This window comes from Melanotaenia boesemani, chromosome 2, assembly GCF_017639745.1.
Source record: "Melanotaenia boesemani isolate fMelBoe1 chromosome 2, fMelBoe1.pri, whole genome shotgun sequence".
Classification (NCBI taxonomy): domain Eukaryota; kingdom Metazoa; phylum Chordata; class Actinopteri; order Atheriniformes; family Melanotaeniidae; genus Melanotaenia; species Melanotaenia boesemani.
Genome location: NC_055683.1, coordinates 37,793,371 through 37,850,245, shown reverse-complemented (window position 1 = coordinate 37,850,245; position 56,875 = coordinate 37,793,371). Strand labels below are relative to the sequence as shown.

General features: G+C 41.8%; 3 protein-coding genes and 1 long non-coding RNA gene across 7 annotated transcripts; all 4 read right to left on the bottom strand.

Moving 5' to 3' along the window:
- Nucleotides 1-293: 293 nt before the first annotated feature.
- Nucleotides 294-18,380, bottom strand: tlcd3ba (TLC domain containing 3Ba). The gene is made up of 6 exons (XM_041999699.1): nt 17,910-18,380; nt 17,632-17,715; nt 14,349-14,571; nt 12,670-12,765; nt 2,259-2,368; nt 294-857 (listed from the first exon to the last, which is right to left on the bottom strand). The coding sequence occupies exons 1-6, from the start codon at nt 18,026-18,028 to the stop codon at nt 665-667; spliced, it is 825 nt and encodes a 274-aa protein (XP_041855633.1). The 5' UTR covers nt 18,029-18,380; the 3' UTR covers nt 294-664.
- A 2,448-nt stretch (nt 18,381-20,828) lies between these two features.
- Nucleotides 20,829-38,926, bottom strand: nlk1 (nemo-like kinase, type 1). Its single transcript, XM_041999690.1, has 12 exons — nt 38,534-38,926; nt 37,264-37,694; nt 35,693-35,822; nt 35,558-35,613; nt 35,140-35,246; nt 32,063-32,148; nt 30,832-31,041; nt 30,649-30,750; nt 25,822-25,908; nt 25,537-25,735; nt 25,343-25,436; nt 20,829-24,172 (listed from the first exon to the last, which is right to left on the bottom strand). Exons 2-12 carry the CDS (start codon nt 37,569-37,571, stop codon nt 24,124-24,126), a joined length of 1,428 nt encoding a protein of 475 aa, XP_041855624.1. The 5' UTR covers nt 37,572-37,694; nt 38,534-38,926; the 3' UTR covers nt 20,829-24,123.
- A 980-nt stretch (nt 38,927-39,906) lies between these two features.
- Nucleotides 39,907-43,001, bottom strand: LOC121631956. The gene is made up of 2 exons (XR_006008838.1): nt 42,908-43,001; nt 39,907-40,561 (listed from the first exon to the last, which is right to left on the bottom strand). It is a non-coding gene; the product is annotated as an uncharacterized LOC121631956 (long non-coding RNA).
- A 10-nt stretch (nt 43,002-43,011) lies between these two features.
- LOC121631935 (myc-associated zinc finger protein) lies at nt 43,012-52,559 on the bottom strand. 4 transcript variants are annotated; one of them, XM_041973039.1, is made up of 7 exons: nt 51,429-52,559; nt 49,847-50,042; nt 45,995-46,383; nt 45,622-45,872; nt 45,462-45,525; nt 43,729-43,900; nt 43,012-43,342 (listed from the first exon to the last, which is right to left on the bottom strand). In XM_041973039.1, exons 1-7 carry the CDS (start codon nt 51,459-51,461, stop codon nt 43,017-43,019), a joined length of 1,431 nt encoding a protein of 476 aa, XP_041828973.1. In that variant the 5' UTR covers nt 51,462-52,559; the 3' UTR covers nt 43,012-43,016. The 4 variants fall into 4 exon arrangements, with proteins under 4 accessions (XP_041828973.1, XP_041828989.1, XP_041828963.1 ...); XM_041973055.1 differs by having other exon boundaries at nt 49,847-49,997; nt 51,429-52,558; XM_041973029.1 differs by having other exon boundaries at nt 45,995-46,386; nt 51,429-52,555.
- Between the last annotated feature and the right edge of the window lie 4,316 nt (nt 52,560-56,875).

Sequence of the window (56,875 nt, the reverse complement as noted above, 5' to 3'; positions counted from 1 at the left end):
GACCAGGTACACAGAAAGAGCTGGAAGCCAGATTTAAAATAATGTGTCAGGAAAAAACTAGCTAATTTAAAGTGTCACAGTGTTTAGATGTCTCTGTCCTCCTCCAGGGACCTGTCAATCACCTGACGTGGTACCTCAGGTGTCCAATCAGATTTCAGAATAGCAATGCCACCCTGTAACCCCCACCCCCCACCCCACCAGCTCCGCCCCATCTCTAATGGCAGTAAAACAAATAGACTTATGATAAAAAAAAAAGAATAAAAAGATCAGATTTCATTGGTTAGATTATTATTTTTAATTAAACTGATGATTTAAAAAGTCTGTTTAAAAATACTGCAGCTTGTTAAACAGCATGAAGCGGCAGGTCAGCAGGAGGCATGTTTACGTGTTCAGGGAGGTGACGAGAACTTTTAGATATCCAGAACGGGGCAGAACCCGGCCTACAGTCTGCTCTTACAGCTTCAGTCATGTAGCTGAACGGGATCTTCTCCTCGGACCTGGTTGAGCTCATTTTGAGCAGAAAGTCAAAGGAAGCCAGAACTTGAGAGTTTCTGGGTTGTGTTAACCTGCTGAATTTTGCAGCTTGTTCACACAGTTTCATGATGAGGCGAAACCTTCATCCTGGCCCCGCCTCTTCTCAGAGATGAATCCTCCTCTTCCTCCCTCAGTGTCTGTCTATCAGGTTATTATCTTTCAGAATCTCCGGTGGTGCGTTCGAGTGTCGTCTGGACTGCCGCAGAGCTCCTCTGCAGATCAGAGTGAACCAGTAAATCTGCAGGGGCCACAGCAGAGCAGCCCCCAGGTTGCACTGCCACGGGGCCACAAGGGGAACCATGTACAAGGGGATTGATGCGTACCTGCAACCACAGACACAGGGCGCTGTCTTCAGATCAACAGTTTTTAATAACCCTTAAAATTCTGTTTTTTTTTATATTTTTTGTCTTTTTTAATCTAAACCAGCCTGTAGAAGCTGAAGCTTTCAATTTCAGTCACCATGGAGATATGTTTTCAGGACAACCTCAGTTGTCAGACTATGAGGCTAAAATGATGTAAATGAATGTATAAATAGATATAGCAGCATAAAGGCCGACCAGAAGAAGAAAGCAGAATTTAGTACTAACAAAACTTTGTAGAAATAACACACAGATCAACAGTGACCAAGAATTTTCTCATCTGCACATCATTCTCTCAAGTCTTGGCTTTCAGGAGAACCATTTCCATATTTCCACTTTTTCCTCATTTCCAGTTATTCCTGCTACTATTTACCTGCTATCCTCACTAAACCAACTCCAGCTCAGCTGCTTTGTGGCGCCACCGTGCATCAGAAACGTCTTCTTGGCTTTATTCCAGCCATAGAGGAGCATTATTTTTCTTCTTTTCACACACACATAGAACTTTCTGCTCACTGGTTGATCTTTGGCTGCTCCTGATTGGACGTTACCGTCAATCTAAGCTCTCTGATTGGTGGAAAGTCTGACAGGAAGTGGCTTCATCATCATGTCCAGGTCTAAATAGAGGTCTCTTAGCAATATAGTAGTGACAGTCATCTTTTTATGATGAAATGTGATAAATAATGCTGTTATCATGGATCACTGTGGATTTACCAGACAGAGTTTGAATAAGCACGACATTTTCTGGTTAGACTATAAACCTGGATGGGATAGAAATGCCTGGAAAACTTCTGTAGATCACCTACACACTACTGTTCCTGAGAAACTGATGATGATAGAAGAGATAGACCTCGAGGATCTAGCAGCCTTTTAAGGGTTAAAAAAATCCAGCTCATTAGTCTGACTTCATGTCATCAGTGTTTGATCATTGAGAATTATTTACTTTTCGAGCCATAAAAACCAGAGATATCATATTTCAATCTGTCAGAAACAGGAAGTGGAGAAAGTAAAGGTCACATGATCGGGTTTTCAGACGATGAAGAGATGATTGATCTGCAGGAATTATAATCTGGGAGGAAATTAGAACATGAACGACTTGTTTGTCTGCCAGAGAGATCTGGCTTTTGATTGGCTGAACACGTTCATAAACATTCATAAACCTGTTTATTCAGACTGGAAATTTACAACTACAAACATGTTGCATCAGGTGATAACAGGGAAACATAAACATGGCTGACCTGGCTGTCTCCAGTTAATAATAAAAACATACTTCTGTTTTTAGATAAAAATCGTTAAACTGCTGCAAGTTAGATAACTAAACTCTGTAGGGTTGAGATGGAAATGAATGACAGACTGGGACCAGGTTACCTGCTGTAGGCGTAGTACAGGTAGGGGAAGAGCAGCACCCGGCAGCTGAAGAAGGTGATCATCATCATCACACCGTTGACTTTGTGCAGCAGAGTGTGTTGTTTGTTGTACTGAAGAGAAGACACAAACACCTTCATCTTTACCTGCCGAGTTTATACGAACAACTTAAAGCTGCATTTACCTGTCTGTTATTTAAAAAGAAAGAAAGAAAGAAAGAAAGAAAGAAAGAAAGAAAGAAAGAAAGAAAGAAAGAAAGAAAGAAAGAAAGAAAGAAAGAAAGAAAGAAAGAAAGAAAGAAAGACTCATATTTTATAATCAAATAATTTGTTCTTCTGTGACAAAATTTACAAAAAGTGATTAAAAATAAATTAAAAAAAAAAAAATATTTTCTTCTGTTTTTTAATTTATGAGACTATTTAAAACAATCTTTGGTTCTTCTGGAATAAATGTTTTTTATTTGTATTTTTTTACATGATAAAAAAAAACAGAATTATTTTATGTTTTTTTTCTGAATGAAGTAGATATTCTATGGTTTTATTAAAAATGAAAACAAATAAGAAAAATTATAATAAAGAATCTGAATTAGAAATTAAAATTAATTTAATGAAAAAATTTAATTAATTAAATTTCAATCATTGCAATGTAATGATAATGTAATATAATAATATAAATATAAATATAAATATAATATAAATATAAAACTATAATAGTTTTCAGAATTAATCAAATAATTTTGATCAGGTTTCATGATATAAATTTATAAACAAACAAAATATCTGTTTAATTTTTATGACTAAATGTAATAATTCTAAAATAAATGACTTTCTTCTTTTTCTGAATTAACTAGCTTATTTTACAAACCGGTTTTTCTGAATTCATTTAATGAATTTATGAACAGGGTAGAAAAAAAAATCTTTCATTTTCCCAAAATAATTTGATTGTTTTAAAATAAATTATTTTCTTTTTTGTTATTTTTTCTGTTTAATATTTTTATTCAAGAGTTGAAGGCATAAAAACAGAAACAGTATATGGCAAGAATTTACACATCCTTCGTCGAATTTTTTTTTAACACATCCATCCATACCCATAACTAGAACACAAAACAATGAAATAGAATAAAAATAAATAAATAAATAAATAAATAAAGTAAAAGGTAAACAACTTATAAGATCAAGCACTGAGCCATACGACACAGTCCCCAGCAAGGGGACTGAAATCTGTCCACAGAGACAAGGTCTTCTGCCAGAAAAAGTATCTCAATAGATCAGGTGTATAGGCAATAGGACAGTGCTAAATCAAAAGTCCTGGTGGTTTATCTTGAACACACACAAAGGGGAAAAAAAAAAAAAAAGGGGGGGGGGGGGGTGGGAGGAGGGTTAAGAAGGGGGGGGGGGGGGGGGGGGGGGTGCCGGCCAGTCTGGCTTCAGGTTGTTGCAAAGTCTAAGAAACCCTGCCATTTCTTATAAAACCGATTTGGTAAACCACATCTTGAGTATCTAATTTTCTCTATTTTCAGAAGAAACATAACTTCGTTGACCCAGTGGGTAGTAGATGGGGGTTGGGGTGACTTCCAATGCAGAAGTAAATGGCGTCTAGCTATTAAGGAGGTAAATGCAATGACTTCCAATTCTAACACTGAGCACTGTTTATAATTCACCGGGACTCCAAAGATTGCTACATGTGGGGAGACAGCAACAGATTTAGAGAGCACTTTTGACATTGTGTCAAAATAAACCCGCCAAAAATTCACTAGCGTAGGACAGGAGAAAAACATGTGTGTGAGATGACAGGGCGAGCCACCACATCGGACGCAGGCATCAACAGAGGCTGGGAAAATCCTTGCCAATTTAGCCTTGGAATAATGGCATCGAAAAAAAACCTTGAACTGAATAAGTGTCAAACGGGCACATATGGAAGTTTTGTGAATTGTGATAATAGCAATATTCTACCAATCATCCGTAAGCGACAGACCCAGCTCCCGCTCCCAGGTGTCTTTGATCCGTGTTGTATGATGAGCTTTAAAGGAGGAAATGGTGCTGTAAATTTTGGATGTAAGTGATCGTTGTCTGGGGTTTAATTTGAGAAAATCGTCTAGATTGGATTCATCGAGATTAGGAAATTTTGTAAACAAGGATTTAGCACAGTTTCTCACCTGAAAATATCTAAACAGATGAGAGGGGGGAATATCGTATTCCTTTGAGATGTCTGTGAAGGTACCAAAAATCCCATTCCTATAAAGATCTCTGAAACATTTAATTCCTTTATTATGCCACAAGGTGAAGGTCAAGTCAGAGAATGCTGGTAGAAACAAATGGTTTTTAAGTAACGGGGTGAGAGATGAGGCTGTTGTAGACTTAAAAAATTTTCTAAACTGAAACCATATTTTTAGAGTGGAGCTAACTACTGGGTAACTGGTGAAGTGAGAGGGGTTGGGCATAATAGGGCCAGTTAAAAGAGCTACAAGAGATGACCGGGGGCAGGATTGTGCCTCCAATTGGCACCAAGGAGTCCCAATAGAGTTGAACCAGAACAGGATTTTGGAGATATTAAGTGCCCAGTAATAGAACTGAAAGTTGGGTAAGCAAAGTCCTCCATCAAATTTACAACTTTCCAGTACCGTCCTACTAATCCTAGGTACTTTACCTTTCCATAAGAATTCTGATATCATTGAATTAATTGATTTGAAGAATGTTTGGGTCAAAAAACAGGCAGGCACTGAAACAAGAACAAAAACTTAGGAAGGATATTCATCTTAACAGCATTAATTCTTCCAATCAAGGATAAGGGGAGGGAACGCCATCTTAGAAAATCTGCCTTGACCTCCACTAGTAATGGAGAAAAATTTGCGGTGAGGAGAGAGTTCCAGGTCCTTGTTACATTAACCCCCAGATATCTAAACCCAGCAACACTTAATTTAAAGGGAACATCCGATTGCAGCAATTTTGTAGATAATGTATTAATAGGAAAGCATTCACTCTTAGCGATGTTGATCTTGTACCCAGAAAACAAACCAAACATTCGAAAGAATGAGAGAAGAGCTGGGAAGGCTTTAGTAGGATCTGACACATACAGTAATAAGTCATCGGCATATAAGGACAATTTATACTCCTTATGAAAACGTGTTATTCCATTGAATATGTTAGATGTTCTTAAATAAATAGATAAAGGCTCAATTGCAAGTGCAAATAAAAGCGGGGACAAGGGGCAGCCTTGACGACAACCTCTGTTCAAAAGGAAATAATCTGACTGCACCCCATTAATAATGATGCTGGCACACGGTGAAGTATAAAGCAGACGAATCCAAGATATGAACCCATTTCCAAGCCCAAACTTAGTGAGAACTGAAATCAAATAATCCCACTCCACCCTATCAAAAGCCTTCTCAGCGTCAGCTGAGATTACGACTTCTGGTACGAGAGTGTTCTCACAGGAGTAAATAATGTTGAAAAGAGTGCGAATGTTGGAAAAGAGCTGACGCCCCTTTATAAATCCGGTTTGTTCTTCTGAAATAATCAGGGGGAGAACCTTATCCAAACGGCGAGCTAGAGCTTTTGCAAGGATCTTGGTGTCCACGTTAATTAAAGAGAGTGGTCTATAAGAGGTGGTAAGTTCTGGATCCTTGTCCTTTTTCAACAGGAGGGAAATTGAAGCTTGCCTCAATGTACAGGGAAGAGAGCCATTAGTCAAAGATTCAGTATAAACAGAGTGCAACAATGGGATCAATTTACCGGAGAATGCTCTATAGAATTCCGTGCAAAACCCGTCCGGGCCAGGAGCTTTGTTGTTCTGCATGTCCTGCAGGGCCAGGATTAGTTCTTCTCTGGAAAGTGGCTGATCAAGCATATTCGAAGCATCCTGGCTAAGTGTTGGAAAGTCCAGGTTGTCCAGAAAGTTATTCATATCAGTGTTATCTGGTGGAGATTCGGACCTATATAATGTGGAGTAAAATTTTTTGAAGACCGAATTGATGGAAAGTGGATGATCCTGCAGCGTACCGGACTTATCTCTAATGAAGGAGATGAGACGTAAGGAAGCTTGGCGACGTAGTTGGTGAGCAAGTAGTCTCCCAGCCTTGTCACCGTGTTCATAGTATGTAGATCTAGAGTGCAGTAGGAGACGTTCAGCATCACCAGTTGTTATAAGATCAAACTCGGTCTGCAAGGCAACCCTGCGCTTTAAAGCAACAGAGGTAGGGGCAGCTGCAAGCTGCTGGTCTATCTCAGCCAAGTCAGAAGAGAGCTTTTGCATCTTGCCCAGCCGATCCTTTTTCAGGTAAGCTGAGTAGGAGATGATCTGACCTCGAAGAAAAGCTTTTAAGGATTCCCACAATAAAGAGTTTGAGATTGGGTCAGAGTCAGACTGATTAAGAGCAATGAAGTCGTCAATTGCCTTTGTGATAAAGTCATGAAAGTTAACGTCTGACAGCAATGATACATTAAACCTCCAAGGAGTGAGATAACGAGGATCAGAGGAGAGCAGAACATCTAAGGAGACAGGTGCATGGTCAGAGATAACAATCGGGTGGTATGAAGAAGATGTAACTTTAGAATTTAATTTAGAGTCAATAAAAAAATAATCAATTCGTGAAAAGGTTTGGTGAACTTTGGAGTAAAATGAGTATTGTCTATTGCCCGGATTAGAAAGTCTCCAGGGGTCTACGTAACTATTGCTAGACAGGAAGGTTGAAAGGGCTTTAGTGTTAGGGTTCTGTTATGGTTACTGGGTTTTTGTGTTTCTTGGTTTATTTAGTTCTGATTATAGTTTGGGTTTCTGGGTTTTTGTCATGTCCAGTTCTATTTTCCTTCATGTCCTCTGGTTTCTGTTCCTAGCTCGTTACCCCACCTGGTTTGATTTGTCATTCACGTCACCTGCTCCTTGTTACTCCCTCTGTCTTTAAATGCTGTTGGTTTTCAGTTATGGATTGTCAGATCCTTGTGTGTGTGGCTCATGCACCTGTACCGTGTGTTTCCTGCTTCTGAGTTTGAGTTTAATAAACTCATTTTCACCTGCACTGACCTGTCTCCTGCCTTGACTGCCTGCAAGTGGGTCCGCACCTCCGACAACACGCGCATAACAGAAGGATCTGACCAGACATGGACCCAGCAGGCGGTATGATTACACTCTTCGAGTATCTTAGCAGAGAGGCGGCTAAGTGCTCTCCGATCAGGGTGGACCCAGATCCTCCACTCCCCGAGCTCCCTCCCAACAGGTCCCGGAGGAGGAGACCGTCCAGGCGTAGGGAGCGGAGCCCTCCTGTGAGCATTTCCTCCAGTGATCTGGTGGGATGGCTCCGTGGGATGGATCCAGAGCCAGAGCCACTGGATTATTCTCAGCAGTCACGTTTCCTGGGAACCAGGTTGGCTTTTAGGTCACCTCCACCCACTTGGTCCAGATGGCATGCTCCAGTGGGGACTTGTTTGGCAGCCATTAATGGGGACCCATTTGACGCCCCTCATGCAGCCTTCGAGGGGGTCGATGGGAACTCACCTCTAAAACCACCAAAACCGAGGAGACGCTTGAGGAGGAGGTCGCAGGGTTTGGAGAAATCCTCCTGGTCTCCTGAGCCACCACCAGCTCCAACGTTCACGTCTCCAGTGTCTCCTCCAGCTCCAGTGCCTCAGCACCCCACGCCGGTTCCCAGGTCTACTCCAGTTCTTCAGCGTCCGACGCCAGCGCCGAGGTCCTGCCCAGCTCGTCGGCGTCCCACGCCAGCGCCCAGGTCCTGCCCGTCTCTTCTGGTTCCTGTCCCTGAGGGGGTCTCCAGTGGTGACGCTCCTCTTCTGGTCCCTGTCCCCGAGGGGGTCTCCAGTGGTGACGCCTCTCTTCTGATTCCTGTTCCTGAGGGGGTCAACGGTTGTGACGCCCCTCTTCTGGTCCCTGTCCCTGAGGGGGTCTCCCGTGGTGATGCCCCTCTTCTGGTCCCTGTCCCTGAGGGGGTCTCCAGTGGTGACGCCTCTCTTCTGGTCCCTGTCCCTGAGGGGGTCTCCAGTGGTGACGTCTCTCTTCTGGTTCCTGTTCCTGTTCCTGAGGAGGTCCCTGGTCAAGACTCTCCTCCTCCTCTTCTGGTCCCCGGCGCGGAGGAGATTGCCCCTTCTTCGCCGCCAGTGGTTGACGAATTGACTGTGCTGTGTTCTCTGGTTCCAGGGCTCGTCGCATTATGGTGCCTGCTGAACCCTCCAGAAAGTCCATTCCAGTCAGTGAGCCTCCCAGAGATCCAGCCTGCAGAGGTCCAACCTGCTCTGCCTGCAGAGAATCCGTCTTCTCCGCCGCCAGAGATCCAGCCTGCCCGTCCGCCGCCAGAGATCCAGCCTGCCCGTCCGCCGCCAGAGATCCAGCCTGCCCGTCCGCCGCCAGAGATCCAGCCTGCCCGTCCGCCGCCAGAGATCCAGCCTGCCCGTCCGCCGCCAGAGATCCAGCCTGCCCGTCCGCCGCCAGAGATCCAGCCTGCCCGTCCGCCGCCAGAGATCCAGCCTGCCCGTCCGCCGCCAGAGATCCAGCCTGCCCGTCCGCCGCCAGAGATCCAGCCTGTCCGTCCGCCGCCAGAGATCCAGCCTGCCCGTCCGCCTGAGAACCTACTGTCTGTGCGTCCTCCGGGTCGTTCTCCAGAGGTCCTGCCTCAGTCCATCCGGCCCCCCGGCCGGCCTCCTGAGCTGATCCTGCTGTCTGCTCATCCTCCGGGTCGTCCTCCAGAGGCCCGGCCCAGGTCTTCTCGACCTCCAGGTCGACCACCGGAGATTCTGCCCCAGTCTGTCCGGCCTCCGGGACGGCCTCCTGAACTGACCCTGTTGTCTGCCCGGCCTCCGGGTCGCCCTCCTGATCTGACCCTGTGGTCTGCCCGGCCTCTGGGTCGCCCCCCTGAACCCTGTCGTGGGGCCTGTTTTTGGTCTGGACCCTCCTCCGGGCCCCCTCCACCCGCCCAGGCTTGACCCGGTCCCTCCTCCAGGCCCCCCTCCGCCCGGCCGGCTTGGCCTCTTGTCAGTCCTTGTTGGGTCGTCTGGTATCCGCCCCTTGAGGGGGGGGTCCTGTTAGGGTTCTGTTATGGTTACTGGGTTTTTGTGTTTCTTGGTTTATTTAGTTCTGATTATAGTTTGGGTTTCTGGGTTTTTGTCATGTCCAGTTCTATTTTCCTTCATGTCCTCTGGTTTCTGTTCCTAGCTCGTTACCCCACCTGGTTTGATTTGTCATTCACGTCACCTGCTCCTTGTTACTCCCTCTGTCTTTAAATGCTGTTGGTTTTCAGTTATGGATTGTCAGATCCTTGTGTGTGTGTGGCTCATGCACCTGTACCGTGTGTTTCCTGCTTCTGAGTTTGAGTTTAATAAACTCATTTTCACCTGCACTGACCTGTCTCCTGCCTTGACTGCCTGCAAGTGGGTCCGCACCTCCGACAACACGCGCATAACATTTAGACATTGAGGACTGGGAGGAGGTGGGCTTGGATCGATCGAGTACCGGGTCTATGACACAATTCATGTCCCCACCTAAAATCAACACGTGATCATGCAGAGATGGAAGACTTTCGAACAGCTTGTTCATGAAGTGAGGGCTGTCATAATTGGGTGCATAAACATTAACCAACAATACAGGGACACGGCATAGAGAGCCTGAAACCATCAAAAATCGACCATCATTATCAGAGACAACGTTAGATTTTGTAAATTTAACTTTCTTACTGATCATGATAGCAACACCTCTGGATTTGGAGTTAAAACTTGAATGGAAGATATCAGAGACCCAGGGACACCTCAGTCTAACCTGGTCCTTAGTTCTCATATGGGTTTCCTGCAAGAAAACAATATCAGGCTTGAGACGTTTCAGATGAGAAAGGACCCTGGATCTCTTAACGGGACACCCCAAGCCCTTAATATTCCATGTTAAAAATCTCACAGATGAGCTATTAATACTGGCCATATACAGTCAGGTGTATAAGGATGTGAATTGATATAGCAACCAGTCGACCACTCGACCGGCACTCTTTTTTTATTTTTTAATAGATTTGTTAAATTCTTATCTTTTCCTAAATTAACAATGTAGCTTCGAGAAAAAAAAACATGCTTTCTATTTTTTTTTTTTTTTTTTTTTTTTTTTTAGAATGATTGAAACTTTTGTTTTCTGAATCAGCGATTTAATTTTATAAAAGAAGTTTGTTCTTTCTTAACGGATTGTGTTGAATCCCATTAAGGAGCTAAAGGAAAGAGAAATCCCCACAAAACGACTCTAATTGCAGTCGATGTACAAAATGTGGTTAGAAATGATTCACAGAAATATTTCCATGTGTCTCATATTAGTTTAAATCAGAGCTGCTGTCCCAGCACCACGCTGCCATCCAGTGGAAACATGTAGAAAATGGACTTTATTCTGTTTCTACTTTACAATTTACTCTATTTTTTATCTTTTATTTTTTCAGTAAAACTAATTTGTCAGCTTGTAGCTTTTTCATTGGCTTCAATATTTAATCAGTTTTTGACCAACATTTTCTGTAGATTTTAATATGAAATCAAAGATCTGATCAGATTTCTGGTCATCATCATCATCATCATCATCATCATCACTGCCTGGACCGACTCCAGCTACAGAGAATGCTGTGGTCAATCTGGACTGGATCTCAGGTCACATGACTTCACCTTACTCAGAGCCAGACCACATCCTGTTTTTTTTCTTTTTCTAACCTGAATTATTGAAAAAGTTCAAGAGTTTCTAGGGAGACGGACGAGCATCTAAAGGTTTCATCAGGATTTCTAGTGGACGCCAACATGAGCCGGAAGCTTGTTTCCATGGAGATGCTGCTCAGAAAGAGCCAAACACAGCCAGATCACGTTTACTTTCTTAACTTAGGTCCAGGTTTTTACAGACGTGTTGCTGCCTTCAGATTCACATTCAGGTCGTATTTCAGATTCTCAGTTTCAGAATCTCAGATGTCGTTTATCGTCTACTGGGAATAAAGTTTGTTGATGAGATTTAGAAATGATTTATTTCTGTTTATATTTAGAGGTTGTAGATATTGAAACATCTGTATAATCAGTATAGTGACATAAAATCCACACGATTCCATAAAACAACCACATGGATGATTGTAACTGGATGTAATGTGGTTGGTTTTCTGAAATACATTCAGTTTTTAGCTCAGTACAGAGCTGTTTATCTCAGGTGGGATTCCCTGGAACGTTCCACTAAATCTGAGAATTTTTAACCAAATGAAACTAAATCCAACCAGAGTTAAAATGGAAGAAGTTTTAGATTCTTTATCTTTTAGATCTCTGACAAAATGAGCAGGAATATCATGCAAATATTTACAGGTGGCTCAGGTATTTCAGGTTTTTCCCTTTAATTATCGAAGAAATAAAATTAAGGTGGGAACTCCATATTAAACCTGAACAGATTCACATTACTGAGAGTTTTAAGGTGGAAAAGTATCAGATTCGTTTTGTGTGTTTATTTAACCAAGTTCCTGGAAATCTCAGAAGAGAAACTGAATCACGTAAAGTTTTTAATTCAGGTTGAACCTAAATATGAGGACGGAGACAAACAGATTTAACCTGGATCCACACCAGAACCTGGTCTGGAGATTTCTGTTACTATTAATCACGTGATTGGGACGGTACAGGATAAAAAGTTTAAGGGAGCAGACATTGTAACCTAGTATAAAAAAGAACTACACTACCCAGAAGCCAACACTGCTTCCCAGCCAGAAATAAGAAAAGAAATGGAGTCAGCAAACATCCGCGGAGAGACCGAAATGGCAAACAATGATTTATAATGCAACGTTAGAAGTAATGACGTCTCCATTAGGTTAGTAGAACTGGTTAGATAAGGCGGACATATTAATAACTTTACGAGAGTCAAGTGCGACGGTTTTTAACACAATGTATGCCGCTTGTAAAACATGTTTAGTTAATGACATTTAGAAATGAGTGAAATACAACTTTATATGTTCTGTTTGGGTTTGTTTGACTTTGGTAGACATGCTGTGAACCATGTACTGTTTTATTGTTGTTCCCCCTTGTTTTTTTTTTTTGTTTTTCTTTGTTTGTTTGTTTGTTTGTTTGTTTTTTATAATTGTAATTTACCTCTAAAAAAAAAAGAAGCTAGAAACACTTAGCAGCTGGTCTAAAAAAGTAGGGTGAGAACATTAATATCAAATTCAATGTATTGCCTAAAGACTAACTAAATTTTTAAAAATGGGAGCGGGAGTCATTCTAAATGGGAGCGGGAGTAATTTTATCGGGATTGGGACGGGACAGGATTTTTTTTTTTGTGGGAGTGCGATGGGACAGGAGTAATAATGCAGTCCTGTGTCACCCTGTAATATAGACACACACGCACACACACATGCATGGACACACACAGATCACAATAACTGAGCAGTGTGTGTTTATCTGACAGCCAGTGAAGTAGTCACTGGGAAGATTACCTGGATCAGGACTTTCCCCAGACAGACGGACGGCGTGCTGAGCTCAGCCAGAAACAAGACACCCTGGAAGTAATCACCTTTACCCTGCCGCCACAGCTAACACACACACACACACACACACACACACGCAGGAAGTAGAAAAGACAAAATGTGAAGGTTTAACTTAAACTGTGAGGAACAAACGTTATGACAGATGGAGGTTTTTCTTCCTCCAGATGGAGGTTTACTGTGAATGACATCATGGATTAACAACCTCACCTCCTCTGCAGTGATTGGCTGGAAAGTGACCCTGATTTAAATAACTAATTTAACTGGGTTTGACTGTTGGACACCAAAACCAGAACCAGATCAAAAGTCTGAAACCAGTATAAACCTGTGTATAAACCTAAGTTAACCATGTTAACCATGTTTGGTTAAAACTAACCTTTTAACCAAATCCACACCTTGTCCAAATCCCAGCCTAAAACTGGTTTAACTTCAGCCTCAAACCAGTCCAAAAGCCAGGCAAGTTTATTTGAACATCACATTTCAAACATTAAAGCATTACAGAATATAATATGAAACAAAGTCATGTTAAAACACTGCAGAGATAATCATGAAATCATATGAAATAACTAAATTAAATTAAAGTTATTCTTGGATTTAGGATCTCGGCTTTATTTTCTTTGGACGAACCATAGATGGCTTCTGAGATTGTAAACGATCAACAGGGATTTAAAATCTTTTCTCTGACTGACTGAAAACAAGTATAAACTGGAAGCCAGTTCAGATCTCTCCTGATTAAAACTCCAGCAGCAGTATCTGGATGAGCTGCAGATGTTTAATGATGCTTTTGGGAAGTCCTGTTAAAAGGATGTCCAAAACACATCTAGATCCAATTAAAATCCCAGACCAAAAAGAGTCCAACTCCACTTCATCACTACGTCTACAACCAAGCCCAGAAAAAGTCCAGGCCCAGCCCAGTTTAAACCCAGGACCAAAGTCAGTCTAAACCCAAGATTAAAACCAGTCCAAACCCAGTATTAAAACCAGTCCAAACCCAGGATTAAAACCAGTCCAAAACCAAGATTAAAACCAGTCCAAACCCAGTATTAAAACCAGTCCAAACCCAGTATTAAAACCAGTCCAAACCCAGGATTACTGTAATCACTTAAAATAAATAAATAAATAAATAAAAACCAGACACAGAACCAGTCCAAGATTTAATATAGTCCAAACCCAAGATTAAAACCAGTCCAAACCCAGCATTAAAACAAGTCCAAAACCTAGTATTAAAACCAGTCCAAACCCAGGATTAAAACCAGTCCAAACCCAAGATTAAAACCAGTCCAAACCCAGCATTAAAACAAGTCCAAACCTATGATTAAACCCAGTCCAAGCCCAGGATTAAAACCAGTCCAAACCCAGGATTAAAACCAGTCCAAAACCAAAATTAAAACCAGTCCAAACCTATGATTAAACCCAGTCCAAGCCCAGGATTAAAACCAGTCCAAATCCAAGATTAAAACCAGTCCAAACCCAAGATTAAAACCAGTCCAAAACCAAAATTAAAACCAGTCCAAAAACAAAATTAAAACCAGTCCAAACCTATGATTAAACCCAGTCCAGTTCCTGATTTAATCCTGAGAGCAGACGTTTGTCCTGATGGTGGCTGCTGTACTCGTCGTTGCTATGGTTACCAGAGAAGCAGGGAAGCAGAAGGCCACCATGAAGACGTGATGCAGCACCATGAGGACCTCCCTGCGCAGGTAACCCAACACCGCCGCTCGCATGGAGCCACCATGCCCCTCCTCCTGGTGACCTTTGACCTGCATCTTATGCCAGTAGCACAGAAACATGGCGTAGATGTCGTAGGCGAAGTACGGCGTAGCGAACAGGATGTAGGCGTCGGTCAGCCAGTGTCTGAGGAGGAGACAGAGGATGGTGGAGGGACTGAAGGACGTTTAAAAATGATTTTCTTTAACTTTTTTTTACACTTTTGTTTTATAACAACAGAACATGTTATAAAACAAGTACAGTACAGAAATCACAGAGAGAACATAAAACGACAGATATTTCCGATACACAGACGGGATTATATCTGATAATCCCATTTTTCTCCCAATTAATCTCTTTTGTTCTTTAGAAGTCACAGTCTGAAATTCAATGTCTCCATGTGGTGAAATAAATTTATAGTACATATAAAAAGTTTCAGGGTCAAAGGTTCTGGCTGAAGTAGCATTCGGTAATCATGATACAGGCAGATTTGAAAAATCTAAAGCTATGTCCAAGATTTAAGAGATTACTCGTTTGACTTCTTTCCAAAAGGTCTTCAAATTTAGACGGGACCAAAAAAAATATGGAAATAACCTTTTTCTTGATTTCTCTTTCAGAGGAATAAAAAAAGAAATTGGATTTACCCTTTAAACCTGTTAATGCAGTATGTATCATGTCCGATAACGTTTCTGAGCCCTTTGCACCACATTAAACCATGTGGAACAAATATACTTGTCTTCTGCCCCCTGGTGGACATCTTTTGCACTACAATAATTTGACATCAGGGTAATAAACTGTAAATTAACAAAAATTAATTTTAATAATATGTTTAATACTTTGTCAAAAGGCCAAATGAAGACTTCAGATAAAAACAAAATAATAATTTTCTCCCCATGTTTTCTTGGGCCCGGATTTAAAGGGTTAAATTTATCTGGTAAAAATCTGCCATAACACAGAATTTGTCGTATACGGTGTGTTTTTTCAAAGTTGTAGCAAAACGTCTAAAATAACTAAATAAGCTTCTTTTCCCATCACTGTCTGATAGAATCTGTGGAATTCTTGTTCGTGGATGTAAAACTTTGGTAAAGTTTGCCAATGATACATCCATGAACATCTATATTAGGTCAGGAGTCTGGATTTCCAGCATAAAGAAGCTCCGGACATATAAATATCAGCGAAAATATTTGATACAAATAATCAAACTTCATTAAATTCCTGTTTTTTTTTCTTTTGTTTTGGTTTTCCTTTTTTTTTTTTTATCTAACAGAGATATGTGTTTCCTGGTTTAGTCTGGATTCATGGTCCTGTAATGCTGGAAGGAAGCATGGTTGGTACACAGGCCAGCCCAACACTCCTATGTTCATATGGAATTAACGTTTTATTTTTTACCACTTTTTCAAAGAAAGACTATCAACAAAGGTTTTGTTTGTTCAGACTGTAAAAGATACAAAACATAATATCCTGAATTTTATTGGTGGGGTTCCCCAGGGATCAGTTCTAGGCCCATCTCTGTCTATTTTACACATAATTAATTTATGTGACTTTAAAAAGAAAACAAAATCCAAAAATCATCTTATTTGTAGATAACACTAAACCTAACCCAACCAACTCTTAAACTAAAAGCACTTTAATTCATAGATCTAGAGTATCTTAAAGAGTACAATTCATTTCATTCATTTAATTCATCAGAAACCAGATGCTTTTTTCAGGAGACAGAATGTAAGTATAGTTTAGGAGGATTATGTATACTTAAAAGAAAAAAAGAACAGTATGAATGAAAACAAAGCTGCAGTATCCTACAATCCATTAATTTATGGAGTAAATAATGTAAAACAATAATCAAATATGAAAAAGACTATTTAGAAATAATAAACTGAACACATCCAGGATAGAAACTTGATGGAGATTCACATTTTTACCATCTTCGTTTTGTTGTTGGGGGAATATGAACATTTAACCCTTTAAATCCCGAACCCAAAAAAAAAAAAAAAAAAAACTGGGGAGAAAATTCTATTCTTTACTTAAAATAAATAAAAAACAAATATAATTTTTATATATTTACCATTTATTACTGTGTGGTTTGCCAAAGTGCTTGTAATACAAAGAGGTGTCCACCATGGGGCAGATGACAAGCATCAGATTGTGTACAACAGGGTTTTGAGCAAAGGTTTTACCATAAAATGATGCAAAAGGTCTCATAAACTCCATGAAATATGATGCATATGACATTAATGTGTTTTAACTATGAATTACTTGTCACTATTGGGTGCAGGTTTTATTTATTTTGTTTTATATAATAGACTTCTTTGTGAAACATTAGGTATTTATTTTAAACTTTAGATATTGATTTCAACCAAACTTAATACAGAAAAATTAAAACACCTACTTTTGAAAATTACTACTGAAAGGATTTAAAGAAAATCTCAGGAAATTCTGACTGAGTTTTGTTTTTTTTGTTGTTACTGAGAATAAACTTCTATCTCCTGTTTTTCCATTTTTTTATCTGATGGTTTTCTTCTATAATGTAAAAAATAAACTCAAGCTAAAAAACTAAAGGACAAGTAAACAGCTTGATTTTTTTAAACATTGAAGTTGATTCAAACCTGGAGAAAAGTTTTTATTTGTTTAAACAAATGAAAAAAAGTGTTTTTTTCTGGGGTTTTTTCGGTCTAGTAGAGGTGATGAATGTTTCCTGCAAAGACAAAACATTTCAGTCATTCAGCATTAGATCAGCTGCATGATAAATAAAAACATATCCCAGAGTTCCCAGCAGCTCCAGGTTAGATTTGATAAACAAATGTTGCTCAGACTCAAACCTCGCCACACTTTGCCTGGGAAATGAGGAAACCATCCTCCTCCTCCTCTTCCCATCATGCCCAGCGAGGAGGATTAAGGTTGGACTGATATAGCTCTGCTGCTCAGCTCAGGACGCTAATTAATCTCAGATTGTTAATTAGATTACAGACGACTGGATAAAGCTCAAACTGTGAGTGAACGTGAGAAAGCTTCTGAATGAAAAGTGACATCAGCTCTTCATTTTACTGGAACATTGAGAGACAAACCAGCAGAGACGGGAAGAGGAGATCTAAACTCCTGGAAAACTGATTCTTTCTGGGACTACACCGCTGAAATTAGAAAGACACCTCTGGTTCTACAGGAAGGATGGAGATAACTGGATGGCGTTGAAGAGGAAGGTTCAGTTCTCACCTGTCCTCCATGACGTCCTTGCAGGACGAGGCGATGATACATCCGGCTGACGAGGCCATGACAGCCTGGAGGGAAGACACCAGACTGAGAGCACAGAAACAAAATGTTGAGTGAAACTGCGTGTCATGGTCTGGATCCTGATGATCCTTCATCTCCGAGGATAAGTTTCTCAATAAAAACTGCTGATGGAAACACTCAGAAACAACTAAAACCACCTGACATGCTCCTGTTTATGTAGCTGCAGGATGATGGATCACATGTTTTCATCATATTCTTACCGTGCGGACACGACCACGGCGTCACCCTCGCTCCATCCCATCAGGAGCTTCAGAGTCTGCCTGGACGCGAGGAAGAGCCCGGGGAAGACAATGGAGCCGGCAGCCACCAGGGCCAGCATGCCTGCACAGTGTGTTGCTGGTGTGAGTGCTGACAGGTCTGCAAGGAGCTCAGGAGAGAGGATCAGAGGGGGCGGAGCCTCCTGCTACCACCTGTCAGAGGAGGCGTGGTGATGGGGGGAGGCTGGGATTAAACCAAGCACCATCTCCAGTTTCCAGAAACAACATTCAAGCAAACTTATTTACATCATTTAAATAAGCGCAAACCTATCAGAAACAGAGAAATGTTGTGTTTTTCTCATGACTCCCTAAGAGTTAGCAGGTAGAATTCCACAAAAATCCAGGAAAAGATGTTCCCGATGTGTTAAGAGTTTTTTCATTCATTCACACAAACCTGAATATTTTAGCTAAAAACAGAGAAAATACCTCCTTTCTTAATCACTGACATTGTTTTAATCTTTTAAAGTGGTTTGGAACAATAGTTCTCTATCTTTCTGAAGGCTTTTTCCCTCCTCTCCAGTCCGGTCCTGCTACTGGACCAGTGTCAGAGGAGTTTAAGTTGACCTGTGAATCTTTCAGGCAGAAAAAACGAACCAGAGTTGAGTCAACACATAACAGACAACCTAGCAAACAACTGAGTCAAGATGCCGCTGTTATCAAGTGGTAAAACTACTAACAGATAAAACATAACATACCTATATATTTATATATATTTAAGCAACAATATTTAAACTTGAGTGTATGAGGAAGTGTTTTTCTTTTTAGAGCAACCATAGAACAAGATGCAGGATAACCAAGGCAAAGCGCTAACGCTAATGCTAGCTCCAGTGCTGTCCAGTCTCCTGTGGACTCAGGTGAAGACGGTGAAATGTGGTGGGACTGAGGTCCATCATTAGACAGAAACACCTGACTAAACCCCTGAATAACATGAGAAGGCAGCAATGTATGATATGGCTACTGCTAATTTAAGAAAGTGTGGACATTACGGTTGCAATCCATGAATTCCATCAAGAACAATGAAACGTTTCGAAGGATTTCCACAACTCAAAGGACAACTAGCACTACCTCTAGAAAATGGTTCATTTAGGCAGGAAAAGGCTCCTAACTCAAGGGATGAACCAGAGTTGTGTCAACATATAACCCCCAACTTAGCAAAGAAGCAGTTTTAAAGGTCCTGACTGTAGAATTACTGACATCTAGTGGTTAAGATGGGTATAACACAGTTGTGACTGTACATTGGCCAAAATTTTTCCAAACATAAAGATGTTTTCATCTGTGATGAATCCAGTGGACTCAGGATCTTTAGGCTCTTTGTGACATTTGTTTCCATTTCTTTAGTTTCATCTGTGAAAACCAGCAAAGATCAGACAGTTTAGCTTTTAGATTTTAGCAGCAACAAGAAGATTCCCAAAGAGCTGTTGGCTGGAAACCTGGTATATCTCAGCATGGTGGCTGTCAAGAAGACATTCAGTCCAGTTGCAAGAGATCTGATGGAGGGATGGACCTTAACATTACTGAGACAGTGTGGGATCATCTGGACAGAGGACGGAACAAAAGGCAGAAACAGAGTTTTGGAAAGTTCTTCAAGGATCCTGGAAAACTGCTCCTGGAGACGACTTAATGGAACTAGAAGATCTAGGAAGCCAATTTGCTGGGTGATGATAAGTCTTTGCATGGATGAAGCAACGGCTGACCTAATACCTGTATTATGGTAGAAGCCATGATTGAATCAGAATGTGTTGCAACTTGTTGCCATGGTGATTCCAGCATGTTCTGTTGAATGGGGGGAGGGGCAGCACACTGAAATACCCGCATAAAACAGAAAGAAATGGCTGCTATTAAAAAACTATAAGTTGTATGAACACAATTCGTAAACCATGAACAGCAGAAACATCTGCTGAACTATTTATGATTCTACTGTGTTCTGTGTAGTTTTATGGCAGGTTAAAAACATCCCCCGCTTCCTCCCTTAAAGAAAAAACCTGAGGCGAATGAATGAAAGTCTATGAGAGCAGAGGTGGGAGCCCTTTGCACTCTGAGGTGATTTCAGGAAAACACCTACGTTTTGATGCATAATTCATATATGTACAGGAGAAACTAGCCGTGAAAAGAGACTTTAAGTAATTTTCAGAGCTAAAGTTTAGTTAGACACACTCCAGAATGTACATTCGGTGGCAAAATCTCAAATAACTTAAACTGTGATTCTGTTAAAACAGTGAAATCTATCATTACGCCCTTTCAGAAACAAAGTTTTGTTTTGTGGCCCATTTAAACTGTGAACGACGTTTCTACATGAAGTGTGGCCGAGTTAAAAGGCTCTACAGAAGGCTTAATTTTTTACTCATTTCAGCAGAATCCCATTCATTTCAATTGGAGAAATTTAGCAGGTTTTTGGCATCATCATAAACTGCTTATAATAAAAGTCATGGCGCATTTTTCCAGAGGGAAATGAGCTGTTTTTATCTCATATTTTACATTGTCAATAAATCACTGAAATGTTTCCTGTTTTCCTGTAATTACCAGAAGCTTAAACATTTCTTAAAACATCTTTCAATCTGCAGCTAGAAAGATCATTTTGGGGAAAAATAAAACTTTGTATGAAAATATTTAAAAATAAATTTCAGTGAAATATCCAGATGGTAAACTGATCGGGTTTGACCTGCTTTCATCCTCCATCAGTTTATTCTTTAAACAGATTTTCTCTAATTCATTTGGTGGTGGAGAAAATGAAAAAAATCTTTAAATTTACTCATTGACTTTTTTGGGGCCACAGTGACGTTAATTTAATGTATGAAGAAGCTGCAGCCCTGATTGAACCCCACAGAGAGGAAAGTGTAATGATCAGACAGATGAGAAATATCATCCAGTGTCCATTTATTTATTTATGGTCATTCAATACCTAAAGTCTAAACAGTTTTTAAGAAATTCAAGTATTTGTCGGGAACACAGCTCAAAAATAAAAAACAACAAAAAGAAAAACCTCTTTAGCTAAAACAAAGACAAAAACATCAGTTTAAAACATCAGATCCATATTTAGAATTAGAATAAAACACATCAAGTTTCTTTTCTCAGAAGAAAAACGATCTAATCTCTACAGAAGTTCGGCCACACTGAGATCCTGAACGCACCATCGGCCGATCGCAGGACAGCGTGCAGGGAGGAAAAAGACCAAACACGGCTCGTCTAGTTTAACAACTGCCGCTAACCTGGAAGGATCTCACTAATACGACGACGGGAGTCCGGAGGGAGACGTCGGCTGTCGCCTCAAAAATCACCGTCTGTGCCTCACATTAACGGTTCAAATGACTCCCCTGCTCTTTCTCTGATTCTTTCTAAAGGAAAAAGTCTCATTTGTTCCTTTTCTGATTCATTCTGATGTGCAACAACTAAAAAACCTTTTATGATACATAAATGTTTATCTTATTACTTTTATAATGGCTGTGTGAAGCTTCCAGCTCATTAACCTGATCATTTCCAATCTGAATAAATAAAAACCGTTAGGGATCAAGTAACCGAGTCACCATACAGAGGCATCTCTGGATGCATCTTAACGCCCCCAAAACTGTTATTTTTCAGCCAAACAAAATGAAAACTTGAACAGGAGCCTTTTTTAAAAACACATTATGAGAATCTAGAAGATGAAGGAAATTAAACTGAATAAATCTGAAAATTACTTCTGAAGAAAAGAAAACAATCTGTTGCACATCAGTGATGAGAGCTGAAAGTATAATCTGACCAATTAGCAGCCATGTTTGTGTCATGTGACCACGACGAAACCACCATGAACACGTTCACTTCAGATTTTTTCAGGAAACCACCAACATGACGACTCCGAACTCCAGAAGAATAAAAAAGTTAGTTAAATCACAACAAACAAAAACTAAAAAGAAAAAGAAACAAATAAAATCACCTCCTAGGTTGAATTAAATTAAATGACCACAACGTGAACGTTTCTGTCGACAAACTCAACCATTGCACAGCATCCAAACCCAGCTGCTCTCCACAGGGTAATAACTATACACATGCAGATATACAAGTGGTCTCAGCGTCGTCACAAAGACCGGGTTCCCAAACAGGACCGGCTGAGGTTTCAGGGGTTCCACAATGTCCCGGTCCAGGAGATGGAGGGGCCCGCCGCCAGGGGCCCCGCCTGCTGGAGGTTCAGGGCGAATACAAAAAGACTAAATTCAACCAACTGTGAGAAGACCGACTCCGGCTTTGAGGAGCTGGAGGTTCCTCCTGAGTCCATTATCAGTCCAGTTTCCACCATTTTTTAAACACCTCTTCAACCAACTAGAACCAGTTTAGAGCTGGTTCCAGTTACAGAATCACCAGTTAGATCGTGATGTCAGTGGTCTTAAGTCGGGTTTCTGTCGAGGACCACGAAGATGTTCATCCTCACAAGTTCAGGTCAGAGTCCTGGAATGGAATGTCACTGTGATGCATTCAGGGTCCCAAATGGCCCTGTGATGCATTCAGAGTCCCAAACTTAGCTCTGATGCCATCAGGGCAATGACTGACCCTGTGATGCCTTCAGGACATTGACCAATGACAAGAAAGCCAACAGCAGGAAAATGAAAAACTGAGCTTCTTCATCATGTTCTTACTGGACCTAGACTGGCTGTGGGTTCTTAAACAAAGCGGTCTAACCCACCCCCAGGTCAAGATGGAAGAGTTGGGGTTTTTTTTTTTTTTTTTTGGTCCGAATGATTTAAGTACTTTTGGACTAAATCAAATTTTCATTAAGAGCTTTGATAAATCAGTTTCAACACAAGTGCAAATCAAGTCTTTCTGCTTCAGTTTGTCTCTTCAGTCCTGAAATGGACCGAGCCGACATTAAACACACCGAAACTTAGTTGTCAGTTCATTCAAAGCTAAATCTAGACCAAGAATCCCCCAACGGGGAGGTCTGGGGGAAGTTGTTACCTCTTCGGCTGAATATTTCAGCATCTGAAGCAGATTCGGTGTAACTGGGTGGAAAACGCCACACGTATGCAACAAACAAAGAAATATTCACAGAGTTTGAAAAAACCATTGCAGGACTGATGAGGAAGTTTAAACCTAGGGCCCTCGTCACCCTCATAGGGACTGGACCAAGGTGGAAACCCAGACGAAGGACTGGAGGAACCTTCAGCTTTGGAGGACCAGGATCAATCCTGGTGCATCCTCGTGAGGCTTTATACAGTTCAGAGTCTACGACATCACACCTGAGCCTTAAACTAAACAAGAAACTAAAACACAAACAGCAGCATTTCACTGACGACATCCTTCGATCCAGAGTGGCGCGCCGAGAGAGGAGAAGGCGAGTGCGAGGTAAAACCAGTCCGGAGGAATGACGGCAGAGTTTCCCAGTTTCATTTCACCGTCTTGTCTTTAGGGTTTGAGGTAACCGAGACCGCCACGGATGCACCAGAGGGTGGAGACACAGAAACACTCAATAACTAAACACTCAATAAGGAAAAAAAAAAAATGGAGGAGCTGAGCGGGAAATCTGAGGCGTGTTGGGAAAATATCTGTTCAGACAAATAAAACTCCCAGTTTTCATTTTCCTGACGCCATTCCCAAAAATCAAACTGGAAAAGGAACAAACTGCTACATCTGTTGAGTTGCATTACTGTCGCCATGACGACGCAGAGACGCCACCAGACGAAAACACAGTGAGTGATGTGACTGAATGTATTAAAAACAAAAAAAAAAATTGGGGATGATGTCATGTGATCGGCGTTGGCTCCGCCCACTGCATTCAGGGCTGGAATGGTTTATATAAGAGAAAACAACTATTTCTACCAGGGTTAAAAGCATTTTTCCTTAAAGAGGACACACTGAGGGACTATCCAGTCCAGTACCGGGATCGGTCCTGATCTTCCTCAAGAACTTCAGCAGCGTTTTTTCTTTTCTTTTTTTTTCCTGGAATTCAGCACCGTAAACGTCTCAAGCATCACCCGTCTGGGTCGTTTTCATGATCAGGGAACGTTGCAGACTCGCAGGGGAAAACATTTGTCATAAGGTGGGGGTCTGTGGTGGTTGGGCATGTCGTTTCCCCTCCCCTCCGGGTGAAGAAGAAAAGAAAAAAGAAAACCCAAACTCTGCAGATGCCACGGCTGATGAAATCCTGCCTCGGACTGCTGTCACTCCTCATGACGAAGACGAGCAGTGTTCATCTCTCCTCCTTCCTGGAAACCTTGGAGGAGTGCCAAGCTGTGGACCTGAGCACACACAGACACCAGGTTAACAACTTATTATCATTCATCATGTGACAACAAACTGTCCAGCTGGTTGTTAACATTAATATATAATTAACCAATCATGTGGCACCAACCCCGTCCACACGGGACGAGTTTAGAGGATTCTGCTACAGGTGTTTATAAGAATAAGAAAAGCCTTTATTAGTCTCTCAGTGCGGAAATCGCTTTGTTTCAGCTGTACAGGTGCAGTAAGCAGAAGCACACACACACAAATATTAATACAGTATATGATCTGACAGTGTGAGAATGTAAAGTAGGGCTGCAACGAAATATAAATAGTTGACAATTTAAACGTCGACTATTGTCAGCAAAAAAACAAAAGTAAAAACAACCTACAGAGTGAGACATCGTCTTCTTTTCTTATCTCTGCTGAGAGTTGCACATGAACAATAAAGTCCGCCAGGGGAAAAATATGGCGGCCGACCAGGGAACAACTGGCGGCAGAAGACGTCAAAAAGACGTCTAAAATAACTTTACATTAAACTTACAAAATAAATTAAATACATGTGAGATATGTAAAGCGGACCTTATGTACCACAGAAATACGTCTGCAATGTTCGAACATTTAAAGAGGAGGAACGGCGGAGTTACATAACAACCTCAAGATTTAAAAGCTGAAAGTGAAATAAGATCCATTTAATGATTATGACATACATAATCCGACGGTCGTGTTAATAGTCGATGACTAATCGACCATCAGACTTGTTATTTGTTGCAGCCCTAATGTAAACTATATAAATATGTAGATAAACATGTATTTAAATATGCAAACAGTCTACATGTGTTCACTGTAAAGTCTGACAGCAGCAGGGAGGAAAGACCTGCGGTATCTCTCCTTCACAGCGAGGACGGATCAAATTTGGACCCAAACAGAACACTGTGATGTGTTCAGAGCTCTGAACTTACTGAGTTTTCTGTACTTTCTACGACAGCAAGAATTAAGAATAAGGGGGTCCCGCCTGGTACCGGAAGGTGGACCTGGTGAAGAGCACGGTGGGTGTAGATGTGTGCTGTCAGATGAACCTTTCTAGATCAAGACTCAGCATCTTTCTGTGCTGCTGCATCGTCTGTTCTGGTTTAGACTGAACCCAAATGCTCCACCAGATGCTCGGTCCTGCTCCTGTGCCTCACCTGATGAAGGTCTTGAAGGCAGCACTCTGAGGGTTGATGCACAGCGGCACCCGTTTTCCCTGCTGGTGCTCGGTGATGAAGCGATGGATCAACTCTGAAAAAGGAAAATCAGGTTCATACAGACAGTAATTTTAAGACCTGAAGCCCCTTTTTTCCCCCTCTCATCTGTGTTATTAAAAAACAAAACATCAAACCTTTTCCCTGCCACACAGACAGCAGGCTGTTCTCGTAGCTGTGGCTGAACGGCCGCTCGGCAACCGGCTCAAAGTCCCGGGTGTAAACTCGACCGCTGGGAACGGAGTAGCAGCACTGACACATGCAGGTGTGGTAGCGGAGACGGCCTTCGTCCAGGTACGGGTGGGACAACGCATCGCTTCCTGAAATCCTTTTAGCCTGGACGTTAGCAGAGGAGAACAAACAAATTTAACACACCAGACATCAAACCGTCACCTCTGCTCAGAGTTTCTGTCTGAACTCACCGGGTCGAAGACCAGCATGCGACAGAGGAGGTGCACGGCCTCGTGGGTGGCGCCGTCGGACAGCATGTAGAGCACCGACAGCGACGGCTGGGGAGCAGAAACAGACCTTTAACTTAACCCTGAAAACTCAAAACCCTGATGCATACGCAGCAGAAGGTACGTTGATGCACCTGCTGTGGTCCTGTCCTCTTGGAAAACAGTTCTGGTTGGATGTTATAAAAATGTATCGCGTCTTCTTAAAACAGATGTTAAACCATGTCCCATGTTTTGTTTTCTAGGTGTGAAAACTCCCACTGTACAATCAAAAAATTAAAACGCTGGCCTTTCTTTCAGCAAAGCGGTTAATTTTGATGAACTGGAATAAACCAAACTGTTTTAGTCTGGAAAACTGGTATATGGATTTTACAGCTTGGCTATCACTGGAACAAGCTGCTCTAATTCTCCAAGAGGATATCATTCCTGTAGGATTTGATGCTCCCTGGAACTTTATTAGGTCTTGTCTTGAGAACACCTGAACAGATTCAGAATTGTTTTTTAAGCCTTTGATGCACAGTGTCCACTACAGAGGACACATATTTAAAGGCTGTTTTTAAATGTATGCAGAATGTGGATCATTCATTAGTAACTTCATTGGACATTAGTGAGTCACCAATACTCTGCCACGTATGAAGAATAAATACATTTGATATAGTATATATAAATACATACATTGTAATTACCTAATTAGTTTGCCTCAGTGATAAACAAGACAAGAAATGATCCAGGTGTTTTTATAGAAAACTTATATTAATATGACAAGATATTATTTTATAAATATTTTCATACCAGAAGAAGAAAGCAGAATTTATTTCTAACAGAACTTTGTAGAAATAACACACAGATCAACAGTGACCAAACCTTTTCTCATCTGCACATCATTCTCTCAAGTCTTGGCTTTCAGGTGAAAAAATATAGGCGAATCTTTTGTGACGTCAGTGTTTACCTTTTGCCGCATTGCATCACGGTATTGGGTGGCAAGAAGCTGCATCTGTTAGCTGGATTTCTTTGCGTTTGGAGTTTGAGGGCGATCTACTACATGGTTCACTCGTGTTGTGTGATTGGCTGTACGGCTCGTTGGGGGCCCAACAAAAAGTTTTTCCGCATTCCCACCGAAAAAGACCCCGAAAAAAGAAGGAAATGGTTACGTGCTATGATACGTGCTTTGATACCTGCAAGCCTCACTGGTACACGCAGCTGTTGTGAGTGCTATCCTGACCGCTGTTTCTATTTTAAACATTAAAGCTGCTACATGACTGCATGTTTCTCCTAGACTGGATTTGAAAGAAAAATTTTGTAAGATGTTATTATCGTTTTTCACGATAGACCAAACGCCATTTAAATTATAGTTAACAGGACCAATAAAATTGAAAAACAGTCATTAGATTTAAAATGAAAAATTCAAAGGCACTGATAAATAAAGCCTTACCCGGCTTTGCAGTCGCAGTGACATGTGATTATTTCACCGTTTTCTTGGGCGATCACCCACGGAAGATGCGAATCACGCTGTGACACTGCTTGGCCGGGTCTGACCTCCGCTTTGAGCACGACCACTGATTTTTGTTTCACCGAAAAGATTGGCCCAACCTTTCTTGAAACAAAATAGTTATAAGCTTCGAGGCTTTTAAAAGCTTTTAACCTCTCGTGGGTGAAGGGTCCAGGGCTTTCAACTAAATAAGAATAAATATCTCCCTAGCACATCTGTGGCCAAGATGCAGGTGAGTCAGACCAGTATTTTTCGTCATCCCAGACTTCATATGGGCTTTGTATTTGTTCGATTTTGTCTGCAACACAAATTTTTAGTTTCTCTCTAAACCTCCTCTGGTCTTCGGAGCTTAGCGTACTTATATAATTTGGATTTCGCCCGCTTACTTTCTTGTTTATGCTAGCAGGTTCCGCCATCTCAACAGGTCTTCTTGCCACCCAACCACACGCGCATGCGCAAAAAGATGTAAACAAAGATTCGCCTATAGGCATTGAAACAAAAACATAACAAAATTTTTTTTTTTACAAATTTCCACTTTTTCCTCATTTCCAGTTATTCCTGCTACTATTTACCTGCTATCCTCACTAAACCAACTCCAGCTCAGCTGCTTTTTGGCTCCACCGTGCATCAGAAACATCTTCTTGGCTTTATTCCAGCCATAGAGGAGCATTATTAGGGTCAGAGCCATACAAAGTATGGCGAGACCCTATTGTAGTTGAAATGTTTATTATTATACTAAGCGCTTCAAGGCCACATTTGACCCCCTAAACACCCATGAAAAGTTGTGAAACTTGGCACACACATCAAGCCCGGCGAAAATCGCAATATTATAAGGTCCGCATACACTTCAATGCAAAAGTGGCTCAACAGCGCCACCTACAGTCCAAAAAATTCCCCAAATGAATGGGGTCCCAAAAGTCTACTTCGATGTAGGAAGACGAAACTCGGCACACACGTGTACCACCCCGAGTCAAGCAAAAAAGTCAATGAAATACCTGTTGCCATGGAAACGGGGCGCCCGCCATCTTGGCGTGTACGGTCATTTTTTCTCCATTTTTTGCACTTTACACACATCGTATTTGAACGAACTAGTCTGAGGGGATTCGTGCGACAGACTCCAAACTTGGTGGGAAGCTTCCTGACAAGTTGGGGACCAAACGCTCCTCAAATCTTTCTAATAGGAAAAACCATGTTACCGTGGCAACCGACGGAAAAATGCCTTCTCGCCACTAAACACGGTTGCTCATATCTCCATGAAAATAGATGGGATCTGCACCAAAGTTCACAGTTTTCATACATGTGACACCCCAAGTCCAGCAAAGAAGTCAATCGAACACCTGTTGCCATGGCAACGGGGTGGCCGCCATCTTGGATTTCACTGCCATTTGAACGAACTAGTCTGAGGGGATTCATGCGACTGACTCCAAACTTGGTGGGAAGCTTCATGACAAGTTGGGGACCAAACGCTCCTCAAATCTTTCTAATTGGAGAAACCGTGTTACCGTGGCAACCGACAGAAAAAGCCTTCTCGCCATGAAGCACGGTTGCTCATATCTCCATAGCAATACATGGGAACTGCACCAAAGTCCACAGTATGCATACTTGTTGGGTCCTTAACACATTACACCACCTGTTGTCATGGCAACATAGCATGTTAGCTAGCAAATTAGCATGCAAGGAAAAAATGCTAACTAAATATGTCAACATTTCAGAATTTCAGCTGGGTGTTTTACCATGTTAATTGTGATGTTACCAGGTTACCTACCATGCTAGGAAAGGGTGTACGAGACGGGTGGCGGGGTCCAGGCCGCTCGGACTCGATGGATGCCGCTTGCGGCTTTAATTTTTCTTCTTTTCACACACACATAGAACTTTCTGCTCACTGGTTGATCTTTGGCTGCTCCTGATTGGACGTTACCGTCAATCTAAGCTCTCTGATTGGTGGAAAGTTTGACAGGAAGTGGCTTCGTCATCATGTCCAGGTCTAAATAGAGGTCTCTTAGCAACATAGTAGTGATAGTGATCTTTTTATGATGAAATGTGATAAATAATGATTTTATCATGGATCACTGAGGATTTACCAGATAGAGTCTCTGAATAAAACTACATTTAGTGGCTGGATTATTAACTTCCTGGATGGGATAGAAATGTTTGGGAAAACTTCCATAGATAACCTAAAGGGTAAGTTATCCATCACAGTTAACCCACAGAGTTACTCACTGCTGCTCCTGAGACACTGGTAATGATAGGAGAGATAGACCTCTGGGAGATCTGCAGGAGTTTCAAGGGTTAAACAGTCACACTGAAGAAAAACAGCACCAGAAATGTGGACTGAACAAAGATCAATAACTCAAACGGTTTCCTCCACCAGACAGTAAATAAGAAGCTTTTCAGGAACATCATGTGTCTGTCGGAGATCTTATCTGAACTAAACAGCTGACAGAAACTAACTGTCGGACATGTTTTAGGTTGTATTTTCTGGTTTCAGAGACTAAAGTTCAGCAAATGTTAGAAGCTGATCGACTGAAAATCACATCTGTGACCCCTTTTACAAGCTGCTCAGAGGAGGATCATTAAATACGATGAGCAGATTTCATCCTTTTAACTAAACTTAGCTCAAAAAGGTCAGTAAAGGAGTGTTTGGTGGTTTATTTCTTTGTAACAAGGCTTCCTGGTAACAAATCTGAAACTGAAAAACTGTCAAGATCTTCTCTGCAAACAGCTGACTCTGTTGACTCTTATTTGGTGTCGTTTATTGGGTTGGAAACATGCTGGTAACAGTTTTTCATGGGAGCAACCTACATACTTAACTCTGCTGCTCATCCCATTAATGCCTTTATTTATTTATTTAAAATGTATTTATCTTTATTTATACATATCCAACTCACTGAGACACGGGGTCTTATTTCGCAAGATTGGCTTCTCCACAAATGTCACCAAAAATTAGTTACAACAAAGAAATAATCCACTAAACTCATTTACTGGCCTTTTCTGCTAGGTTTATAAATAAATACTTATTTAATGTGCAGTCTCGGTTTTGTCTCGTAATAACAGCTGGAGTTTATTCTGTCGTATCTGAGCAGGACTTTATGTCGCTGAGAAAACCAGAGACCAGAACAAAGAGGAAAAAGTTCTGATTCAACTGGAACCAGACTCTGAGGAGAGAGTGATGCAGGACAAATGAGCAGGTTGTAAAACACAAAGAAAACCTGTTATTGGGAGTCCAGCAGCATCAGTCTGTAAAAAACCCGTGTGGATGATAACAGAACCCGTTGAGCCATCTGAGTGTGTTGTTGGTGACATACCGGTTTGTGGGGCCCCCTCAGGATGTGGGCTCTGGCTCCTTCACACGCCGAAGCAAGGGCCGACAGAGGCGGCGTCCCCAGGAGGTCTGTGATCAGATCCAGCTGTACCAGAAGAGGAGACAGGTGAGGAAAGACCTGCACACATCAGTCCCAAAGGACGTGGACTTTTCCGTCCAGTCTCACCTGCTGGATCGGGCTCTGAGCCTGAAACAAGATCCGCCGTCCCAGCAGCTCCGCAAAGATGCAGCCCACCGACCAGACGTCGATGGCCGAGCCGTAGTGCCGGCAGCCCATTAGCACCTCCGGCGCTCGGTAGTACTGGGTCACCACCTCCTGGGTCATGTGACGAGACGGGTCAGGCTCCTCCACGCGAGCCAGGCCGAAGTCACAAATCTGAACAGAGACAGGGTGGAGTTAAGGCCCATTTATGCTTGGCGCAGAAGACGGGCACGTTCGTAACACGTCGCCGCCCTTCTTCTTCCATGCGTCTTTTACATTTCCATGCGTATTATGTCAGTTCATCCACAAGTGGGCAGTGCGGAGTTCAGAGTTCACTTCTGCATTTTGACCCTGGTTGGTGGCAGTAATGCACCGCTATAAAGTTGTTTAGAACCGTCCAAAAACACCAAAAGAAGAAAGAGAAAACCACGAAGAAGAAGCAGTTTCTCTCAACTTCTTGCTCTTCTGGTGTTTTTAATTTGGCAGTTCTGCACCATCTTCTTCCTGTTCCTCTTCTTCTTCTCTGGTTTGTTCCTTTCGCTGGCCCCTGTGATTTCTGGTGGTATTGCTCCACCTTCTGCGTCAAGCAGCAAATAGCTAAGTTCCCTGAAAACGGACCAAATCACTGCGTATCCGACGCAGAAGACGGACAAAACTGTCTGTCAGTCTGCAGGTCCGTCTTTTGCATAGAGCATAAATGGGCCTTTAGACATGCCGGGTGGAGTCAGAGAGGCCGGGTGGAGTTAGAGAGGCTGGACCTTTAAATTATGTTTGGACCTTAAAATAACAACTGCAGCTCTGCTTCTTCAATCAACAGTTCAAATAGTCCCATTTTCTTGGACTTTTCATAAAATTCCTGGATTTGCTCAAAGTGTTGAGTTCAAACAGACACAATGAACCAGATAAACTGCTGCTGGATTAGTCCAATTTCTCTCTATAAATCATTCAAATGCAGCGAATTCATCCAAACCCCAGCCAATCGACACAAGATAAATGCAAATTAATGCTCATTTTCCATAAACTGGTGTGGTGAAAATGGGAAACTAGGTCATATCTCATGGATTCCAAACAGAAGCTCAAACAGAACCAAGTTTGTGTCTCTCTGGTCCAATTTAGCTTCCAATAGGGAGGTACAATCTTGGTGTTTGTGAGCACAGAAGCAGATGAAAAACAAAGCAGCGTATATGAGCTTCACCTTCAGCAGACAGTTGCTGTTGACCAGCAGGTTTCCAGGTTTGATATCTCTGTGCAGGATCCCAGCAGAGTGCAGGTACTTCAAACCTGAACAGGAAAAAACACAATTCAGTTTGGTGTACTTGCCCCTTATATCTCTGAGCTTTTTTTAAAAAAAAATAAAACTGCCTGTGGAAGCTGAACCATTTTTTTAAATCCAGTCAGCCTGCAGACACGATGTTTCCAGCCTCAGTTGTCAGATTATGAGGCTAAAATGATGTAAATGAATGTACGAATAGATATAGCAGCATAAAGGCCGACCAGAAGAAGAAAGCAGAATTTATTACTAACAGAACTTTGTAGAAATAACACACAGATCAACAGTGACCAAGACTTTTCTCATCTCATCGTTCTCTCAATTCTTGGCTTTCAGGTGAAAAAATATTGACACTGAAACAAACACAACAGAAACTATTTCCAAGTTTCCACTTTTTCCTCATTTCCAGTTATTTCTGCTACTATTTACCTGCTATCTTCACTAAACCAACTTCAGCTCAGCTGCTTTGTGGCGCCACCGTGCATCAGAAACATCTTCTTGGCTTTATTACAGCCGTAGAGGAGCATTATTTTTCTTCTTTTCAGACACACATAGAACTTTCTGCTCACTGGTTGATCTTTGGCTGCTGCTGATTGGACATTACCGTCAATCTAAGCTCTCTGATTGGTGGAAGGTTTGACAGGAAGTGGATTCATCATCATTTCCAGGTATACATAGAGGTCTCTTAGCAATCGTGGTGGTTAGCTGGTCGCTGGTTCGAGCCTCGGCTGGGGGGAGGTTCGAACAGCGGCCTCTCTGTGTGGAGTTTTCATGTTCTCCCCGTGCATGCATGGGTTCTCTCTGGGTACTCTGGTTTTTTTCACCATCCAAAGACATGTATGTTAGGTAAACTGGTCACTCTAATTTCTCCCTAGGAGTGAGTGTAAATGGTTGTTTGTCTCTTTCTATGTTGGCCCTGCGATGGACTGGTGACCTGTCCAGGGTGTACCTGCCTCTCGCCTGTTAATTTCTGGGATAGGCTCCAGCTTACCTGCGACCCTTAATTGGACGAAGCAGTACAGAAAATGAGTTTCTTAATAAATACTACACTTTGTGGCTGGACTGTAAACAATCAAGTGATTGTTCATCTTCTCCAGTTTGTGCACATTCACGAGAAGAAAGACAAACCGATCTTCGCTGCTCAGTGTAGGGCGAGGACACTGCGGTGGACACCGCCACATTTTCAGTGTTAACATGTCACAAGAAATGTTTCCTCAGCTGTGAGGGAAAGCTGCATTTGTTCAAGTTCCTGAAGGAAACAACGGTCAGACAGCAATGGATGGAGCCCAAGTTGCACCAACGTTTGTATTTGTGACCGGCACTTCACATAGACTGCTGGATGAATAAGGGCTGGTACAACGAGGGATTTGAGGCCAGGTTTTTAGCTGACAGGTCTGTTCCTGCAATCAAGGACCACGTTTTCGATCCTGAGCCATAAGTAGTAAGTAAAACTGAATAAGTTGTCTGTTTTTTTTTATAGTTAGTGTTTGAGCAACGGTCAAACTAAAGGAATTAACCCATGCCTACTTTACCTGATCACTACCAGCAGGTAACACACATGTAATGATGACCAGAAAGTTAGTGATCAACACTGTAGATAGAAATGCTACAAACATAACAACCAGGCTAAAAACATCCAGCTGATTAGCCACGTAAAACAACTGATTACATGGAGTGGTTAGAAATACAGCTAACTATAGTGTAAATGCATTAAAGCGTTAGCAAATAGCATCATTAGCTTAGCTATTTCCTGGCAGCACCTCTGTTAGCATTGTGGTACAATTGCCACATGTACACCTACACTATGTTGCCCAAAGTATTGGCTCACCTGCACTGACTTTATAGACGTCCCATTCTTAATCAAATGAGTTTAATATAACGTTGGCCCACCCTTTGCCTTTGCAGCTATAACAGCTTCAACTTTTCTGGGAAGACTTTCCACAAGGTTTAGGAGTGTGTTGGTAGGAATTTTTGATCTTTCCTCCAGAAGTGCATCTGTGAGGTCAGACACTGATGTTGGACGAGAAGACCTGGCTTACAGCCTCTGCTCTAATTCATCCCAAAGGTGTTTTATCAGGTTGAGGTCACGACTCTGTGATGGCCAATCAAGTTCATCCCACCAAACTCGCTCATCCGAGTCTTTATGGACCTGCTTTGTGCACTGGTGTCATATTGGAACAGGAAAGGCTATTCTTAAACTGCTCCCACAAAGTTGGGAGCATGAAATTATCCACCTGTGGCCATGGAAGTGATTGAAACACCTGATTTCAATTATTTGTATGGGGGAGTAAATACTTCTGGCAATATAGTGTATTAACAGGGGCATGTACAAATATATAAGGCGAGTGAAGGACAGCAAACGTTATATCGGACTATAGCTGGTAAGCAGAGTATTTACTTGTTGAGTCGTTCATGCTCGTTTTCGGGGTTGAAACGTATATTTTGTGTTGATGTTGTTTACTGAGGATTTATATTACTTCAGTTGGTTTACAAGTTTTGCCAGTGTTTCTATGACAAAAACAGTGCACGCCCCTGGCAACTAGTCAAGACAGTTGGCCAATCAGAGACAGCCTGCATCAGGAGGAGGCGGGGCTCAAGGTGGAAGAGGCTCATTCTGCTTGTTTCTAGCAGAGGCTGATCTGAGGGCCGACAGAGAGAATCGATATAAATAAAGGGGTATGTGAAAAATGCTTAATTAAATCCTGTCCTTGTGGACTCATATATCAAAATAAATAAGCCTAAACTGAGCATAATAGAGCCACTTTAATTTGTGTCCATTTTTAAAGATGATAAGGGGCAAATGAGTCTAAATAAACTCGTTTATGAAGCAGTGCTGCCAACTAATACTGCTGGACGCAGGACGACTATGTTCTCGACCAGAGGATTGAAACGGTTTCTTGTTCAGCCACAACACTGCAGTGATGTAATTTCTATGCGACTAATAAGTCACAATATGAGCAGAATCAACCAACCGAGCAGCTCAGAGTAAGAAAACGTCTCACCTCGGAGGATCTGGTAGAGAAAGACCTTGATGTGGTCGGTGGTGAGAGGCTGAGGAGACACGATCACTTTGTGGAGGTCGCTCTGCATCAGCTCTGTGATCACGTAGCTGCGAGGCGGTTGGCTGTCAAGGAAGAAACACTCACACAGATCAACCTCCACCTACATGATGCATCACCAAGTATAAGGCTGGTTTTTTTAGCTACTGAGCAGGATCACGGTTTCTTTACAGGGTAAAAAGTGCCCACATTAAATATTCAGCAGCCACACATCTGCAGCGATGAGCTGGATTTAGAGCAAAGATCAGCAGCTAAATTAAGAGAATTAAAGGAGGCCAGTCAATGAGGGGAAACTAGGACAGACAGCACCAGCCAGGATGATTTTAAACCAACAAATCTGTTTTCATTTGAAAAAGGATACATCTCCTCAAAGCAGTCGATCTGTGGGGGCTGCAAAATGTCCAGAGCCGACAACACCTGCAGGGTGACGACATACAAACATCAGTCCTTTATCCCCGTGTTAAACCAGCCATCTTACCCTCCACCCACTCATTACGTTGTCATGTTTGAAGAAGCAGAGCATCCTAAGCTCTCTGAAGACCCTCTTACAGGAGACCAGGTTCTGGAAGACATTTGGCATCTTCTTCAAAGCCACCTTTCGACCATCACGGGGATCGGTCACAGACCTGAAAACAGAAAAACTCTGATTAATGGAGGCGGACACAGCACGAACAGCTGTAACAGATAAGGATTCAACTATAAATCTGATATATGATCAACACCTGGAACTGCTTGTTATATATAAATAATGTAAGATTTTTACCTCTTAAACAATCAGACTTTAATGAAACATGTAAGCTTGTTAGTCTGATTAAAATCAAAGCTCTTATAATCAAACTAAGACATCAAGATAATTTCTTCTGCATGTTTACGTTCACTCTACTTTCAACTGCACCAGTGCTCTGCAGCCTCTGGACCCTAACCAAAAAGGTATTCGCTAAAACTGTTCCTACTCCTCCAGCTACTGGTAGTCCGAATTTTAAATTCTAATAATCAGACTACAACCATATTTTTACGATACATGTACACGTTAGTCCAACTGGTCTCATGCAAGAAACTTAACCCCAGATCTCATTATCTGGATATCTTAGTCTGATTATGAGAGCTGTGATTTCAGTTGGACTAGTGTGTTTACATGTTTCATAGAAGTCTGGACGTAGTTTGATTATTGCATCTTAAAAATCAGACTAACAAATAAAAGCTAAAGAAGTAAGAAGAGCTTATTTTTAAAAATTTGGTCAAAGTTCCGCAGCGTCAGAGTGTCGAGACAGCTGAAATTTGAGAGAATGTAAATATGCAGGAGAACCCAGGATGTCTTAGTCTGATTATGTTTACGTTTTCAGCTGTCTACGCGCTCTGCATCTCTGGACCTTGACTTTTTTTTTTTAAACCCAATCTTCTTAATTAATCCTTCAGCTTTTATCTATTCTTTGTCTGATTTTTAACTTCTAATAAACTATAACCAGATTTTTATGATACATGTACAAGTTAGTCTGATTGAAAGAAGAAGAAACTCAACCCCAAAACTCATTATTTGGACGTCATAGTCTGATAATAAGAGCTGTGGTTTCAGTTGGACTAGCGTGTTTAAATGTTTCATAGAAGTCTGGTTGTAGTCTTATTTTTACAGCATCTTTATTCCAATCAGGAATAAAACCTCTTCCACTGGTGAATATAAACCTTTCTTCTCCATTCAGCTGTTTTTGTCCCTTTAGAAGAAGAAGACATTCATCTGGAGAAATAATGTTTTAGCTCATTTACTACTAATTTAAATACTGGTTTTGTCAGCCTGAGCATCACATTAACAGAAATAATTAAAAACTGAGATGTTTTGAAGGTTACACAGACTGTGAATTTATGCCCCAGTCATCCTGTAGATGTGTAATAAATAAACTCAAAGAAGATGCTTAACATAATCAAAAAACAGATTAATGACGCAAATAAACGAGCAATTTCCTGCTTTTGTTGCTTCTTTAACTGCCGCAATTTCTACTGTTTTACGCTTGAAAATAAACCTGGAGACCCGCTGCAGGGCCGTGGAGGACTATGGGTCGGTTCTTCTCTTACCAAACAACACCGAAAGCACCGTAACCGATGGGTCGGTCTGGCTCCATCTCAGCCGGGCTGGGGACCTCGCTGGCCGGGTTGCTGTAAGGCTGAGGCACCGCTGCCCCGCCGCCGGTGCTACCTCCTAAAGCCGTGGGGTGACGAGGTGTCCCGGCCGGAGCAGTGGGTCCAGTCAGGCACGGCGTGGCGCTGAGGCCCGTGGAGGGAGCTCCACAGGAAGAGCTGACACAGAAATATTTGTGACCCAGCTCAGAGCCCGGAAACAGATCTCCACAGACGGTCTGCCGGCCTGCACCGTGAAATGCCATATCCTCCCGTCACCGAATCCAGAAACGGGGCACTTTACGCGAGCGGCGCCGAACTGCTGCTGCTGCTCCCCGGCTAGGCGCGGAGGAAACACCGCTCCTCACTCAGCATGATCCATCAACTTCCTGCGCGAGCACAGAGTGAAAAATATCATGTAAACAAGAGAGCTGGAGCCATGAAGAAGAGACGCAACTGCAGCTGGTGTAACACCACATTCTGCGCCCCAGCCGATTCAATGACCTATAACGTAAACACATTCCAGCTGTCATATTTTCTCCTTACACCCCTCCTTCCGCTATATTTTAATAAAGTCAATAAAAAAAATGGACATGTCTTAAGTGCGGTAATACATTCATATTAGGAGACAGCTACGGAAATAAAAAGTTTGATGAAAACATCTGAAGCAGCCAAAAATCCCTGTCGGGTCACAGAATCTGAAAGGATACGGAATCTGTCTCGACACCGGAGCGAGGCTCGATTGTTCAATCAACCAATCCAAACAAACACTTAAAGCACGTTTATAGCAGAAATAAAACACACTAGCCACCGGACTGGATATGTAGTAGCAATTTAAGTTCAAGGTAATAACTGCAACACTTTAACCGGCGAGTTTAGTTACCTTTGTTCGGATCGAACTGATTGTTAGCAGAGTTACCCCAACAGCTTCACCTACAGTACTCAGACGATCACTTAAAATGTGCTTAAAAATATCTGTATCAACATGTTGCCCATAACCTCTCAACCTCATGAGAGTATTTTTCATTAATAAAATCATGCGCGTATTTGTTTTTACCAAAGACTCATTTTTAAAAAGCAGCTTTCGTGTTAACAAGCTATTCCAGCTAACTAGTTAACCCGACCATAACTGTGACCCACATATCCATCACATGTCGACTACGGTGACCTAAATAATGTTATAAAACAGAGGAATCTCCCTGTGCTTTCATGAAACCAATATACAAACCTTGCTTGTTTAAACGGTCGATGACATGACACAAAATCAGTCTTGCGAAGGCAAAACAGCGGAGTTGGGCACTCGTTCTCGTTCCGGTTCTCCCGGAGCTAGCTCAGCGATGTAGCCAGACAGCTAGCTGCAGCTAGCTAGCTCTGCGTTGCTCGCTAGCTGTCCATCATGTCGTAATATCCAGCGTATTGGAGTTTCATAAAAGCAGTTTTCTGGATGAAGGCTCATTGAAGCAGGCCGTTTGTTTGTACGGTTCCTTCAGTCCAGCTGGGCTTTCGGTCGCTTTCACAGCGTGAGCTACAGCTAGCTGACTAGCTGCAAGTAGGAGGAGCTGGAGAAGCTAGAGGACCCGGGTGGGGGAGGGGTGGTGCTTTTCGCTGCGCTGTAAACAACGTTAACCAGCTCTGCTGGAGCTTCAGACCACCATGGAAAGATTAGGAAAACGGACCGACCAGGCACAGGACCATGAGCCCAAAAGAATTAGGGGGTCCCGATCCTGTCCAAGGCTCTATAATATTTCCCACACTGACACTAAACAACCAAAACAGAGACAAAATTTCCACGTTGAGGAACAAAAGAAACTAAACTAAATGCAAATGACCATGAAAAGGCAAAACATACACACAATAGCACTCAACAGATGCCAAAAATGACCAGAAATACACTAAACAGTCACAGGAGAGACATTAAAGATCTGTAAATCTCCAACACAGCTTAAAACTGATCCAAAGATGCACAATAAACCAACCATATTACAAAGATGGAAATAATCACTAAGAAACACAAAATGGAAACACGTGCAAATAAGTAAAGGCAGTAAAAAAAAAAAATTACCAACTGACCTTAAACACAGAACAGCTACATTTACAAAACCTGACACAAAATTACCCCAGAGATGCAGGACGGCTACAAAAAGATAAAAAATCACTGAGAAAAACAGCTCATAAGATGAGGAGTGAACTGATAGAAAAAACCTAAATCAAACACCATAAGCCATAACCACAATTAGATATAATGCAAAACACTTATCACTGATGCCAACAAATGCTGCAAAACATAAACAAGATTACATGTAAAAATTAAACACAAATTACCACAAAAGTCACCAAACTAACTGAAATACTAATAACTGATATCAAGAACAAAGAAGCCACAAAACAATAAAATCTGAGGATAAGAGAAGAGAAATCTGATCCTCAGAGGCACAAATAAACCAAGAAATTACACCAAATGACTTCTGTCATGCAAAATTACCAGAGATGCAGGATGAAAGTGAAACAAAACATTTGTGTGAGAAGATGTGTCATACCTGTCAGATGAAATATACATGACCACATGGACACACAGAGTTGATCTCTACTTGAATCCACACATGCATTTTACTGCCTTTTAATACAGTAATCGTAACAATGCGCTATGCACTATGCATCAAGTACAATCGATTTGCACAGCCACAGAAAAATGTGTCACCAAGGTAGCTACAAATTACATGGCAAATTTTTAAGAGTTACAAATCATCATCCAGAATAAGAACGAAGATCATATGAAGCAGAGAAGTTATGCACATTCAATGTTCAGAGGGAATATACACAAACAAGTATTAGTCTGCCTTCATCAGTTATAGAAAAGTGTATGTACACTATGGCCCGTTGGAAACTTGCTGAGGTTATCAATCAGGAGAATAAATCATTTCCTCGTCATAAACAAACACTGATATCATGGAGTATAAACAGTTTAAAAACAACAACAGCTTTACAAAACCATGAGAGGCTGTGCAGCTCTGAGGAAATTAAAACAATGACATGATGGCCGCTAGCTGCGAAGCAGTGGGAACAAAAATACACATTAGTTCCTTCTCCTTGACGGAAAACAAAGGTCTCCTTATGGTCCGACTGTACAGTCTGTCAGAGCTGGAGGCAGATCAGCTGTTCAGCGCTGCTCACAGAGATCTGGAAACAACGCCGTCCTCCAGGATTCAAACCGCCACGGCAGATTCTCCTGATCCGTGTCCATGCGTTGCAAAGATATCTAGAAAATAAAAACAAGCGTGAAATGGTCATGTGAGCACATGTTGTCGTTGTTTACTGTTCATTACGACCACCTGCTGCAGAATAAACCTCACTTTGCAGCAGCAGAGCAAGTTGGCATCACATCCTGCCACCACGCTGGACCACCAGTGGTTTACACCCAGCATCAACATCGTCATCATCCAGACTCTGGCAGGATTTCCCACAGACCCTAAAAACAGCCGTCATCAAGCCATTACTGAAAAAGAAAAACCTAGACTGGTAACTCATGAGCAGCTACTAGCCGATATCAAACTCCCCGTTTTTAGTAAGATTATAGAAAAAGCGGTCTTTCACCAGCTACACAACTTCCTGACCTAAATAACTGTTTTCATGTCTACCAGTCAGGTTTTCAGCCACACCACAGCACTGAGATGCTCTAGTTAAGGTCTTTAATGACATTCGCCTGAGCACAGATAGCGGAAACATTACAGTCCTGGTACTGCTGGATCTCAGTGCTGCATTTAACACGGTCGAACAGAACATCTTACTAGACCGACTAAAAAACTGGGTAGGACCATCTCACACTGCAATTAATTGGTTTGAGTCCTATTTAAAAGACAGGGACTACCTTGTGTCTATAGGTAACTGTAAATCTGAGCGAATCAAAATAACCTGTGGAGTTCCCCAAGGCTCCATCCTGGGGCCACTGCTGTTCAACATCTACACGCTGCCACTCGCTCACATTATGGAAAACAAAAAAATATGTAAACATGCTGGTCTATAATTTTCTTTCTAATCTCCTGAGACAACTCTTTCCTTTGCTTCCTCTGGGCCATGTTGAATGTGGTACACACCATGTCACCAAACAGCACAGTGACTACCTGTAGCCTATATATAGGCCCACTGACTGGTTACAAGATTGTAGACACCTGTGATGCTAACTAGTGGACACATCTTGGATTAACACATCCCTTTGGTTACATTATTTTCAGTCTTTTCTAGGGGTACCATCATTTATATCAAGGCCTGTTTCATGAGTTTATTTTTTTAAATAATTCTGTTGAAGCGTAGCTGAAACGCCATGTCTGACTTTCACTGGTTAAATTTCATAGATTTTTTATTTATTATTACTTTTGTCAGATTCAAGTTATTTCTGTGACCATTGTGAGTTTTCTTTTATTAACCAAAGGGTACCAACAATTTTGTCCACGTGTGTATGCTATACAAATAAACTTGACTTGTTTTCTGACGGAGAGAAAACAGACTCAAAGTATGGCCGTTACAGTATGTACCCATCGAAGGGGTGATGAACTGTTCTGTCCCAGGACACATCTTCCCAATTTTAACTACAGAAGAAGAAAAAAAACATGTGAATCTGAATAAAATCCAGATGACCCAGCTTTCCACCAGTACTTAAATGCACCATGTATCTGTAGAACTGTTAAGATTTTAGAGGCTTGAAATGAGTCTCAAAATCTCACATGCACATTCAAGCTTATCCGTGCACAGCGAGTGATTCATGCACACAATTAACACAAGAACGGCCAAAGCGGTCATTTTGACCGGTTTTAAATCAGCTTAATCTATCATTTTGTCAAATAAAATCATGAAGCCTTGCTGTTCTTTGAAGTAGTCTGTAAAGGGAGGTGGAACAACGTGGACTGCAGCAGACTCCTAAACAGGAGGCGGTACCAGGTGCCGAGAAGCTGGGAGAAACACACAAACCCTCAGACGTCTGCAGCACATGCTGCAAAGCCGTGTGCAGGAGCTGCGAGACGACTGTTTACATGCAACTTGTAAAAGTTGTGTTAGCCTCATAGTAAATAGTGTAGATGATAATATAGATATTCTCATGCAACCAGCAAAAGGAAAAAAGAACCATGATGTATTTAATGGCTGCACAGACCACCACCATCTATTGCACTGACTCTTTATGTGTCTTTCTGAGAATGGACATCTTCGTAATCCCCTTCACCGTCTCCATGTCTGTTAATGTCTGAAACAAATGTCACGCAGATGGACTCTGAACTCTGGGCTGCCCACTGGTGGAAGTGTTGGATAATAACCATGCACCAACGTAGGGGATACACGAAAATATGAGAGCTGTGATGTTTGAAACATATGCACCTGTTTATGTATGCAAAGGAAGCATAAATGAGCCTTTAATCCCCCCAATTTGTTTTGACAACGTCCTCCCTTCACTACACACAATGCACCTTCACTACGTGAGGCTGGATTGTTATTTCTCCTTTCTTCCAGTTATTTATCAAACTGATTCAACAGACATCAGTTTTTTTTAATGAACCACAAATTCTTCTTCTACTGTTAAAATAAAAGCAGAAAAAGTTTGAACGGATTTACACACCTGTACTGGCTGCCATCTTCGGTCCTCCACCCAGCTCCTGCCTGCCTCCATCCCCACCCACCCCACCCCCAGCTGCACCCCTCGCTCCCCCCCCTCCCCCGTCAGCGTGCTAGCTGTGGGGCTGGGGGGCGATGCTGGAGCAGTCAGTAACCAACAGTCCAACTGTGCTCGCACTGGACACAGAGACGGCCACGCTGGTGGTGCCTACGGGCCCCGCGCTCGTGAGGTCGGGGCTGGGCTCGCCCTGCTGGGCGTGGGTGCCCATGTGACCCTGGAGCTGCGTGGCCGTCTTGCACTGCACCCCACACAGCTGGCAGAGCAGCACGCCGCCAGCCCCTGTCCCACCGAAGCCTCCCCGCACCCCGCCGCTCTCCTTCCACTCCTGGCCGTGGTGCTTCTGAGCATGCACACGCAGGTAGGTGAGGGTGGTGAAGCCTGGGATGCACACACACAGCAGATAAAGCTGGTTAACAAGAGCCTGAACAGTTTCAATCAGATGACAAACTGGAATGAAAAGGGCTTTTCAGCAGCAGAACTGATTTAATTTTTAACTTTTCTTGTTACATTTATAAATGTTGTGATACAGGTTACAAAACTCGTGTCCCTGTGCTAGCGCCATACATGTGTGGCATCACTCAACGTGTGTGTGAAAATAAACTTGTGTTTGTTGTGCTGAAGAGGCATGTGACCAAGCGAGGCCCACTCCAAACAGTGGAGCTCTGTGGATTCATTCCCAGCGGGGTCGCTCTGCACATGACGACAACGGTCATAAACCTTCCAGTGAGCGTGTGCACGCGTCATGTGGCGCTGTAATGTCTTACTGCGGTTGCAGAGGTGGCAGGTGTGATGCTGCGACTGGTTGTGAACCCTCATGTGGTCGGTGATGTACGCGGCCGACAGCAGCTTCCCGCAGATGTGACACGGAACCTTCTCCTCGTGACGAATCAGATGTGCACGGAGACGGTCCCGCGTGGCGAAGGCTGACGTGCACGTCTGAGGAGAGAGAAACAAAACATGCTGGCTTATTGCTGAGACATCCTGATGGAAATCTTTGTTTTTCTGTCAAGTAAATACATCCCTGTGTAATAAAATGATAACTGAATCAAAGTAGAGGATCATCTAATGGGACCAGCTTTTAAAAGGTCATGAAAAAGTAATTAGCAGCGTCATGGAAGGTTTGAGCATTCAGGTGTGTGTTCACACACTGCCAAGGAGGAAAGATATCTGAAAAAAAAACATGAGATAGTAGGAACTGCTTGTGATAAGATGGCGACATTCCCCCTCACACTGATGACATCAGGCAGCTGATGTCCTCCTGCTCGTCTCCTGCTCGTCTCCTGCTCGTATCCAGATGAGACTCATGAGGGGAAAAGTCGCCACCTGCTGGTCCAGTTACTGAACTGCAGCTCATATTTAGGGAATTTCTTTTACAGATAAGCTGAAGTACAAAGTGGACGAATGTTTCCACAGATGGATAAATGACTTTATCTGTGTTGTGTGATGAACCTGCATCCCTCAATGAAGATTCAAAATAACATGTTTACAAAAAGAATTATTTATATTATCAAACCACGAATAAAAATATATGACTGTAAAACCCTGATTCCAAAACGGCTGCAATGACAAAATAAAACAGAATGTAATAATTTCCAGATTCTATCAAGCCATATTTTATTTTCAGTAGAACATAAACAACATATCAGATGCGGAAACTGAAACATTTTACCATTTTTTTCTTAAAGAATACTGATGGAGCGATGATTATTTACATGAAATAAAGAGACTTTCTGCTGTAACACCTGCAGAAATAATCTAGATTCTAGATTCTATTCCCACACAGGTCAGAAATGTTCTGATATTTAAGAATATTTTTAAGTAGAAGTACAAGATGGTAAATTCCAAACTTTGCATGAACATGTTCTCACCAGCATTGTGTCTGAACAAGTTCAAATGAAGATGTTCATTCTTCTGTAAACACTGAACTGAACGCAGTGTAATTGTAAATAAAAATATTACCATTCAGATTATGGGCGTCCTCCAATTGTCGCTGCCTAGATTTCCCAATATTACACCAACTTCACACTACATTACCCACCATGCATTGCATACTCTAGCATAACAAAAGGCAACATCTCTGCAGTCCTGTTTTGAAATAGCAAGTGGAGATGAAAGGAGAGAAGCTGCAGAGGCATCACATGATTTGTGTGCTCATGATTACTTATGGGAATATTAAGCAGAAGAAGAGTCTGCAGATTCCCACAGTAAAAATTGAACATTCCTATGCAAGTTATGTCTGAGATCTGTCAATAACTGAAGGTCCTTGTTTGAGGCCAGCTGTTCTGGGCTACGGCTGATTTGATCTGCAGCAGCTCTGTGCTTCATCTTATGGTTGTTAAGGGCATAAACTGCACATAGCGTTTCCCCTCATACATTACTGTGATCAGACTGTTACTTCATTTTATTTTGGGAGCTATGAATGATGTTTATCAGCTTTACATGTCATTAGGAATCTGGAACGGTAAAGAGAAGCTTATGTCTAGAAAATAAACGTTACCGTGCACTTGAAGGGTCTCTCTGTAGAGTGCACCTGTCGGACATGACTGTTGAGGTGGTCAGGCCTGAAATACACACCAAAAAGAGGCGTGAAGTCAGCGTTAGGCTGTATTTACCAAGGGAAACACATCAAACTCATTGGGACATAGCCAAGTTCACACCTGGAGAAGGCCTTGGCGCAGTGTGGACAGATGTAGGGTTTCTCCACGCCGCCTTGGTGAGAGCGCACGTGGTAACTCATCCTGTCTTTCCTCTTGAAGCGCTGCTGGCAGATGGGGCAGGAGTACGGCTTCTCGTCCGAGTGGGACAGCCGGTGGCGGTTGAGGTGGTAGACGTCTCTGAAGGCTTTCCCGCAGGCCTCGCAGGCGTGGTTCTTCCTCACCTGGTTGGTGTTAGGGATGGGGTTGGGATTCTGTGGGACAGAATTAGGAAAAGACCAACAACTGGAGAACAGCAAGAAAAACCTGGAAAAATCTACAGAATGGTCCTTTAAAGGCTGCCAGACTGCGCTGCCTCAGTTCCCCACACACCCACCTGCTCCATGGACCCAACAACAACCACAGCTGCCTGGATGGGTTGAGGTGGTGCAGCCATGGTTACGGTTGCCGGGGCGATGGACACAGAGACTGGCTGGCCCTCCTGGTTAGTGTGCTGAACAGGATGGGGGAGGATCTCAGTAACGGCAGTGGGGTCAGGAGGGGGAGGCTGTGTGGGCAGGGTGAGCTGGAGGAGGGACAGGGGGATGGTCTGCTTCTCCACCCGTCCCACCTTCCCTGCCTCCTCCTTTTCTCGCGCCAGCCGGTCCTTCATCTTGATGCCCGTGTGCACGGACTGGTGGCGCCGCAAGTTGTAGCTGTTCTTGAATTCCTTGTTGCATGTGGCGCAGATGTGGGCCGGCCGACCCGGCTTGGTGACTGGTTTGACTGCTGGACACAGCACAGACATCACAGTCAGCTTTAAGGTCCACTCAACAATAATCATCAATAAATTTTCACATAAATTTATCTTCTTTTAATTAGAAAACCTTTCTGCGTATGGAGGTCAAAACATGTCCAAACTTCCAGGAAAAAACATTAGACACTAACTTTAAACTAAAATTCTCTTTTAAAGCAAAACTAGAGGAAAGCTGACTTAGTTCTTATGTCATCAGGCACAGACAGGTCGACACCCCTCAGACTGACATACACATCAGCTGAGGTTCAATGAGGTCAACCCGCCAATATGGCTCATCAGAACGACAGGTCGATGCCGCCCCCTGCTGATGGCTTGCCGCTGGAGGATTTTGCTCCAGGTGTGGGGAAGCAGGAAAGCCCCCTAATCCCGGTTCATGGCTGTGTGGGTTCGCTTTCTGGTCTCCACTGCTTGATCCAACGCTGGTGTTGACTGTGCTCCGTGTGGATGACTTTGGCCTTTCCCAGTCCATGATGTGATTTTCCGTTTGCAGTGGTCTCTTATGTTTTCCTGTAGTTCCTGTTCTTTTCTTGATAGTGTTTGTCTTTTTTTTTTTTTACTTCCTTTTCATGTTCTTTTTTGCATTTGTTAAATAGCCATCCTGTTTCTAATATGTTTTATTGCATCAATGAAATGGTATTCTTAATGGCGTTGCATTTATTGTTGTGGGTGACCTTGTCTTTGGGTGCACTAGCAGCTGTCTTAGTTTTGTGTGGTTTGACCAGGGTGCTTTGCTCTTTGTCCTTTGTATGTGTTCTGTAATGCCTCTGACATGTGGAAATGTAACTATTCCTTTATTTTCCGTTTTTCTATCTGGTTTCTTTTTATTCAGTTTCTTTTGTTCTCTCCGCTCCGTCTGTTCCCATCCCTTTCTCATTGCCCATTGTGGATACTGACATCTGGTCGGTGCATTTTGAATGTTTTTCTTCTTGCTTTCTGTCCTCATCAGTTCGATTGTATAATGTTCTAAGTACTGACACTTTGTAGGTGGTAGGATGTTCTGAAGCCATAATAAGTACTGGTCTGTGTGTGTTGGTTTCCTGTGAGTTCCTGTTTTTATACTGCCATTGTCTGCATGTGTGTGATGTTCATGTTCGAAAAGGCGATGGATCGGTTTGTTTCTTCTTCGTGTGTGAATTAGATTTTTCCTGTGTTGTCCATGGTACTGAGGTGGTCTGTGATCTGCTGCGTATGCCCTACTTTTACCTTTTCCGATATGTCGTTTACGTACCGCTTCCATAACATTGGTTGGCAGTGCTCAGGTGCAAATGTTATGACTTCCTTTTCTAGATCTTCTATAAATAAGCTGCACATTATGTCTGACAAGGCTTCCCCCATGGCAGAGCCTTCCTTTTGTTACGGTGTTACGGAATTGGAAATAAGCGGATATGGCGACGAAATGAAGAAGATGGGAGATGTCATGTGCAGCGAGTTTTGTGCATATTTTAAGAGGTTTATCTGCTAACAACCGTCCGTAGACTATTTGTAATGTGGCTTGAACCAGTTCCGGGTGAATAAAGACACTACATTGTGTGAAATGAATATTTCATAGGCTGCAATTTTTGTAGTTTTCAGTTCTTTTGTTAATTGTTTGAATTACAACAATGTCAATCTGTGCTGATCTCTAGGAGGGGTTTCAAAATGTTGGCTAAGGCTTTGGAGAGGTTGTATGTTACTAATCCAGTACTGTCTATGATGGGTCGTAACAGAGCCCCGGGTTTGTGTATTTTTGGAGTACCATAGATCTGGAGGGTGGTGCTGGCGGTTGGCATGAGGTGGTTCTATGTCTTTTTCTATTCTATTTTATTAGTGGCTTTAATAGCATTTGAGTTTGTTCTTTTTGGTTTCTGTTGGATAATTTTTCAGGACCTCATGTGTTTTCGTCTTGCAACATGTCTTTCATTTGCTTTTCATAGTGGTCTGTGTCCAGTATCACTGTAGTTCGGCCCTTGTCTGCTGGGTGGACTGTAATGTCTGTGTTATTTTTAAGTGCAAGAGTGGCCCCTGCTTCTTTTTTCCTTATGTTTGGTGGCAATTTTGTCTGCTATTTCATTTGGTAGATGTGCTTTTTCTCCTTGGCTCTGTATTTTTCACACACTAACCCCGTGGCTAAAACTAATTCCTCAGGGAGGATTTTGTTTGGTGTTATTTCGTAGTTCAGGTCCCGCATTAGAATATTACATTGGGCTTCAGTTACACTATGTTTGGATAGATTGTAAATCCATTTGCTGTTTATTGTGTTGCTGTGTGTTTTCTTTTCTATTTCTGTAACCAATCTTTAATATTTTTTAACGAGAAGACAACTCCTGGTGCACCCAAAGACAAGACGAACCACAACAATAAATGCAACACCATTTACAAAATACCATGTCATTCATGCAATGAAACATATTAGAAACAGGACGTCCTTTTAACAAATGCAAAAAAGAACATGAAAAGGAATGCTAAAGAGAAACTAAAAAAAAAAGACAAACACAATCAAGAAAAGAACAGGAACTACAGGAACCTCAGCTGATTTGTGCACGTCACACACCATCCAGGGACACCTCTGATGAAGACTACCATCGAAACATGTCAGGTAGACTTATGAAAAAACTAAGTGTCTGATAACATAAGAACTAAATCAGAAAAAAGTATTCACCCCCCCCTTTAGCATTTCTCCTATTTTTTTAGTATTATGTCATTTAAATGGAAGTTTCTAAGAAGACTTTAATGTAATGGATAAACTAATAAACATATAACAAATAATAATTAATCAATACAAACATACTAAACGAGGTTGCCCAAATTTGTAAAGGAAAGAGAAAGAAATGTTTTATAAAATAAAATAGCATTTACATTACTATAATAGTACTTTATAGATCCTGTCCCAGATCTTCTGGGTTGATTCTGGACTTGGACTCGTTCCTTCCAACTTCTCTCTCAGTCTCAAATCTCTGGAAAACCGAAACAGGTTTTCCTCGAGAATTTCCCTGTGTTTAGCTCTATTCACCATTCCCTGAGTTCTAACCAGTTTCCCAATCCCTGCTGATGAAAAACACCCCCACAGCATGATGCTGCCACCACCATGCTTCACTGTGGATATGCTGTTCTTTGGGTGATGAAAGATGTTGGGTTTGTTTCAAACATCAAGTTTTCCTTGGTGTCCAAAACATTTCATTTTAGTCTCATCTTACTTTCTAGATGTTTGGAGATTTGCCTTTAGATAAATCTTTCTCCAAGTACTGGCGTTTTTCCTGACCACTGTCCAGCTTATAGTGGTCCTATGGACAGATTCAGCAGCAGTCTCTGCTGTGGAGCTTTCAGCTCCTTCATGTTTACCGTTTATACAGCGCAACAACAAAACTTTAATCGCCCCACACATAAAGCAGCTTTCTGTTATTAACTTGTCTGACTGCTGATTAGGTCTAATATACAAGCTCTTCATGTCCTCACCGGGCAGGGGCTCCTCGCTAAGGGCGGCAGTGTCGACGGTGGACGGCGGCGTCACGATATGCTCTGACGGAGGACTCTGAGCCGGGCCGGTCAGCTCGGGCAGCAGCTCGGACTGAAGAGGCGTTTCAGGTTGGCTCTGAGTCGGCGTCGTCTGCAACAGTTCGACAACATCTGGATTAACAGTCCAGAAGTTCATCTACATCATCGGCAGAGGGGATGAGACAACACATCTACTGAAAGAGCTGCTGGATATTCACCAGGAAATACAGCACATTTTACTGCACCATGCACTCACATGCTAGCAAGAATTTTGCAAACACGTGAACAACAGAAAAATAAAACATACTGTAGGATGCTGAGTTAAAAATAATAATGGTAAAAAAATAAATAAAAACATTGTTGATTTAAAGATGGTGAAAAAATTTTGAAGTAGTGTGTGAGGACTGGAGGGTCCCTGTCATTTTCCACGCCCCAGATTTCCCCAGACTCCCTGAATCTATACCCCAATATTCTGCTTTGTAGATGGTGAAAGACCAAAGTTTGTCACAATTCTGAGTTAGGAAACACTAAACATTTGGTGGCTGCTTTTACACCTAATCATGACACCCTTACCTGTAATTAGTTAGTCTACTGGTTGGACAATCTTCCAGATACTGGATTTTCTAAAAAACCTTTCCATTTTTATTTGACTCTAGAAAAACTTTGTGATTTTTTTCTACAGCAGGTTCTAATTTTGTTTCTATTCTCAATTTTTGGAGATATTTTTTTCTTTTTTTTTTTTTGCTGATGAAATAAAAATCTGTTATTTCTATTTCTTTATTGATAAGTCTAGTTAAAATAAATATTTTCCAATTATTTTTCTAAATGTATGAGAAACAAAATGTCTAATTATATTGATAATAATAATTTTGTTTGGTTTTCAGAATTTATTAGCTAATTTTATGTATTTTCCTTTTTTCTGAATTGAAGAGAATTTTACAAAAAGTATTATCCATGTTCTGCATATATATATATATATATAAAAAAAAAAAAAAAAAAAAAAAAGGATTTTCCTGAATACCAAGATGATAAAATGGGGATTCCAAAATGCTATCTTATTGTAATTCTGAAAAACATCATTTAAAAAAAAAAAAAAAAAAAATATATAAATTAAAAATAGAACCAAGTGCATTTTCAAAGCAAGATCTCACAACAAACAAAAATCATAAATATGACATTTTTAATTTTGTTAATGAATTTATATATATATATATATATATATATATATATATATATATATATATATATATATATACACAAACAACTATGTTTTCTCCAACCAATGGCCTCATAGACAAACACTCTTCATGGACTTCTGTCTGTCCAGAGGTGGAGGACATCTGGAGACCTAATGGACATCCAAGTTAATTTAGTCTATGAGGAGAACTAAACAACTTCACCCTGACCCCTCTGTGACCTCCCCCACCTTCTTTAACCCCCATCCAGAAACACCCCCACCCACCTCACCTCCATCTCCCCCCCGCCCCCCCAATCCCCCCCCCCCCCAACCACAAAGCAGCTCCCAGCCACAATTAACACTCACCTGAAAGAGGAAATTACTCCAGGAGGTATCCATCCTGAGGGGCTGAGAACGACCCCGCCTGGGACCAAAGAGGAGAAGGAGGAGGAGGGCGACGGAGGCCGGGGAGAAAAGCTCGGAGAGCTGCTATAAAAACAACCTGAGGCCTGCGTCGCTTTTCTCTACCTGCTCGGCTTATTTAGTGGAAAAATATGTCGACGCAGGACGAAAATCAGCTTAATAAACGGACACTTCTTGGTAGTTAGGAGTTCTGAATTGACATGGTAATCTGGTGGCGGTAAACAGGCTTTAAGAGGAGGCTTTTTGTAAATGCGACAAAATGGTTATCATGCTTGCTTTCATGGTGCCTTTTTAATTCAATTTGCTTATGTCTACTTTAAACTAAATTAGTGGATTGCATGCAAATTAGAGATTATTTTAATGCAGATGAGCAGTCGGAACGTGCCAATCATGGTCAGCAGCTGTTCAAGAGTAATTTATTCTCGGTAGCTCCGAAAAGGCCGCAGTGGCGGCATCCAAGCCTCGGCGTTGCGTACAGCTCGTTCCCTCAATAGAGGGCTCCCAGTCAGCCGCGGTGCGTGGCTCCGCCTCGGTGTTTCCATCGGTAGGATGACATCTTTCTTTTTTTTCAAACTCGCTCCCTCTCGCCCTCCCTCCCTCTCAGTCTTTCTTCCTTTTCTTTTTTTTTATCTCCTCTTCACCCCCTCTGTCCCTCTCTGCTTTAAAGGGAAAGTATTTGGTGCGTGCACCCTCCTCGCGGACCCCGTCTCGTGCCGAGCCGTCCCTCTCGCCCCCGCCGCCGCCACTTCTCGGTAGGCCGACAAATAATGAAATCCGACATTTATAGAATCAGTGGGTTAATCCGTCCAGGTCGCCCGGAAAAGACACATCTACGTCTGGTTTAGTCCACGGACACGCGCAGCCAGACGATCCGGACGGCGCTCGTCTTAACTCATCGCTAAAATGGTGTCGGGTTTAGCTAAAACGAGGCTTTATCCCTCGAGCATCTTAAAGGTAACGATTCGCGCAAGTGCAACAGCTGGATATAACCTCCATACACATGACGTCCACAACGAGCCGCTCTCCAGACTGACTCCATTAAAAATAAATAAATAAAAATGATTTTACATTTCCCCTTTGGTTGGTGAAATGAAATATTTTTATCCATCAGTACAAAACACACGCATATTTGATTTATATGGAATAAAAGAAGAAGGAAAAAATCTGGGATTACCCAGAGCCAAGCTTAGAACTCAGGAAGAGAGAAAATAATAATAATAATAAAAGAAAAACAGTGAAAGGGGTGTAAAAGAAACAGAGATTGCAAACAAGACGAACATCGTTCATCATAAAGGTGCACGCCAAATGAAACTGAAGATGTATGAAACAAAATGTTACAAAACCGAGTCAGAACAGCTCAAAGTTTATCTGAAATGTCAGAAATAGGAGTGAAAAGACGAGAAACCATCTAAATGTGAAAAATAAATTATGCAAAATAGCCAACTTTGGACACAAAATTACTCAGATGCATTAAATGCCAAATGTGACCATCAAGGGACACTAAACGACTTAAAGAATAAACAGACAGAAATACCTCAAATAAAGTGGTCCAGATAAATTCAACCTCAGTTTAAAAAAAAGTAGGTACACTTTATAAAATGTAAATAACAGAATGCAACAATTTGTAAATTTCAGTAACCCATATTTTATTCCCAGTAGAAGATAAACGACCTATCAGATGATGAAACAGAGACTTTTCACCATTTGATGGAAAATATGAGCTGATAGTGAATCTGCAACACGTCTGTAAAAAGTTGGATCAGAAGCTATGAAAGGCTGGAAAAGTAACTGGTACAAATCAGAAACAACTGTAGGAGCATTTCATAACTAATCAGGTTAACTGGCAACAGGTCAGTAACATGACTGGATATATAAGGAGCATTTCAAAGAGGCAGAGTCTCAGATGGAAGATGGACAGAGCTTCACCAACCTGAGACAAACTGGCTCTAAAAATTCGAACATTTTAAGAAGCATTTTTTTTCCTCAGACTTTGAAGATCCCACCGTCTACAGTATATAATATCATGAGATTCAGAGAATCAGGAGGAATCTCTGTGTGCATGGGAAAAGGCTGGATGCTGGTGATCTGCATTTAAACCAGAAATGACTAAATAGGAGAGGGAGCATCCAGCTTGTTATCAGTGGACAGGTGAAAAGCTGCATCTCTCATGGTATGGGGCTGCATTAGTGCCTATGGCGTGGGCAGCTTCCACAAGTTCCATCAAAGCTGAAAACAACGTGGATGTTTTAGAGCAACATCTGCTCCCATCCAGACAACATTTCTTTCAGGGAAGGCCTTGCAGATTTGCAGCAAGACGATGCTGAACCACATCCTGCATTCATTACAACAGCATGGCTTCACAGGAGAAGAGTCTGGCTGCTGAACTGGCCTGTCTGCAATCCAGACCTTTCACCAATACACAACATCTGAAGCATCATGAAAGCAGAAATGAAGCAACAAAGGCCCAGGACTGTAGAGCAGCTAGAATCCTGCATCAGACCAGAATGGGACAACATTCTTCTCCTAAAACTCCATCAACTGGTCTCCTCACTTCCCAGATGTTTCCAGACAGTTTTTAGAAGAAGAGGAGATGCTACACCGTGCTGAACATCACCCTGGAACTACTTTTTACACCATGCTGAACATCACCCTGGAACTACTTTTTACACCGTGCTGAACATCACCCTGGAACTACTTTTTACACCATGCTGAACATCACCCTGGAACTACTTTTTACACCATGCTGAACATCACCCTGGAACTACTCTTTACACCATGCTGAACATCACCCTGGAACTACTTTTTACACCATGTTTAACATCACCCTGGAACTACTTTTTACACCATGCTGAACATCACCCTGGAACTACTTTTTACACCATGCTGAACGTCACCCTAGAACTACTTTTTACACCATGCTGAACATCACCCTGGAACTACTTTTTACACCATGCTGAACGTCACCCTAGAACTACTTTTTACACCATGCTGAACATCACCCTGGAACTACTTTTTACACCATGCTGAACATCACCCTGGAACTACTTTTTAAACCATGCTGAACATCACCCTGGAACTACTTTTTACACCATGCTGAACATCACCCTGGAACTACTTTTTACACCATGCTGAACGTCACCCTAGAACTACTTTTTACACCATGCTGAACGTCACCCTAGAACTACTTTTTACACCATGCTGAACGTCACCCTGGAACTACTTTTTACACCATGCTGAACGTCACCCTAGAACTACTTTTTACACCGTGCTGAACATCACCCTGGAACTACTTTTTACACCCTGCTGAACATCACCCTGGAACTACTTTTTACACCGTGCTGAACGTCACCCTAGAACTACTTTTTACACCATGCTGAACATCACCCTGGAACTACTTTTTACACCATGCTGAACATCACCCTGGAACTACTTTTTACACCGTGCTGAACATCACCCTGGAACTACTTTTTACACCGTGCTGAACATCACCCTGGAACTACTTTTTACACCGTGCTGAACATCACCCTGGAACTACTTTTTACACCGTGCTGAACATCACCCTGGAACTACTTTTTACACCATGCTGAACATCACCCTGGAACTACTCTTTACACCATGCTGAACATCACCCTGGAACTACTTTTTACACCATGCTGAACATCACCCTGGAACTACTTTTTACACCGTGCTGAACATCCCCCTGGAACTACTTTTTACACCGTGCTGAACATCACCCTGGAACTACTTTTTACACCGTGCTGAACATCTCATATTTTCCATCACATGGTGAATTGTCTCAGTTTAATCATCTGATATGTTTTTTTTATCTTCTACTGGGAATAAAATATAACTTGATGAGATTTGGTTATTTACATTTTACACTGCGTCCCAAATTTTGGATGTTGTAATTAAACACAAATTAATTAAAGATGCATAAAAATTTGCCAAATTTTAGCACTTCATGAGATCACAATACATTAAAGCTCATCACACTCATCACAATAAATGATCAAAGTGGAACAAAAAAGCAGACGATTGGTCCCAGGTGGCTGCATACCATTTAGCTTTCCAAGAATCAGCATGAAGACGATCATTCTGTATTTTTCTGAGGTTGAAATTTCATCACAAACATGCACTAATGGAAAAAAGGGTGGTGCTCACATTTCCAGCAGTTATCATGAGAAGAAGTACCAGTGGAACCCTACAGAGTTTAATTCTGGAGGGGAACAGCTTCATAAATAAAGGAGCAATAAACACTTTGATGCTTTTAGTCGTCAAAGAGCTCATATCTGCTTGTTCATGTGGAACTGCACAGACTGACACCATCCCATAATAGTATGGAAATCAGTTCAATATTAGAACAAATTAAAAAGGAATCAAATATTCCGACATCTGACTGACTTCCTGATCCATATCAGATCCAGTATCTGCAGCGCAGGAAAGACTCGTCCTTAAATCAGGCCCATTTTCATTCCCTTTATGAATGTATGGTTGCCATGGTGACATGCTTTGTGGCTTGGTTTCCTGTACCAGTGAAGCTCCTTTGGAGTCAGAACATGCAACTCACCAGGTTTCAATGACATAAACCTTCAGTTACCAAGAGTTTTGCTACAATAGGCTGATTTTCAGTTCCAGTTCCGACCAGTTCATAGACCGAGTCCCGTCTTAGTCTAATTCCTGGAAAATCATCAGGAGCAGAATCAGTGAAGGATGAAGCTCCTTTTTTTAAATGAGCAATTTAATTAGAAACTGAAAAGAAAGTGTTCTGTTGTGTTCATCATCTGTTACCATGGTGACATGTTCACTATCAGTTACCATGGTGATTTAACGGTTGAAGGACAGACACCTCCATGATACCAGGCTCAACTAATGCCACTCCGTGGAGAGCAGCAGTGAAAGAATCTGAACTCTCCTCTGAGTACAGTGGCCCTAACGTCCAAAATAATCAAAGAGCAAAGTAGATAAAAGTCATTTTCAGCTTGACTCGGGGCTTTTTGCTTCAAGTGAAGAAAAAACTTGTGCTTTTCTTAAACAAGCTTGTGGCCTCAAAACAATCGATAGAGGTGGTTAAACATGATTAAAGGCCTCTGTTACGAAACCAATTAGGTTTGTAACCCAGGCCTATAATTTTTCAAATAAAAATGGGATAAAGGACAAAAAAAAAAAAGAAAAATTGGAAAAATAAATTAGTAAAAAAATTTTAAAATTAAAAAAGAAAAAAATAGGAAAAAAAGCAGAAAAATCAAAATAAGAGGGATAATGAGAAAAACAAAAACAAATATAGAAAAACAGGAAAAAGATAAACTAAAAATAAAGGATGTGAAAAACAACACAAGAAAATAAACATAATAAAAAAAAATTAAATGTGAGAAACAAAACAAAAAGAAAAC

What these genes read in the sequence shown, in the direction of transcription:
- tlcd3ba (XM_041999699.1), bottom strand. Translation starts at nt 18,028, where the DNA reads ATGCTGGCCCTGGTGGCTGCCGGCTCCATTGTCTTCCCCGGGCTCTTC. An exon ending in GCCGTGGTCGTGTCCGCACG is followed by an intron (nt 17,716 to 17,909) that starts GTAAGAATATGA and finishes CTGTGCTCTCAG; the next exon opens with TCTGGTGTCTTCCCTCCAGG. An exon ending in AAGGACGTCATGGAGGACAG is followed by an intron (nt 14,572 to 17,631) that starts GTGAGAACTGAA and finishes TCTCCTCCTCAG; the next exon opens with ACACTGGCTGACCGACGCCT.
- nlk1 (XM_041999690.1), bottom strand. Translation starts at nt 37,571, where the DNA reads ATGGCATTTCACGGTGCAGGCCGGCAGACCGTCTGTGGAGATCTGTTT. An exon ending in ATCGACTGCTTTGAGGAGAT is followed by an intron (nt 35,247 to 35,557) that starts GTATCCTTTTTC and finishes ACCGCCTCGCAG; the next exon opens with CTACGTGATCACAGAGCTGA. An exon ending in CTCAGAGCCCGATCCAGCAG is followed by an intron (nt 30,751 to 30,831) that starts GTGAGACTGGAC and finishes CTTCTGGTACAG; the next exon opens with CTGGATCTGATCACAGACCT.
- LOC121631935 (XM_041973029.1), bottom strand. Translation starts at nt 51,461, where the DNA reads ATGGATACCTCCTGGAGTAATTTCCTCTTTCAG. An exon ending in TAGCGAGGAGCCCCTGCCCG is followed by an intron (nt 46,387 to 49,846) that starts GTGAGGACATGA and finishes TGCTGTGTCCAG; the next exon opens with CAGTCAAACCAGTCACCAAG. An exon ending in AGAGACCCTTCAAGTGCACG is followed by an intron (nt 43,901 to 45,461) that starts GTAACGTTTATT and finishes CTCTCTCCTCAG; the next exon opens with ACGTGCACGTCAGCCTTCGC.